At 30.2% G+C, this 72,089-nt stretch overlaps 3 protein-coding genes across 5 annotated transcripts; all 3 read left to right on the top strand.

Moving 5' to 3' along the window:
• The first annotated feature begins 13,643 nt into the window (after window positions 1-13,643).
• On the top strand, window positions 13,644-40,465 carry LOC107442158 (G protein-coupled receptor Mth2). Of its 2 annotated transcripts, none has more exons than XM_071185990.2 (2): window positions 13,644-13,832; window positions 38,674-40,465. In XM_071185990.2, the coding sequence occupies exon 2, from the start codon at window positions 38,729-38,731 to the stop codon at window positions 40,208-40,210; it is 1,482 nt and encodes a 493-aa protein (XP_071042091.2). In that variant the 5' UTR covers window positions 13,644-13,832; window positions 38,674-38,728; the 3' UTR covers window positions 40,211-40,465. The 2 variants fall into 2 exon arrangements, with proteins under 2 accessions (XP_071042091.2, XP_015911132.3); XM_016055646.4 differs by lacking the exon at window positions 13,644-13,832 and adding an exon at window positions 32,332-32,450.
• A 4,211-nt stretch (window positions 40,466-44,676) lies between these two features.
• On the top strand, window positions 44,677-55,674 carry LOC107442156 (uncharacterized). Of its 2 annotated transcripts, none has more exons than XM_087164260.1 (2): window positions 44,677-44,920; window positions 54,128-55,674. In XM_087164260.1, the coding sequence occupies exon 2, from the start codon at window positions 54,140-54,142 to the stop codon at window positions 55,232-55,234; it is 1,095 nt and encodes a 364-aa protein (XP_087020386.1). In that variant the 5' UTR covers window positions 44,677-44,920; window positions 54,128-54,139; the 3' UTR covers window positions 55,235-55,674. The 2 variants fall into 2 exon arrangements, with proteins under 2 accessions (XP_087020386.1, XP_087020387.1); XM_087164261.1 differs by having other exon boundaries at window positions 44,790-45,208.
• Window positions 55,675-59,826: 4,152 nt separating this feature from the next.
• On the top strand, window positions 59,827-71,830 carry LOC107446899 (uncharacterized). The gene is made up of 2 exons (XM_087164257.1): window positions 59,827-59,945; window positions 70,366-71,830. Exon 2 carries the CDS (start codon window positions 70,378-70,380, stop codon window positions 71,470-71,472), a length of 1,095 nt encoding a protein of 364 aa, XP_087020383.1. The 5' UTR covers window positions 59,827-59,945; window positions 70,366-70,377; the 3' UTR covers window positions 71,473-71,830.
• Window positions 71,831-72,089: the final 259 nt, after the last annotated feature.

Below are 72,089 nucleotides of genomic sequence, written 5' to 3'. Positions count from 1 at the left end.
TGTGCTTTCTATATATCCTTTGCATTTATAAATCTAATTTTTAATATTTTTAATCCACCACTATTTTTAAAAAAATTAAGCATTATTAATATGTAATACATTTGCAGTAATCTGTATTGCTCAAAATATAGTGAATGTTACTGCCTGAAATTGCTTTTTAAATTTAAATTTACTACCACTGGGGAAAATCATCCTTGAAAGGTGGCAGGTATGGTATAATACGAATCTTTCAATTATTTCTCTGTTAGAAATATTCTGTAAGACATTTCACCAAAAAATTATAAATAGATGAAGACTGACGAAAAAAAAAACGCACGAAAAAGGGAATCACTAAATCAAAGCAAAATTGCAATGTTAAGTGCCGTCCTCTTAAAAATCATATGGACTTAGCAATTGAATCGAGTCACTGAGTCCGAATTTAATGCAACTAAATATTTATTTGAATTTCAATAAATATCTTTATTAAAAATTTATTATTAAAAAAGGAACTTCAAAAATTGCAATTTTTTAACTATGCACCTCTAATGATGTAATCTTGTGATACATTAAAAATACTAAAAAATAAAGAAGCGTTTCACTTTAATACCTTATTTCAGAACAAAACAATAAATCAGTACATTAAAAATACTAAAAAATAAAGAAGCGTTTCACTTTAATACCTCATTTCAGAACAAAACAATAAAGCAGTACATTAAAAATACTAAAAAATAAAGAAGCGTTTCACTTTAATACCTTATTTCAGAACAAAACAATAAAGCAGTACATTAAAAATACTAAAAAATAAAGAAGCGTTTCACTTTAATACCTTATTTCAGAACAAAACAATGAATCAGTACATTAAAAATACTAAAAAATAAAGAAGCGTTTCACTTTAATACCTCATTTCAGAACAAAACAATAAAGCAGTACATTAAAAATACTAAAAAATAAAGAAACGTTTCACTTTAATACCTTATTTCAGAACAAAACAATAAAGCAGTACATTAAAAATACTAAAAAATAAAGAAGCGTTTCACTTTAATACCTCATTTCAGAACAAAACAATAAAGCAGTACATTAAAAATACTAAAAAATAAAGAAACGTTTCACCTTAATACCTTATTTCAGAACAAAACAATAAAGCAGTACATTAAAAATACTAAAAAATAAAGAAGCGTTTCACTTTAATACCTCATTTCAGAACAAAACAATAAAGCAGTACATAAAAAATACTAAAAAATAAAGGAGCGTTTCACTTTAATACCTCATTTCAGAATTAAAAAATAAAGCAGTAATTGAAAGAGCATTTTATAAATAAGTAAAGTTTATAATATAGCCTTGAACCTGCATTACAAACTAGTTATATAGTAAAATTATAAATATGTAAGTAAAGTTGATATATAAAAATGTAAAGTTTTCATAATGTTAAAAAATTTGTATAAAAGAAGCCAACATTTCCATAACTCCATGAAAAAAATTTTGTTCACCACCTTCAATGCTACACACACGCGTCAAAAGAAAAAAAAAACGTTTTTGGTTGCGTGCTTGGAATCTTTAGTTGATTATATTCTGAAGTCTTTGTAAGTCACCTGTACTAAAAAATCAAGCATATAAATAAATATTGTGGTAAGATAAGCATCTCGTTTTCAGTCTTTATGATAAAAGTGACAAGTGGGCAAAACCAGTTTTGCTTTTTAACACTAGGTTTACGGACGTTTCTTAAACTGCTGTTTGTAGAAAATGCAACACCATGAAGGAATCATCAGAATCAAATGAAATTCGCAGCAAATGTCAATTATAGGATATTATGCAAATTAATAAAGTTTCAGAGCCATCGCGCGTGCGTGACGCGCGCAGCGCCCTCTGAATTGATGCTGAAAGCGTATAAATAAAGTGCTGTAGCGGGACGTTGAAAATAGTCTATGATTATTTGTTAGTGGCAAACGTTTAGTGAGACCTGAGTATGCCTCCACGACGGAAGAATAAGAAATTCAAGCAACTTACGGAGTTTGAACGAGGGAGGATAATCGGCCTTCGAGAAGGAGGATTTTCCTATCGCGCAATAGCAGCTCGTATGCAGCGGAACAGTTCCACAGTGATGCGAGTTTGGAAGCAGTGGACCGACGAGCACCGAACAACTCGAAAAACAGGCACTGGACGACAGAAGGTGACGTCAGAGCGCGATGATCGACACCTGCTCCGCATGGCGGTGAATGATCGCACAGCTTCCTCCAGGCAGCTGGCAGCACATTGGTCTACTGCTACAGGTGTACAATTGTCGGCTTCGTCAATTCGTCGTCGTCTGCTGCGCCGTGGATTGCGTGCAAGGGTGCCATTATACAGGATTCCCCTCACGGCGGATCATCGACGGCTGCGTCGGCAGTGGGCTCTTGAGCACAGAGACTGGCGAGCTGATTGGCACCAAGTTGTCTTTTCAGATGAATCACGCTTCAATTTGTGGACCCATGATGGCCGTGTTCGTGTTAGACGTTATGCCGGTCAACGCTGCCTTCCTGAGTGTATTATTGAACGACATAGTGGTCGAACACCCGGAGTTATGGTCTGGGGTGCGATTTCGTATCATGGACGATTCAATTTGATACGAATTGAGGGTAATCTCAATAGCAACAGATACGTCCGTGAAGTGCTACAGCCCGAAGTCGTTCCTTTCCTTCAAGGCATCCCTGGAGCTATCTTTCAGCAGGATAATGCACGCCCACATGTTGCGCGGACTGTTAGAGACTTCTGTTCAGCACAACGCATGCAACTTCTTCCTTGGCCTGCTTATTCGCCGGATATGTCGCCTATTGAGCACGTGTGGGATATGGTTGGTCGGCGTCTCACTCGTGATCCGCGTCCTGCAGTTTCCAAAGACGAACTTTGGTTGCGCATACAAGCGATATGGAATTCTCTTCCTCAAGCAGATATTCAACATCTGTTTGACTCCATGCCACGTCGTATAGCAGCACTTATTGCAGCGCGTGGTGGCTGCACCAAATACTGATTTCGGACGCTTAATTTGTTTCTTTTGTTTTGAAAATTTCATCATTTATTTGTATCAGTACAAGTCGTTTCTGCATTAAATTTCATTTGATTCTGATGATTCTTTCATGGTGTTGCATTTTCTACAAACAGCAGTTTATATACCTATCTCTACGGACACACGTCAATTTGACGTATGAAAGAATTGTGATTCTTAATTTAATAAATTCAATTTAGTAGATTTTTATCCACCACTATTTCTAAAAAATTCGTAGGCTTATATAATTCACCACTTTACATTAGCAAAATTTTCTTTGTTGTTAATTACCATTTCTTTTAATTATTTTCGCGTGTCCGGAGCAGTTGGCATCTCTGCACTTAGAAACCAATGTATATGTATACTATGAGAAAAAAAATGAAGATATATATTTATGAAATATTCTAGTATTTTATGTTTCAATACTCGAACTAAGCAACTGGAACCTTCGAAATCTGACACTCTGACATCAATTGACATTCTGCGTTTGTTCTTTCTATTATTGCTTATCGGAAACAGTTGTTTATCACTTGTTTTATTTGAGGTAACGAATCGAAGTATTGTCGGTACATTCCTATTTATTATTGATGTGATAATTGCTTGTTTACTTGAATTTTTGTCTAAATTATGATCGCGTCAAATTGAAGCATATCCGTAGAAATAGGTATACCACATAGAGAATTTCAATATTTCAACGCTTTTGAGATAAATAGCATTTAATATATATTTACTTCGATCAATGGTTAAAAGTCATTACAAGCGATAAAATAAAAATTCAAACGGGTTTTATAATTTTCCTTACAAAAGTCGAAATCCGTCAAAATGACGTGTCCCGTAAATCTAGTGTTAAATAACTGACAGATTTTCAGGTCTTAGACGGTAAATGCTTGAGTTATATAAATTATAATTTAAATACTTTTGGCGAGAAAAAGAGGCTGTTTAATTTTTTTAAATTATTGTCCTTACCTCTTTGGATTTTTGCAATCTACCCCTTATATCTTGAAATACAATGAATACAGGCTACGTTTTATTTACATTGAACGTCACTAAACTTTGTTATGAGGCACAATCATAAGAATAAAGTTTTTATAATTTAGTAATCAGTGAAATTTTTAATGCTTTAGAAGGTGGGATGTATTTCAGTTTTGTTTTCTAATAATACCCAAGCATAATTATTATTAAGAATTTTCTTCCAATAATAATACGAGCATTGCTGCCATCGTTTGCTCTGTAGAAGGAAATGTATCCTTGTAGCCTGTCTACTTATTATCTTGCCATTTAATTTTTTCCCCAAGTGACAGTAAGATGATAATTGATTTACAATTGTGCAGGTAGAGATTTGTTTATTTTGTTTGAAATTAATTATGTTTTTATATTTATTGTTCATTTATTTATGTATATTGGTGCTCCAAATTATTTTAAATTGAATTTATTATTTGAAATAATGAAAAAAAAATAAATATTTTTACCACTTTAAATATAAAAATAAAATCTGGCGAAAATTTGGTAAAAGATAGCTATTAAGTATTTGTTAATAAAATTTTTTAACATTTACCAAAACCTAAACTTTCAATCAATTTTTAATTATTCATTGACAGTTACACATTATTTGCATGTAACAAATATTTAACAGCCTTTGTTCAATTATGGAGCAGAAAATACAAGTTAGAGAATAATAGAAAGTACAAGCTGGAGAGCGATCGCACCATGTTTATCCGTCCAAGTTTACGGTGAGATTCGAACCTGCAACTTCCAAGCTAGTTTGGTGGAACATATTGTTCTTGTTTATTAAGCAACTGCTTAATAATTTTTGTATTATTATTTTATTCATTAAAATGTGTTCAATTGAATCTAATTACTAAATTTTGTGCATGTGAAAATGATATTAAGAATATTACGAAGTTATATAATAAGTAATATATAATAATTCTTCGCAATTTATCATGCTGGAAGTAGAAACCTTCGTATACTTTATATATGGGAGTGAGACAACACGACTATTTAAAAAGTGAACCGGTTGCAAGGTTGAACTTAAATTGAAGTTTAATAGTTAGTGCATGGGTGAAAGCCCTTATATAGCAAGACGGAGAAGAGAAAAACCTGGTACGTAAAACATTTCATTCCAGCATTTTTTTCGAAAAAAATGAAATATCTGTAACTATCAAGATTTCTTTTATAATTCTGGCATATATATAAAACTGCTTCTTTTCCAAGATAAAGTAGATATTGTTGAAACATTTAAAAAAAGGATAAGTAAACTCCTCCCCAAAACTAGCTATAACTGAAATGGTTTTACTACCAGCCTTTCCTCTTTTCCGTCTCGCTTTCACCCCTGAGTTAGTGAGCGAAATTTTTCATATAGATTTGAAAATGGAATCTGTAGTGGTAGACAAGTAAATAAGACAAATTAATCATATTCATAAATTAAGCAAATTTTCAGATATATATTTGCTACCAATTTCAGGACTCTTTCGTATACTGGTTTACCATCAGAGTGGTCTGATCGGACTACTTGTAAAAAACCGTGAGGAGGCTTTCAGTTGTAGGAGGCGTTGGGTGAGACCCCTAAGTTAAAGATAATAAATTTTTGCAAATGATTTTAATCTAAAAATTTAAACCCAAAAGATAAAATTTTAAGTAACTCCTTAATGTTATAAATTTATGTCTTTAGAAGCAAACAGTTCTATTTCTATAACTTAAAAAGTTAAGTGTGTGTTAAATCAAAAATATAACTATGGGCATTTTTAAACATAAAAGCTCTTTAAAAATTATTCATTTATTAAGTGGCATTTGCAATACATCCAAAACAAATTTCAAACTTCAAAACTAAACGCTAGTCTCGTTCTATTTTAAAAATAAAATTCACCAGTCAAGTTCTTGACATTGGCGATGATCAGGTGACATGTGGAAAACATGATATGTAGAAACAAGATAGAATCATCTTTTTTTTACATAATAGTCTTGCTTTTCAAATCCTTTCTAAATCTCATTCTTTTCATTTCAAGTCATGACAATGTGTTTCACTAGTAGGTAAACAACAAATTTACATTCAATATCATCAGAAAATTTTAATTAAAAAAATAATTAAATCAAAAATATTAAGCTCAAATTAGTCATCAATATAAAAAATTTGCATTAAAAAAGCAATCATTTCCAAAAATTAAACAGAATAAACTTTTTCTTCTTCTTTAGATACATCCTTATTAATTGAATGTCAATAGGAAGCGACAGAACACACCTTATAGTGCTTCCATTTTAAGCTCAACAACACATTCTTAAATCAAATTCAACATTGACAAACATGTTTCTTAGGTCACATCACAAATTTTATTCTTGAGTCACCCTCTTCTACAGCGGAAGGATTCTAAATATTGTAGACATATCTGATTATTTAAAATTTAGCCTGTTTCCGCAAGTCAACAACTTAAAAATAAAAATATTGTTTTAAATTTATTCAATAGATGGCGTCACGGTAATGGGAAAGAAACTTATGCAGTTACTGAATTTGACAATTAGATGTGAGTTCCTTACCCTGGGGAGTACCTGCTCCTTCATCTGTGATAATAATATTAAGGAGAGGTACTTATGCAATTAATAATCATCCTTTAATATCAGTATTTTTTTTTTACTGGAAAAAAGAAAATCTAAGATAAGTGTCTATCTTTTTTGATTATTTTTCTATTTTAAATACAGCATACTAAAATCATATAAATAAAATTTGTTTTTAAGTAAATTGTTTTATATTATGGCACCGCAGAACTAAATTTTAAGGTTTATAAAAAAATTATTAACATGATATCAAATTATAAAAATTACATATTAACAAGATTTTAATCATCTAAGTTAGATAAAGTAAATCACACCAAACGCAAAAAATTCCAAAAAATGTATTAATTGACTTATACCCCTACATTGAATTAGCTTATAAAAAAAGCTAAATTAATATAAAAAAGTGGTTATATATATGTATAGTTACGTATCCTTATATAATGTTAAAATTAATGTAAAATATGATGTTAAAATCAATGTAAAATATAACGTTAAAATTAATGTAAATGCAAAGTACACCTCGGCATTATTTCTAACAACACATTACAACATACACCGAAAAGCCATTACATTATGACCACCCTCCATCTATAACAATGGGCTCGCCCAGGAACAATGTCCTCAGGGAGCACATTAGGACCGATAATTCTCATAGAACAATTCCTGACGTCTGTAAGCTACTTGAACAAAGTTGCAGAACAGGTTAACCCATTCATGGCAACAGTTTTTCCTGTGGGGGATGGTGTTTACCAACAGGATAATGCACCATGTCATAAGGGTCGAATAGTCGAGGAATATTCCAGTGACTTTCAAGTCATGTCTTGGCCCCCAAATTCACCTCACCTTAATCCAATAGAGAATCTGTGGTCCTACTTGGAAAACCAAATTCGTGCTGCCACGCTACCCCCTCGCAATGTGAGGGAATTGCAGGACCAGTTGGTGAGCGCTTGGTATCAGCACCTTGTGGAATCAATGCCACGGCTGGTGCTAGCAGTTTTGAGTGCTAAAGGTGGTCATAATGTAATGGCTCTCCGGTGTATGTTACGAAACCTTTTTCTTCTTGACAGATCGTAACGAGTCAAAACGCTGAAATTGGTTAGAAAAGTTAAAATAATATTTTATTATATTTCACAAGTAAACTGGTGCCGAATATCAACTGCTTACAGCAGTATTCTTTTAAACACTTAAGATGCAAGGTCGTAATCAGTAAGAATGGAAAATATAGTTCGTTCCATTTTAAAATTTAAATTAGTTTGTCTGACAAAATTGTGCATCACAATTCTACAAACAGTGAAACGTGTTAAGTCTGTTACACAAAAGTGTTAAGTCTGTTAGACATATGCAGTGGAACCTCGTTTTTCGTTGCCTGCTTCGTCGTTATTCCACTTTGTATGTCACTTTCTGCTGACTTGTAAAAATTGCCGATATCGATAATGTAAAATTTTCCCGGATTTTACGCTACCCTTTTAAAGAAAGTTTCGCTTCATATACGTTTTTCTAACAGATCAAAAAAAAAATTTTTTTTTTAATTCGCCAAATGTTTGGCGATGGACATTAGCTAAATTTCAGGGGTTTGTACTTCATAAATATATTCATAACAATACACTTCCTCCTTTGACGCATCTATGGATTATAATTGCCGGCTAGGTGGCCGAGTGGTTAGCGTGTCTGACTGCGGAGCTAATGGCCGCGGGTTCGAATCCCGCTCTGGGCATGGATGTTTCTCTCTCTGTATTGTCTTCTGGTGTGTGAATGAATGAATGTGGCCCACCCTATGAATGGGTTTGTGGCAGTATGGCGTGGGTAACGTTGCTCGCCTCCGTGACTTTGGTTCACAGGTGCCCACTGGGTAACGATAAATGAGCAACATTTCCGGCATCTTCCATGGCGAAGAACGAAAAGTTCAGTGCCTGCCGTTATTTAAAAAAAAAAAAAAAAAAATGGATTATAATTATTACTATGACCCCTATTAGCTGGCAGCCAGGAGATGCTCTGTGTGTGCGAGCGCCGTAATTAACCGGTATTACAGTTTGGTAAACCTCCAACCTCCTTCAAATTACCACTGTCTAATACTAAATTTATCTATACTGAGCTGTGATGGCTCAGAGGATAGAGCGTTCGCCTTCCAATGAGGTGAACCGGGTTCGAATCCCGGCAATGGCTGGTCGATACGAATTCGCGTACGGCTTGTACCGACCCTAGTGCTGATGTGAAATATCCTCAGTGGTAGACGGATCATGGGTTAGAGTTCCCTTGCCGTCAGGCTAACAGCGGGACGTTTTCGTGATCTTTCTCTCCATGTAACGCAAATGCGGGTTAGCTCCATCAAAAAGTCCTCCAAGAAGGCAAATTTCTCCCAATACTTGATCCAGGAGTTCCTTTGTCTTCTGGATTGGGTCCAAAAATGACAAGGCTACGGAGTTGAGCATTAGTAGTCGTAAACCCATAAAATTGGGTCGGCTATTCAAAGACGGTTATAAAACAAAATATAGACTAATATTCCATTCATATATATAATGAATATTGGTCTATAAGTAAATGGAGTATTAATCCCAATAAAAGTAAATTTTGAATGCTCTTAATATATATTAAGGCATATGTTTTGCAAGTCGAAACAAGTTTCTTCTGTGTTGTTATATTTAGAAGTGAAGTATTTTATAGTGACAAACGAAAAATATAAAAAGAAATGTGCACACTTCGTGACGTTGTCCACCGTTTAGTAGCGTCACTTCAGCGGAGCAGATTGCAGTATCGAAAGGCTTAAATAATGTCTGATTAAGTAAGTTTCACTGATTTCAGTGGATGAAGGAGTTAAATAAAATGTTTGAGTGTTTTTATTTCTTTGTTTCATATGAGAGAAGATTTTTAAGTGTGATTTTTAACAAACAGTCGAGCATTCCTTTGAAAACTAACCTTTTTAAATAACAAATTAACATTCCAAGAGTGCGAACGCCATGACGCTAACTGTTCATATGGGTGTATCGGATTCACTTCATCGGAGCGGACGGCAGAATCGAAAGACTTGTTGAATCGAAAGACTAAATAACAATGTTGTTTGATTAAATAAGAAATTTCAGTGGATGAAGGCGTTAAATAAAATGTTAGATTGTTTTTTTTCTCCTCTTTTTTTACATGAAAGAAGATTTTTAAGTGTTGTTTACAAACAATCGACGATTTCCGAATCGACGCTGTGACGCTAGGTAAGTTCATACGAGTGTTTCGGGTTCATGGTCACCGCCAACTGGAATTAAGGGATTTATAGACTTAGCAAATTGAAACCTTGAGGATAAGAAATAAAAGCAAAAGAATATAATCTTTATTTATTTTTTGTAAACGTATGAGCTTTAAAGTTAATTTACTGAAATGTAACTTTCATTCATACATGGGTAATACACGTTACTTTCAAAAAGTAACGAGTAAAACGTTTTGATTTTAAAAATTAATGAGTAAAAAGTACAAAACAAAAAAAGCAACTATTCTTACGTACATTGCGAGGAAATCCATAATTCAAAATAACCTTGAATTTCGTTAGAAAAGTATAAGAAAAAAAATTGTTTGGTTTAAATGCGTTAAATTTTAATTCAAATGAATAACAACTTTAAAATGCATGAAACTGTTGCAAGATTAACTGAAATAGTGAACGTTAAAAATATACAGAAACCATACCAGAAATGAATATTCGATGTTTGCAAATAAAAAGAGTTTTGATTAATGTTAATTTTAAAACTACGGTATCTTTAGAATTTGTAGTATTAAATTAATTCGTAGTAATCAATAAATTTGTTTAACAAATTCGAAAAAAAAACATTATAATTTCCGTTCAGAGAAATAAGTAAAAAAAAAATAAAAAATTGAATTCATATAAAGGTGACCCCTTGAAATCCGAAAAATTAAAAATTGTATTTAATTTTTACAAAAAAATTTCAAATTTCAAATATTCCATTTTGAATACACTCGTAATCATATTACATGCATATTACACATCATATTACATAATTCTTTTAAAAATGGATTTAAGTCTGCAAGTTACTTTATTCCTCTTCTTCGTCTCAAAGCAAACTGAACTAAATAATATGAACAAGGAATCTCAGACCATCTTTTCGTGCACAAAAAAAGAAAGAAAAAAACTGCCATTTTTAATTTTCTTAATGAGCGTAGTCAAAATACATCTAATTACTTAAACAGAACTATTTTCTAAGGAGAAAAACGTGCTCTCTTACTGAAAGAAAAGTGATACATGGTGTGTAGAGCTTTTAAAAAGTGCTTAAAGGTGCTTATTTTCGATTTTCGTTTTTTAAAAGGCCTTAAAGGTGCTTTTTACGAAATTTCTCTTTACAAAACAGAATGCCGATTTTCGCCACGTATAATGAGCTGTGTTCGGTGAGATTATTGCACTCTCATGTGCAACTCTGCTGCATTTTGCAAGATGTTCTCATTCATTTATATTAGTGTTATTTAGTGTTCATTTTACACCCTATGATATCGGACCAAAAATTCTCTTGGTCATTTTATAACGGCTAATATAATCAAGAAAGTAGTTCTTTGTCAGAAACTAGTTATTTTATCATGATCAAGTGAAGTCTTTTAAAATTATTTTGCATTTTGTTAATGTATATAGTGCTTAAAAATATTTTTTGAGTGCTTAAAAAGAGTACTTAAGTGCTACTTATTTTTTGTTGAGAAATTTGGCTGCGTACCCTGTGATACCGGCTCCGATCCAAATTCATAAGACCATCAATAGTTTGCTGCTCCCCCCCCCCTCCATGACTTACACGCTACCACTACTATGAAATATTTCCAGAAAGAGCGTAAGAACGTTTGTGCAAACTGAAACTCTCATACACTCACAGATAATTCATGCAGGATAAGATGTGAAAGTAGAGAATATACCAATGTTAGAATAATTGTAGATACTTGAAAGTAGGAAGAACTATCTTTCTGAAAATAGTGTACATTGCGCATACATTACATTGAAATGCACATTTTTTTCCATTCTCAAACATTTTCTTTAGAACCGAGCGATTCCACCACATGCAACGTCTCATATCATAATTGATTATTATACAATCTTTCTTTTTATATAATGTGGAGAATAAACAACTAAGAATAAACAACATTGTCTATATTTTTTAAAATAAATATATACTATTGTATAAAGTGTGCATTGTGTTTTTTCCTCTACAAATAGTGATTGATTAACATGCTAGCACTGATAATTTCAATAGTTTATCACCAGAAAAACTTAAAAAGGCAAAAGGCATCTACTTTCCAATGAAGTTTTTAGGTACTTAACTCTCACTTACTGTTCAATTTGAGCTTGCAAGATTCATACGCACCTGTAGAACAAATTAATGTGAACAAGCGTTATGTTAAGTCATAATGTCACTAAAAAATTTGACCACTACCAACTTTGTTTAGTGTTTAAAATTTGTTAAATACAGTAATAATTGAAAGAATTTCGAATTACACAGCACTATGATACTAAATCAACTTTTAAACTGGTTACGGATGCAGTATATTGAAAAAATGTTTTAATAACTGCTAAGTTTGACAAAATATTTCATACCATTTGATTTTTTTCTTGATTTGTTATACCTTTATGTTTTTTTAAAAATTTAATTATTTTAATTAGCCTCCATGGTTTTGAAAACTATTTTATTATTCGTGGACTTCAACTAATTAGAATCTAAATTTTTTTTAAAAATTATGCATATAAGTTTAAAAATGTTTCATTTTATGTTCATTGAGTTTTTGATGTAATCAAAATGTGTTTAAATTTATTAAAATATTTGCATACCTTAAAAATGCTTTATTTCATGTATGCCATTTTTTAAAAGTTCGATTTCAAGCAATATGACACGATATCAAAGCCCAAAACATTTCTGTGCCCGGGGACCCTTCATGCTATAAAGACGGCCCTGGTTAGCTATTAACACGTTGAATGCCACGCTAATTTTACATGGCTTGCCCGCCTGGCCACAACGATAAATAGCTGCAAACTAAATTTGCAAATATTAGACAAATTTTGCTAGCTTTCGTTTTTAAAAGGTTTAGCATGACAAAACTTTAAAAAAAAGTGGTGAATTATATAAGCCTACAGATAATGGTGGATAAAAATCTACTAAATTGAATTTATTAAACCAAGAATCACAATTAATAAATTTCCACTTGAAAATATTTATTCGCTGTCCGGAGCAAGTTGGCATCTCCGTGTATATGAATAAAACTATTATTGTGTGTTCTATATTGTATTAATTTCTTCAAAATATTTAGTAACGATAATATTAAACAATTAAAAATTTACTCGAGTTATGTGTTTCTAATAATCACCGGTGACCACGAACAAACTCAGTGCCGGTCACCGGTGACCCCCATGGCATCAACGTGTTAAAGAATTTATAATACACAAAACTCATAAATTAAAACAATTAAATTTCAAAATGTTTTCGAACATATACAATGCTTTCGATACACGTAACGAAAGTATTGCCATGTATGCTCCCAACTCTTCAATTTGCTCATCAAAATATTTTTCCTCTTTTGTTATACTCAATAAAAAGAACACTCATTCATGGTTGATCGTGCTTATAATTAAGGGAAGACGTAAACACTTATAATTTCATTCCTATCTTATAACAACACTAATTTTAAAGCAATTTAGAAGATAATGCATGCATCACAAAGAACATTTTAAAACAAATTTATTTCCGTATGACAAATAGACTGCTTTATTCGTCAGATTTACAACGCATCATTAACTTTCATCAGAGAGCCTTTTATCGAAAATAATTGCGATATTGCACCGTAAAGGCGATTTGGAGCATTATCTTCTTAGTTTCGATCGCCAAAAAACGACATTTTTGTATCACTTCGCGTGGTAAAATGAAATAAACAAGCCTTTCCTCGAAACTAATGTTATAATATGGTTCAGTAAGGCTGAAGGTCAAATGAAAGCGAGGCTTATTTTATTATACAATGCCCAAGGCATGACACGTTTGTTTTGTTTGGTTATAGATAATTCAGGAATAATTCTGAACGCGATGAGGGAAAAAATCGCCAAATGTAAACATTAGAATCCGGCATCCAATGGTGGTTAGAAAGCCGAATGAATGGCTTGATTTTGGAGTGGAATTTTACTTTACTTTCTACGTTGTTGTGTGAAATGATTTAATTAAATTAATTGAAAGATATGCTGAAAAACTCCTTCTTATATTTTATTTTGTAATACGTGAAAAGGAAAAATTTAGTGACTTGGCGAATTTTTCACTCACCGAAAAAATGAAAAGTAAGTGTTTTTTGAATTTTTAATTTTAATTCCACTATATCTCTATAATTCAGCGACGTGTAGAGGTATGAGGATACCTGGGATTAAGTGTTCGATTAAAAGTATAAATCAGAATCAGATTCTCTATTGGATTCGGTGATAATGGAATGATATGATATGTGATAATTTGTGGTATGTGGTCATAGTATAAATCATATCAATGGAGTGAATCATAAAAATCTAAAAAAATATTTTAAGTTCATTTTTGTGTAAATGCACACGGAAATGATACTATGATTAAAAATTATTTTCTAGATGGAATATAATAGATTCACTATCACATTATGTGACAATGGAGCGATAGTGGTCACAGTGATAATGGAATGATATGTTATGTGATAATTTATGGTATGTGATAATGAGGGAATGGAGTGAATCACAAAAATCTAAATCCATATTTTAAATTCCTTTTTGTGTAAATGCACGAGGAAATAGTACGATTAAAAAAATATTTTTCCAACGAAATATTCTTTGATGGAATATGATAGATTCACTATTACATTCTGTGATAATGAAGTGATAGTGGTCACAGTGATAATGGGATGATATGTTATGTGATAATTTATGGCATGTGGTCATAGTATAAATCATATCAATGGAGTGAATCATAAAAATCTAAATAAATATTTTAAGTTCATTTTTGTGTAAATGCACTCGGAAATACAATGAGTAAAAATTTATTTTTTCCCACGAAATATTTTCTAAATGGACCGTGATAGATTCATTATTACATTCCGTGACAATGGAATGGTAGTGGTCACAGTGATAATGGAATCATATGATACATGATAATTTATGGTATGTAGTGATAATGGAGTAATAGTGGTCATAGTATTAATCATATGCGACAATGGAGTGAATTATAAAAATCTAAATAAATATTTTAAATTCATTTTTGTGTAAATGCACATGGAAATTTTCTTTGATTAAAAAATTATTTTTTGCCACAATATATTTTCTAGATGGAATATGATAGATTCCTTATCACATTCTGATACAATGGAGGGAGAGTGGTCACAATGATAATGGAATGATGTGGCATTTGATAATTTATGGTATGTGATAATGGAGTAGTAGTGGTCACACTGTAAATCAGACGTTACAATGGAGTGAATCATAAATTTTAAATTTATGTTTATGTAAAAACAAGGTGAAATTATACTTAGGTCAAAATTTTTTTTTTCACGCAAAATATTTTCTAGATGGAATGTGATAGACTTATTATCACATTTCGTGAGAATAGGGATATCGTGGTCACAGCGATAATGGAGTGATATTGTATGTGTTAACTTATAGCATGTGATAATATAGTGATATGATACGTGATAATTTGTGGTGTGTGATAATAAAATGATAGTGATCATAGTATAAATCAGATTCTGTGAAAATGGTGTAACTCATAAAAATCTAATTCCATATTTTAAATTCACTTTTATGCATGCAGAAATTATTCTACAGTAAAAAAAAAAAAATTTCCACCAAAATATTTTAAATTTTTCTTAAATTTATAAAAAGTATTTGGATTTTAATGATCTGCAAGGTCCATTCTAAATTTGTTTAAAAACTATATTTTATTCTTCTTAAAAAATTTTGCTTGGTAAAAAATTAAACTTCATTATAAAATTAAATATAGAAATGCATTTAATTGTACTAGGTATCAATTTCTATCTAGTACAACACTACCTCACCTCGAAACGAGGGCCTAAAAACATATTTAATGAAAAAAATCAGAAGAATATATTATTTGTGAAAATCTAAATCTCCATTTATAACTCATGTTTTAAGTAAATATGTGTGGTAAATATTCTGCAACAGAAAATTATTTCCATTAAAATTTACCTAATTATTATTATTATTATTATTATTTTTTTTTTTGGAGTAAAGAACATTCAAATTATTTCTCTTTGAAATATTCCTAATTATTTTTTGATGTAAAGGAAATTCAAATTATTTCCATTAAAAAACCCCTAATTATTTTTTGATGTAAAAAACATCTGTAAAAAACATTGATGTAAAAAACATTCGTTGATCCCTCTTTTTAGTATCCAAATGCTTTAAATCTACGTCAGTTAATTTGTGAAAAAAATCGCATTTTTATTCTTCATAAATATTTTCGAAGAGCTAAAACATTTGTTTACAGTATTTCTAAATGCGTGAGAAAAATGTTTAAAAAAAATCTTAACTCTCGGAACGCCTTCAACTCTTTCACAGGATTCCGAAGAACACCATTTGGGAACCAATGCTTTTGTATGCTTTTATTTTTTATTTAGTATCCAGAGTTTATTAATTAAATTCTAAAAGTGCATTTTTCAAGTTATATTAATTCTAAAAGTTATATTTTGATTTTTATCTCAAAATTATTTTTTTGGCCTTCAGCTAACTTATTTCGGGCAGCATGGAAAAGTTGTGCAGACTTCGTCAACCCCTTAACGATCTGCTAATTTTCAAGAAAACGGTCATAAAAGTGCCTATTTTGCCAAATACACGTATTTGATTAGTGCTGACATCTAGTTTAAAATAACCTAACTATCTACAATTACCTTAAAAATATCCTGGTATCGCCATCTGATGTGTGAAATGAGAAATAAAATGTTTTCCGGGCAAAAAAAAAAGAAGAGAGAATTAGTTTTATTATTATTGGTGCCCTACCACTGAGCACTCCAGCCCGGAAATTTCACGGGAGCGAGAAACAGTGGGCGAAACCTCATCCCGTCATTTTCACGGGAGAGAGAATGATGGGGTTAACAATATGTCCCAGCCAGTACCGCCATCTATTGAGAGGCTTTAAACTAGCTTTTTAGACAGAGGAAAATAAAGTAACTTGTTTTTGAGCAAACTGGCGATAAGAGTTTGCGTTATAAATATTTTTTTCAATTTAACCGTGCTGGTCAAAATATGTTTAGATGCATTTAAACCAAAAATAAACATTTAAGCATTAAAATCATTACTACCACTAAAAAAATTTCAGCGAATATAAAGAAATCAGCATGAATTGTTTATAACAACAGAAATAATAGAGAAAAAGTAAGTAATGGGACGTAACAAAAAGCACTAATCAATTAAATTAGCAACATTTTCTTAACAGATTTCAATTTATTATAAAAGAATGAATACTCGAAAGAATAAACTCTGGAGATATAATATAGATATAAACGATAGTGAAAGTTGAATAATTAATTGGAATAGTTAATCTGAATATTAATGAAATGCAATTAAGCCAATCTCTCTCTCTCTCTCTTTTTTGGTGCTCGCATTTTCAAAATTGCAAAGCTCGCATCTTAACCTTCAAGGTATTTCGAACCTTCGAATATGTAACAATATGCTAAGAAGCAACTGTTATTCTGTTTCAAAAGTTTGTTTTGTCAGCTATCTTTTTAATTTAATAATGGGAAATTTACTCATCGATTAAAACTGGATTGCCTCGGATGACTAAAAATGCAAAACGTGATGACTAATAATATTCATATTTTATTAAAAGAAATCAAAATTTGCAACTTAATATAGCATATTTAGTCCTGCCAACTACTACGCTTTTTACAAAATATTTTACTGAGTGGTACACATTTGAAAACTTAAACTTTTAGAACTGTTGGTAATTTTGCCAACATTTTTAATTTGGATGGTAGTGGAGTTGTGTACTAACTTTAAAATCATATACTGTAGTGTGGAAATTAAATGAATAAAAATTAGAAAATTTAAGCGTAAACATAGCTACCACTAGAATAAACTTTTACAAAAGGCGTCGAAATTTGGCAGCTCTGTATTTTTGTTTTCAGTTTAGTTTTCAGTTATACCCTCCAACTTATGAGGATTTTGAAAATAATTCTTTCTAGTGGTAGCGAACCAAAGTAGAAATTTTTAAAGCAAATGGATCTTTCATAAAACTTTATCAGAACTTAAGAATCTAGCCATATGGCCTGCACTTTTATAAGTATTAGTGGACAAGTTACGCTAAAATTAATTTTTTTAAAATATTAAGACATTAATTTTGCTACCGTCTGAAAAGAAGATTTCTGAAACTACGGAAATTCCGTAGCAGTTGGAGGGTAAACTGTTTACTATGAAAGTAACTGAAATTTTTTATTTTATTTAAATATTATTAATTTAAATGTAAGCCAAAGTGGTAGTTAGGATTGAAATATTCAAAAGAAAATAAAAATGAATTAAATTTATACCTTTTACACATTTTTTGTTGCCTGTAACTTTTCTAATAAATTATCAAATATTAATTTCGATAAATTATATTTTATAAAAAATAGTGATAAAAAAATGTTTGAAATTATATTCTGTTAATAAGTTACAATGCGTTTTCATTAGATTTTTTTTAGAGTATAAAATCTGCTGGTGAAACACGGTATAATAATTCAAAGTTTTTCTACTGCACCGACCAGTGCACAGAATAAAAAATAAAATAAAAAAGTGAATAACTTCGGTTTGAACGATCCGATTTTCTCGCACTAAGTGTGAATCGTAATGGTCTCCTTAAATATGCTAATAAATTAGTGCTAGCAACTATTTATTAAGTTATGCAAACAGGCACATAAAGGTCAGACTGTTTCAGATGACTATATATATATATATATATATATGCAGTGGAACCACCAGGTAGTTTTACCTGTATGTAGCGACCACATTTATTTACCCCCATTTTTGGGATTAAATTTATTACAATCATATGCTTGAGTTAGTAATTGTGCAACTCTTTTAATTTTTTTAGATAAACTCTTTTAATTATTTAAAACTAACTACTATAGCTCCACTAATTTTATTTGACTTTTTTATTTCTGGAATAAACGATCGGTCTATACAAAAGACTTGGATCAGAGTTTTGGGAAATGTAATTGATAATAATTTATTAATTGTAACTGAGATAACAAGATGAGTCGATTGTAACTAAAATTACAGGTAATTTTAATTAGTTATTGTGCTTGTATTCGGGATTTTCAGCAATCATAATATGGAACTACAATAGAATCTGGCAATTAATATTTAAATGAGGTGGCGAGGAATACAAATTAAGATTAAATGTTATTATGAATACTTTTGATCTCGATTGTAATTGCAACCAATTTTTTGTAAATATGATTACAAGTAATACTAATTAATGATGGCATTTTTAAAAATATTATTAGTAATCATAAATTTACATGTACTATTGTAATTATGCTAACAATAATTACATACGACTATAAATATTAATCAACGATTTCTAGTAATAATGGGAGACGATTAAAAACATATATTCTGGATTATAATTATATTCTGGATTGTAATTATAATCAATCACATGCGGGATCACAAGTAGACATAATTATGGTTCTCAGTCATTAGCAATGATGTAATAAAAAGCAGTTATAACTTACATTTGAAAAATATTTCAAAATTTGTATGCAATATTAAATTATGATTACAAATGAGAACAATCTGATATTAAAAATAATTATAATTAAAATTGTTCTTAGCTATACTTTCAAAGAATTTATTAATTCAGTGATTTCAAGTAATCATAATTACAATTTTTATCGAGAATATTTTCAATCATAATTTACAATAGCCAACTAACATTTAACTACGACCTCAATTAATTCCTATTATAATTTTGATCATAAATTTAATTTCATTTAGTTATAATAATCAATTACTTATAATTACTTGCAATCTAGAAAATTAATCAAGGAATAATTTTTAAAACATTATTAATGATGGAAAATCGAAAACAATTATGACACGAGTTCGAGTGCAATGCATAATTTATTTTTTATTTTCGAATTAAATAATGAAAAAGTTGATTATTGGTCACGTTATGGTTCGTTAATTATTCTTTAATTTTCCTTAATCGAACCAAAAACAAATCTAAAAGACAAAATGAGGTTTTAAAAGTCCCATGATCATTGTTTATGTTTTGATAATGTAAATGGGTTATTATGTTGAAATAATTGTTCAAAATAATGATAAATTATTCAAGCAATAAAATCACGAGCAAACTTTATATTATAGATTTGTTTATAAATAATTGGCAATTATTTATAGTTTCCTTTTTTAAAACTATATACCTAGCATCTTTGATATTTAAAAATCTTTCTTTCTGTATACAAATAAAATTTTCTTTCAACTATACCAGTCTCTGATCAAGTAAGAACTTATTTTTTTAATTTATCGGTAAAAATTAAGCGTATCTAGTTTTTTTTAAATCTTCGTGGACGATTCCAATTAAAAATACCAATATCTGGTTTTGTGAAATACTTAAAAATTGTTTTTTAAAATTTGATTTATTATTTAATGATTAAAGAAAACATTGTGGCTAAAAAAAATTAAAAATAGCTATTTCGTATTGTGAAATGCGTTTGATTCCATGTGTAGCGCCTACGAAAAAATCTTTTTTTTTTTTTTGTGAACGTGAGCAATAGGTGTCAATAATCATTATCAAATTGTTCGTTTTTATCACATATTTATTGACAAACAAACGTAAAAGCATTTGTTGCTTTTTGTGATAAGTTGTAAATGTTGATATCAGCAATGCATCATTTGTAAAAGACAAATATCAATGTGATAGTTTTTGTATTTGAAATAAGTTATCTTAATTTCAATTCAGATTTTTAATGAAAAACAGCAAGATAATGTTGTTTTTAATAAAAAAAAAAGGTCGGGTATATTTTTGCATTAAAAATAAATATAAATTATTCAAATATTGTGAAAGCAATTTATTTAAAAGAATGTTTTATAACCATCTTGGAAAAGCCAACCCAATTTTGAGTTTACGATTACCAATGCCCAACTCCGTAGCCTTGCAATTTTGAACCCAATCCAGAGGACAAGGGAACTCCTGTATTGAGAAATATTTGCCTTTGTGTATGACTTTTTTGACGTAACCAACCCACATTTGCGTTACACGGAAAGGAAAGTCACGAAACCCTACCAAGGTTAGCCTCACAGCTAGGGACCCATGATCCGGTAACCACTGAGTTGATAATTGTCAGCGCTGTGATCGGTGCGAGGCGGGTGTGGAATTCGTAACGACCAGCCATTGCTGGAGCGAACCTGGTTCACCTTATTGGGTGATGAGTGCTCTACCCCCTGAGCCACCACGGCTTTATTTTAGCTATTGTGTAAACAATTTATTTTAACTATTGAACACTCCCCAACTATCACGGAATTTCCGTAGTTTCAGAAAATATTTTTCATATTCATAGCAAACGATGTGCATTAATATTTTCATAAATTATAAATAAATAAATTTTTCAACCATTAGAACTAAAACTTTAACCAGATGTATAAGAAGTAAAAAATCTGTTAAGATAGTCACCTCTATACTCAGCTAATATTAGATAATGTAATCAAAAGGTTCACTAGCACTGAGGTTCGTTGGATTAATTAGTGAGAATATGGGGTCAAATTTCTGATTATGGGGTCTCCTTTCTTTAACCCATTCAAGGGTCTGAAGTTAAAACTAACAGTGCAGGCGCGTCTAAAAATGTAAAAAGTAGTTACCAATAAATATCAGCAATTCAAGATATTATTAAAAAATAAGATTTTAGATTCAATTGTAATAATGATATGTAAATTGTTACAAAATTTTTTTTTTAATAGTATATTTAATTTCTACCACTTTTATGGTTTTTACTTTTCTTAGCTGCTGCTTTCTTCTTTTCCTAATTAAGACTTTTTGTAGTGGATGGGAAATATTAACTGAATTTACAAGCAGAAATTATTTTAACTTTCAAAATACATTATTTTGTAATAAACATTGTTGAGATCCTTTTATTGTTTGTAAAAATTAATTATACTAAGAAGCGCTATACTAATAAATCGTTTTTCATATATTTGGACGAATCAAAGTACATTTTGGTTACCATTTCAAATATAAAAAGAAAAAGTTATGATAATTTTTGGCATATCGGGAAGGGAGCATATCAAATGTCTTAAGATTCTTAAGAAAGTTTCAGTGACTTTGATAATATAGTTAAGCAGATTCGAGCAGAGCTACGCGATATCGATATTTATTATTCGCACCCAGTAGTGTTTCAATGTTTTTGATTCTTGGTTTAGTAAATATGCTTTAGTCAAATTACTTATAATAAAGCTTTTACTTTAAAATTATTTCTAAATAATTCAAAGACTTATGTAATTCGCCACATTGTTACAGTTAAACCGCGCTGAGACTTTTATAAAATTAGTAAAATTACTCAAAAATCTGCAAATTTTAGTTTGCTCTACTGTTTTAAAAAAAAATGTTGAATGCGGAACAGTTGGCATGTCTGTACTGTTTGTTTCTTTATCATTCGCTGTTTCAGTGATTTATATTAAGAGCAAAGATATCTGTTATCTGTTTAAAATATATACATATATGAATACAATTTAAAATTATTTTTAGTTTTGCAACTTATCTATTATTTTTGTTAGCCACGGTTTATCAGGGTCTGCTGTCTAATATTTACTGAGATGTCAACTTGCTACCCTTTGTAAAAACATATTTTCTAGTGGTAACAAAAATTAAGTTATTTTTAGTTAAGTATTTTTGTGTTTAAGTAATTTTTCCACCACCTCGCATCAAAATTTCAAAGTATCATATTAAATGCTACTTTATTGGAGTTAGCTCATTGTGACATTTTTGAAGAATAGGCGTATTCATCCTCATTCTACAAGTTTTAGTACTTAATTTGCTACCAATTTAGTAAAACTTTTGCTGAAAGCGGAGGCAGCTGACATCACTGTATTGAAACGAAAGACTCGCGACATAAGTGCAGTTCTTTGTAAGAGACAGGACTAAAACAATGATGCAATCATCTCCTTCGGCCAAAAGTCGTACTACTAGACTCGTTCTGTAATGGATGCGCCCTTCACAGCTCTACTTTACATTTACTTTAAATGCTCTCTTTTGAACTGGCTCAGTTGCGAGTCTGCGGAGAAATCTTCTTACCCTCGTTTATGACCCTGTAAAGTGGCGCTGATATTGTTAGTATATTTCTGACGCAATCACACTTGTTTACTTTTCGTATGGCCCATTAGATATCAAGTAACGTCAGCGTGTACCGATTTTGATTGGCTGCTGAAACGTTGCATTAATTTAAGTTAGTGACTGTTCTTTCCCTTCTATATAGAGTAAGCTTAGCAGTCAAATGTGATCGCCTTTAAGTAACCCATTCTATATTCTTTCTCAAGGAAAGATTTGGTTTATTTCTTACTTGATGCATAAACAGGAACGAAGCTATGCAAAGCATAAACAAACTAATTATGCAACGAAGTTGCCAGATACACGAGGCAAAAATCATCATGTTTATCAAAAAATCATGGTTATATCAAAATAAATAATAAATTTGGGTTATGTGAAACACGTATACAAGAATAAATTATATTTTAACAAATTCGATACGACATTGTATTTAATTAATTTCATATTATAATTAACATATAACTGATAACGTATAATTAGCATCCTAACTCACGCGGAGAAACTTATCTCGACCTTAGCCAGAAATATCCTGAATATCAAGACGGGATCTTGTTTATAAACAGACAGCTGAGGTATTCGATCAGGTGTCTGTGTATCAGTGATCTTCTTCTTCTTGAGTTGCAAATACCCAATTCTTGTATTTCTTACCAAAAGCTCAGAATCTGACAATGGGATTTAATATGTTCTGCCAGACGCTTGCAACTAACCTTCTATCAGTTCCTAGCTGTAAACGGCATCTTTTCCGAAAGTAAGAAAAATCTTTATTCTCAAAAACTATTCCCTGCAAAAGGGATTTTATTTGCAAATGCGAATTAATTTAACAAACAAGCTTAGAATCTACAATTAGCATTGAATTTATGCATGAATAAACTGTAAGAAAAATATAACCTTCCCTCTTATAAGCTTTGAAATAGCTCGTGGAATTATATTAAAGAAAAATGAATGCAATGTTTTTTTAATTCTTAGGTTTTTTTATTCGTGAAATAATTTTACAAAATAAGCATACGTATGATTACTTTCTTTATTTAAATACTGTAGAAGTTTCTAGAATTTGATGCAGCATTTCCTGAGAATCATCAAGAATTATGAAAGATACTATCTGTCTTAGTAAAAATTTCGTGACTAAACTTTCCTTGTAAGATTCGATTTCTTTTTCGTCCCGCTATGGACGTTAACAAATAAGAGAACTAATTATTTTTCATATAATTACCAGTAACTACTAGCAAATTATTTTATTTTTGTTTACCTAATGTCCTGAACTTTAAGGGAAAAATTACTTTTATAATAAAATTTATTTTTTATTATAAAGTGATAACTATTTATTTTCAAAATATTATTTTTGTCAAAAAAAAAAAACAGTTTTTTTTTAAAAATTCAAAATTTAAAAACGAATTGCGGTTAAATAAATACAACTAAATAAGAATATATTAAATGCATCATAAATTAGGAGAAATTGACATTTTATTGTTTTAAAACAATTTGATTCAACATTGAAAAAAATGAATTAATTATAAGGTGAAAACTGATTTTTGACTTTTTCAAAATCTTATTTTCTAAAAAAAAAATCAATATCAAGTTATTATCAAAATATTTTAAATCGGCGAAAATGAAGAAAAACAAATCTAGAAAATTAGTGTTTTAGATACATTTACTTAAGGACGTAATTTTTTTTAATTATTAACACTTATTGATTTTATTTAAAGGAAACCTGAAGTATATAGTTCTTAATACAAAAGTTGATATTTTTTTTGATTATCTACCGCTTTAATTCTTTTTGCTTTTTCCTCTTTTTTGAAAATCAAAGCATTGTATGCTCGAGTGGATTTAAAAAAAAATACAAGATTAAAAAACGCTTAGTTTTTAATAATCACTTCTTTCTCTTGGCTCCTTTTAAAGATTTACATCTTTACTGATAGCGTGGGTAATAATCCCTTTAAGACCCTTAATAGATCTATACTCTGTTGCAAATTAAGATAAAACCATTATCTCTATGGGGACAGCCTATTTGCATCTAGATGCACGCCAATTGGATGCCAAGCTTCCAGCCAAACGTATACCAATATCGCCAACTCTTGAAACATCGTTGCACAGACTGATTTTTGCTTGCTTTCTTATTAATAATAATAACAGTTATTAACAAGAATAACCAATTAATAAGTAATAAAAATGATATCTAAAAATCGGAGCAAACATATGTTTTTCTATTCGCATTTAAATAAACTGATGAAAGAATGAGAAATATCGTTTCTTGCAGACGATTTTCTTCTGCAGCTAAGCAAAATTAAAAATTCTTAATCTCGCATTTGATTTATTAAGAACATGTCAGCATATGACGTGCCATTTTTAGTGATCCAATCAAATCCAATTATCTTGCAACGTCATATAGTTGTTTCGTTTTCAAGAACGAATATTCTCCTTATTTATCGAAATACATCGCCTAGTCTAGGATTCCAGTAAGGCTACGAAACTATAATCTTTTTTCTTAATTCTATGATATATGTATCGTAAAAGAGAACACGAATTAAATTTCCACCTGACGAGATCAACTTGTAAAAGCTTTTATATTGATTTGAAAGCTTATTAGAATCGACGACAATCGTGTTATAAGATGCATTGGTGAATCTATAGGCGTACATATAAGTGATTAAAGGTAAACTCTTAGGAAAAAGTTACACGGATTGAGATCTGGTGAACGCGAGGGCCATGCAACTGGTCCCGTGCGTACAAAATACTCTTCCGTGCGCTTGTTACATCGAGGTAATTACATGCGTGAGAGGCATAATGTACAAGGACATCATAATGCTTGAGCTAACTTCAAGGCGGTTACCGTTTAATTGATTAATTTTGGTGGGGCAAACTTCGTCTGAGCCCCAGTTTTCGTCTTCTCTAGATTCAGCGCCTGCATGAGTTTCACCTTTTTATTGTGGTTTGTGACTCCATGTTCTATGGTGAGACTTCATACCCGTCGTGCTTCTTATAACCTCTTTGAATTTCGCGGCCAAATTTCGGGTCACACTGAAAAAAATCTATGGGTTTTAAAAAATGGGAAAAATTTATTCTTATGTAGAAAAAACAGTGTTTCCAACCGTTTTACAGATTTATAATTGTGATAGTAAATTTATGTGAATTCTAGTAGGAATTTTTTTTTTGAATAATTAATTTAACGTTTAGAGATTTGACAGTTTACAATTATAATACAGATAAATTTCCTTGAAATAATTATAAGCATTAGTGATCTCAAATTTACAAATATATTGAAGTTCGTTTAATTTACGTCACCACTTTTTAAAATATGTAAGAGTCGTGGACACTCTGAATACTGATAAGTTTTTAAAAGACAGATTCTGGCTTTTAGTTGACTTCATATATACCAACATTTTCTAATAATCAAGAATGATTAGAAAATGTTGCGTTGAAGTTCATATTAAAAGTACCCATTCTAGAAAAAAAAGATTCAAGGCATAATAAAGTAATAATCCTAATCTAATTACGCTCACTCAGACATATTTTTTCGGTAAACAAATATAGCGCGTTTTGTTGATCCCATGGACTAGTTCGGGTGTTATGGTTGCGGCTATATTTCTTTCTCACCTTAAATGCATTTAACAATCCCTCCTATTTTAATACACACTCGCGCATTTTGTTATTTCTTTATAGTAACGGTGAGACATTTTTGTCTCGTAAAATATCTTAATCGATACCTGAATGAAAATGAATTGGTCTGGGAAAAAAAGAAATAACTGGAAATAAGTATATAAATAGCGTTCCCAAAGAAATTCTAACCAGAAACAATTCAATACCAGAGCTGAACGAACTATTATATTCTCGCAGTGAGTAAATCAGTTTGACCCTTTATAGATAATAGTACTTTTATGTAAATGTTTTTAAATGTTGAGATTGATTTATATTTGATATTCATTTAGCTTGTTAACTGAAATTACTTTGATTTTTAAGACGATTTTTTGAGGGGAAGGTGAATGGGTTTTTCAAAATAATCGAAGAATTTCAAAGAACTTGAACGAGAGCATGACGCACATGAGAAAAAAGCTCTTCAGTTTCTGTATCTTTTCTTGATTTTACAAGCACTTTTATTACCCATATTTATGTAAGCAAAGTCCTTTATTAGTATTTTTTTCCCCGATGTTATTAGCAAATGGCCATACAAATCCTAGGTCCATGGATATTTAAAAATTAATGAAGTTGACGGTCTAATGACGGGTTAAATGTCATTTGTAATAATTTGGCTTCTAATTATTCAGATCCGTTTGAATTCTTGAGGTGTTGAAGGCCTCAAAAAATCAACGATTAAGTTCATTTTGTAGAATGACTTTACGAACGTTCCGGTACAGATAGCATCCTGCTATTTTTAATGATGCTTCTATTTACATTTTTGGACTATTTTTATTCATATTTTGGTCCATTCTTTTTAATTAATTTAAATTAATAATATATCAGGGATTTTTTGAAATTACATATATCTGTTTTGTATAAATCTCTGGGAGAAATATAAAATTGTTAAAATACAAATCGTTGTTCTTTAATTGTGATTTTTCACATGGTTATATGTGGGTCTGGAATTTTATCGAAACTCTTTTTTTAAAAAATAGAGAATGATATAAATTTATGGTGATTTAAAAGTAATATAAGGTCATTCACGCATTATGTTTTTGAATTGCTTATTTTTCTGAAACATTATTTCTTCTGGGAATCGTAGGCTCTAGTATTTAGTTAAGGCTTCTTTAGCGTTAGTTGTAGTAAGTAAGAGTGATATGTTTTGGGTGCTAAGCTAATGTTGAAACATCTTAATAATTAGAAGAAGAAAAAGGTCTATAGAATTATGAAAGTTAAGGATATATTGAATTAAAATTCTGCAGTTTTAGGCATTGGATAAAAATTTAATATACAGGGTAATTCATAATTCCCTCCGGGGTTTCGAAGCGTTATAGTAAAAAAAAGAAGACGAATATGAATAAAAGAAACATATGAAATTATTCCGAAACTATTCAAGTTTTACTTACGTACATTACAGGTGTTCTATGTGTGAACCCTTGGTCACACGACATACATCAATGCGATAGTCCAGTTCCTGCCCGGAGGGAATTATGTATAACCCTGTATATATATTGTATATTCAGTGATAGCAAACCTAATTCCTAACTTCCTTGTTTTGCAAAATTAAAATCTTAAATGGGAATCTCCAATTGTTATTGCAGATGTCGATTCTCCAGAAAAAATTATCCCAATTTGTTCGACAGATTTTAACAATTTGGTTCACAGATGGCATTGTAATCTCAAAACTGAAAGATACATATAATATATATTTATTATAAATTAAATATGTAAATAATGTTGATATCTCGTGAAATGTTTGTCAGATCTGAAAAATAAAATCAGACGTATTTGTTATTTTTTTTAAAAAAACACATCTATTAACACCTAACTTGATCCCCAGTCCACTCCCTAAGGCAACGTGAAATTGCATGTCCATGGAAAGAACGGTATGTTTGATCAGGGAAAGTACGTGTTTGTGTTTGGTTTTGTATATGTAGAATGACAAAATCTGCGATCTGCCCGAGTTAATTAACATATTTGAAGTCACACCCGTGAAATATTAAGATTGACTAACAGGTGAAAATTCGATCAATAGATCAAAAGTTATTCAGGATGTTTATTTTTTTCTGTACAATGTACATCTGTAACTATCAGAAGTAATATAGAGTGCGCAGAAAAAAAAATCTGAACCATCCGGAAATACTTTTGATCTAATCATCGAAAAATCAAGTTCTAGGATTCAATCTTAATGTTTCCAGGGACTGAACTCAAATATGCTAATTAATTAGTGCAGACGATATTTTAAGTTACGAAATCAGACACAAAAACGTACTTTTTCTGATTAAACCTGCCTTTTTTTCCCCCAACGGATTCGGATTTCTGACCCCCCACCCATCAATACAGGGGGTAGCCGCAATCTGGGAAATATGGTCCCCATAGTTTGGTCAGGAGAGCGTTCCAAAGTTAGGACCCCTTAATGTTAATTTTACTTTTCGCATATTTCGCCATATTTCATGAAATTTTTAAGCAGATTGAATAAATTTTGCACCCAATTATAAAAGATATTTATCCAAAGACAATTCTATGCAAAACATAAATTTTTTAGTAAATATTTTTTTTTCATTACTTTATTTAATAATGGTGAACAAAATTTGAATTGCAAAGCAGGTAATTTTTTACATCATTTTAAAGTATGCCATTTTACATGACCAAACACAAAATTTGAACGAAATCGATTGAATAGTTCATGAGAAATCAAATATTAAATATACGACTTCCTTAATAATGTCCATCATGGATTTTTCAGGCTTTTACTTTATTATCCAATGGAAATTGATGCGATCGGGTTTAATTTAAGTCCGTTCGATGCAATGCCAGGAGAGTATGAAGGAAGTAACAGTAACATCCAATCAAATAAACGATTTTGTTGGGGTTTTGTTTAACTCATCCCTACAAGCTGGAAAGATCAAAATTACCGAATATAAATTCAAAAAAATAAGAGAAATTATTTGGCATTTATAAAGTTCTATTGAACTCAGATGAACATTTCAAATGAGTTGAATTATCAACAAAATACAATTGTTATTAAAGAAATATGATCCACACACCCTCTGTATTGTATATTATTACAGAAAAGATATTAACTTCAAATTATAACACAATAAATAAAATCATCTGAGCACGTGCAAAAATGTTATTTTGTGAGTATTTATTTTTAATCAGTGAAGAAAAAAATATTAATTCGTAAGAAATGCGGAAAAAAATAATTTTTACTTACCTAAAAAAAGCATAAAATCTATATCCGGTTTATTTACACACATTGCAATAACCACATTTGAGGCAAACTAGAAATATTTTTTATACAAAGCTGTCGAACTATATTTGAACGTTCTTGCAAATTTCACCTGTACAAAAATACTTATTTATTATTACACATACATAAAACATTTTATTTATTTATTTATTAGTACAACAAACAACGATTGACTTGTGTGCTCAATTAAGGCTTATAAACCTTTGTAAAGTAGAAGAGCAGATAGCACGATTCAGAGAAGGACCGCGCGAAGTTACAACCAGGGTATTAAGCGGTGTTCGAACCTGCTACCTCCTTATCGGTCGGTTCCGATCGGCCTGGGAGGTTTCTACTTAAAATAAATTTATTTATTTTATTTACAAACATGCAAGCTTCTTAGCTTAAATATATATAAGTACAGCTTATAAGCATTTGTCAATTTTATAAGCATTACAATTCAGAGATAGACAGCACGAGGATACATGGGGGCGGGATTCGAACCCGCTACCTCTACGTTACAGAGCTTTTGGCGAGCTATTCCGCTAGGTCAGGGAGGCCTCCTACAAACCAAATGTTTATTTATTTATTTATTGTTTTAAGTTTTGTGCTAATATCAAGCTTTGGTTTAAAAGTGCTTTTCAGATGAAAAATAGGTAGCTGAAGTTAGAAAAGGACATTCTTAAAATACATCTAAGCTTTGGGTGAGTTTTGCACTCATTTCCGCTACGTTACATAGCGTTTAACAAAATGTTGATTGCACTTACGATTTTATCTAATTACATTTTTTTTCGGGTTTACTACTCTCAATTAAAATCCCTCAGGCTTAATTCAAGTTGTATGTTATTTAGATTGTATAACGCATTTTATTAAGAGGTGTGAAAAGCTTTAAAAAGTTTTTTTAATAATTATTCTTGAATTGTTGTTGTTGCCGTTGTTGTTGTTAATTTACGTCGCACTAGAGCTACACAATGGACTATTGGCACGGTCTGGGAAACATCCCGGAGGATGATCCGAAGACATGCAATATTCTTGAATTAGAATGGTGTGACTATGACTAGTGTTGGAACAAATCGCTCATGGGCTGCAATAGTGGCACAACTCAAAAAACACGCGTTTTGGACTAAGAACAAGTGTAAATAGGAAAATACACATTCTTTTCAGCAGCAAAACTAGCACAACTCATAATTCAACTTGAAGGTAATCTTCGTTTAAGCAAACTAAAGCATTTCTCATGCCTTTTCCTTAGCAATGAAAACTTTAAACCCAGTTATCTCAAAACATGATTTTTTGAGCTATGCCGCTATTGCAGCTCATGAGCGAAATGTTGGTGTATGTAAAATTAAGAAGGAACCATCTAGCAACGCTCTGAAACACTAGGGTAGCGGGTTCGATTTCTACCACATCCTTTAATATACTTCTGTCCTTTCATAATTCGGACTATCTGATTATCTTTTGACAATGACTTTTAAGAGCACATTAGACTTCCGATCTATAAATGAAATGCATGTAGAATAAGAAAAAAGTAGTATATAAGACATAAGAGTCAAGATGGTCGAAAGACTAGAGTCTAGGAATGCGACAAGGAAGATCAAACATTCGAGAACCAAAGTCACTGAAAGCATATGAGAGAAAGTTTAACAACCCAGTTGGTGTAGTCGGTTAGAGACTTTGACCACTTCGGGGTTTGATTCCGCAATACTATATATATATATATATATATATATATATATATATATATATATATATATATATATATATATATATATATATATATATATATATATATATATAAAATTTAAAATTGTTTTGACAACCACGGTAGATAAATATTTCTTTAATTTTTGTGTTGTACTTGTCGTTCTTTTACTTCGCACTACAGCTGCACAATGGGCTGTTGGCGACGGTCTGGAAACATCCCTGGGGATGATCCGAATTCATGCCGTCACAATTTTGATCGTCTGCAGAGGGGATAGCACCCCCGCTTCTGTAGCCCAATGACCCGCACGCGAAGCCGAGCACTTTACGGTAGAACAGTTTAACGAGGACCCATACCGCACACCCTCTGTCCCTTCGTTCGGTGATCTGCTGGGAACCGCGTTTTAGCGATCAGTCCACTGCGGGACCTTTAATTTTGATTACTTTGACTTTGATGTGTTCAACACAGGGGATCAACTTAAAAAAAATCACGCAAATGTTGAAAAAAACAGTTAAGTATTCGTAAATTGATAATATATTTCGAAAGCAATATGTTAGATACTCTTTACTTTAGATTACTATTATATTCTTTACTTTATACTTTATTATACACTTATTATGATTTTTACTTTAGATTGGTTAAATATGAATTTAGAAAATATATTTAAAGAGTACAATAAAATATCCAATAGATAAAACAAACTCTAAGCTATTTTTAACACAGAACGCCTACAACTGCATTAGCTTTATTCTGTGAACTATCTAGCTTTTCAGAACATGTACTCACAATAAGGCATAAATTTGGCGAAAAATGCTTCAAACACGCGATGGTGTCGCTAAGTTTAGACTCCTGCTTTTATATTCATATCTGAGTTTAGTAACAATAAGTCCCCAAAGATCTTTAGTATTCAATTAACGTCCATTTTTTTAATAACCGTAACTGCGGGTTCTTTACTAAATACTTTTCTCTGACGTAGGCAGATCATATCAAGCTGGACTTGACCATGGGTGTGTTTGTCTTGGAAATAAAGAACAACGTAAAAGGGGATCTTGTTAGATGTTTGTTTAGAGTTTAGAAAAATCGTCTATTGTAAGTTTATATCATTTCAAGTTTGTTAATTAGGTTTGATCTTTAGTACTTTATAATTAATACTTTTTGTTTAATTATCTGATAATATAAAGCTTTTAGTGTTCAATAATATTGTAGTTATACTCAAATGTCTTGAATGTAGACTATAGTATGGAACGGAATTGATCAGTGCGTATCGTTTTAAATTGATACGCAGCACGCGAAACAAAAATTTCTGTTTTGGAGTTTTATTCTAACACAAACTCTCATTTTTATAGAAATATAAATAGTAGGATTTCATATTGTTAAAATAACTAATGATATAAAACTTGAAAAGTTAATCTAAGGATAATTTAAAAATTTTAAAAAAAATACATGAAACGTTTCCACCTTTTTATTTAACAAATTTTTTATACCTTTTGCTGTTTTTACCCTTTTTTCTGCCCTAGATTTCTTCATGCACAGTGAGCAAAAATAAATAAATTACCCTAAATAACTTTTGCTCTAATGATCGGATTTTCACGTACTAAGTGCTAATCTAAATGTTTATGGGGGACTTCAAACATGCTAATTAATTAGTAATAACTATTAATTATGTTTCGAAATCAGACTCAGAAACGCACTTTCTCTTAATAAAAATATTATTTTTTTGCATACTTAAATTATTATTCTAAGTAATGGTCTATGGGTTATCTTAAAATCAATATTTTAAGATAACCCATAGACTAATTCGAGAGAGGAAGTTTTACTCCTTAGTTTTACTCCGTCGCTAAACAACCAAGTTTAAAGTGCAAAAAAAGATTTAAATAATGTTATGTGATTGCCCGGAGAGGTTTATTTATTAATAGTTAATAGAAAATATCACGAAGTTTCTAGGCAATAGAAAATTTTTCAGCTGATTTCTGTCCTAAAATTAAAGATTTGTTTCTTTTTAATCTTCTCAGAAAAGAAAATTTGAATCTATTTATAAACTATTTATAATTTTCTAAGCTTTAAGAATTTGAATATATGAACTTTGTTTCTGACATTATTTGTGTTTTTGTCGCTTCATTTTACGAGTATTTCATACTAAAATCAAATTTACATACATAACTATAACTATATACAAAATATTAGGGATAATAATTTTTACAGCTCAGATCGAAGCTTCTAAGCATGAAAGTTTAAAGAAACAAAAAAGTGCCTGCAAAAAATGTAGATTGTATAGTAATTTTAATGCACAATTGCTAGGTTCCATATAATTTACGATATTTCTTTTTTCTTCTATAACCTAATGAATTGCTGAATGTTAAGTGGCATTTTAAAAACAATGAAATATGTTATGTTTAAGAATAACATATTGAAATAATGTTACATATTGCATGATTCATTGTTTAAAAAATCTCCTTATTCTGCCATATATTTAGGTTTCATGGTTTTCTTTGAATAAAGATGATTTGCAGAGAGCATTCTGATGTTTTGATACATTCCGAAACTTATTTTCGCGTATTCACCATAAAATGTCGCACACCATGTTCAATTACGATAAGCTACATTTATCACCAAATACAGCTACTTTCTTAGTTTTCTTACATATATCGGATACGATACTCTTTTAAACAAAGTTCGTAAGGTCTTTTAAAACACTAAAATGGTGGCACAAAAACATAAAAGATTAAATATTCAATTTTATTTTCTCAAAATATCTGGTCTCAAGTCTTTAATTTTAAAGTTAAAGATAACTTCATAGTTAAATAGTGATATTGCTGTTCTCTTAATATTTTAAAGACCATATGAATCCTGTTAAAATATTAAAATGCATATGTTTACTTTCACTATATCAAAAAATAATGATCAAGATCTAAATGTAAAACAGTATAATTGATTAAAACTTCGCCGACTTCGAAAAATATGAAGAGGGGAAACAAAAATTGACATGTCTCGAGCTTCCAAATAAAAGCGCTCATTCTCAAGACTTGTCAAGGGTGAATGACTAATGACGTTAATTATTAGACACTCAAAACACGTCTACCTTTATTATCAGTTATTCTTAAATCAGTATTTTTAGATTCAGTTTCTAAGAGTTATTCATATAGTAACACAGTATATTAAATTACTTCACGCTATATTAAAATAAGTTTTACGGAAGATAAGGCATAAGTTCTTAGATTGAAAAAAATAATTGATCTACTTTCTAAAAAAATCTATGCATTACAATTTTTTTTAACTGTTAGCCTTAACATTTTTTAAGGACATAAAAAATTCCGTTTACAATTAAAATTTAAAAAGTCTAATGTGAAAGAATGTCCCATAGCATCTGGAATCAAAATTAAATAGTTACAAGGATAGTTGTTTCAAACAAGATAGTTTCCTACCCCTACTAGAACTTGTTTGAAAGTGTCTTTTTTTTTGTTGATTACAAAGTTATATTTTACATATATTTTATTATATATTTTGTGGTACATATATTTTGGGGTATACTTTAGGCGTACTTCGCTGTTTATTTTTGCGCCCTTATTTGCTTTTAATTATTAAATTTGCTTAAAATAAATTATTGAAACTATATGATTTAATGCATTTATAGTATAATAAACGGGGGTTCTATCTCATATACCGCAATCATTAAATTAATGGGACTAGCTTAGACAAATATTAAAATTTTCTCCTGTTGTAGCTTTCGAGGAATAATATGTTTCATCCAAACCAGATTTCAATTCTGGAAGTAATGAAGTTATTGAGTAGGTTCCTTGGAGCAATATTCTTTTTAGCCTTTTATGACGAAATATAATAAAAATTGGGATTCAGTTTCTGTAAAGTATGTTGACAGTCTAGCTGATTTTTTTAATCAAAATAAGTTCGAAAATTTGTTTTTTATTAAATTTTTTAAATCAGATTCTAAAATTGGCATGGCTTCGGAATTTGTTTTACAAATTTCAATTTTTAGTATTTGCCGTTTAACAAAATAAGGAATTTTCCGAATAACAAATTATGTTATAATATCTTAGGAATACTGCTAAAGTTGAAAAATAATTTTAACAGAAGTAAATTGTTTCGACATCTTTTTTTAAAGGAACAGCTTTCTTAAAGTTAACGGTGTAATATATAAGTTTAAACGTCAAAATAAAATTGCTGTTCAAATTTGTTCACTTAACAAATGAAAACAGTTGTGGTTTTTTTTGAGTGTCACTAATATGCATTTACTTTTCAAACTCCTTTATACTCCTTGTAGTGACTTTTAAAATAATAAAAAACATCCAATCAATGCTATTACTATTATATATTAGAAAATATCAATACTATTTTACATAATCTATCTTGAAGTCACTAAAAACAATTAAAAAAAACAATCAATAATTTATTTTCATTTTTTAAAAAAATAGTATGCATAGTAGAAATAGTCGGCGGCTTTGCATCGAATAATTTTAAATATCAGAATGTTTTTAATTTCCAAACAAGATTTAATTCTCAGCTAGCAGGCAATATTCCAAGTTTTCTCTTAACAAAATTCCAAGTTTTCTCTTAACAAAAACTTGACAATAATTTAAAAAAAGAATCTTTTTATAAAGGAACACCTGAATTAAAGTACTAAAAAAAACCCGATTAGTATATTAAGAAATAATATATGTGGTAGCGCGAAGAAAAAGACTTTTAAAAATGTTAAAATTTATATAAATAGTAAAATAGTAAATAATAGGTAAAATAGTTCTGCAAAACACGCCCGAACAGGTAAACAAAAATTTTTATTTTATGATTAATACGATATATAAGATGCTAAGAAATTTTTAGATGCTTAAAAATGTTGACTACTTATTCGAATTAATAAATATAAAATATATATTGAACAAATTGATAAATATATTATTCCAAATGCATACGTATGTATATACATGCATAGGTATGTATATCATTGAAATTGTATGAATTATTGAAAAAAGGTATTGTATCAATTATTGTCAATTGGGAACTTGCACTTCAAGATGACAGAAACCCACGCATGTGATCTATGACGTAGGCGATAGCTCCGAAATTATGTGTTAAAGTTGAGGTAATTAACGTGAAGTTACGTACAGCCCCGTATCGCACATCGAATTTGTTGAAATATAACTCTTTTGCGTCTACTTTTTTTACTTTATATTATTTGTTTATATTGTTTTGTGTACCTGGCAACTTCGATTCATTATCTGTTCACGGCTTCATGCCTGTTTTAGTGTTAAGAAATATATAGTGAAAGAGTAAAGAATGTCTCTCTTTAGAGAATTTATATTTGATGGGCTTAGATTACTCGAAATAGAAGGTAAAGAGTTTCTAACTCAGGGGTTTCCAACTTACATGAGGCCGGGGGCCACAATTAAAAATAGAAATCAAATGGCGGGCCTCAACTTTATCAAAATTTTATGTTGGACTCTTTTTATGTTTGAAGGAACATTAAATATTACTGTCAGATTTTTACCGAGTTGTACAAAACAAAAGTATTGAATTACAAATTAAAATAAGATAATATTAAATAATATTATATAATATTATATAAATAATAAAAATATAAATAAATATAAATAATATTATATATATAATAATATTAAATAAATAATAAAAATTCGGGCTGCAATAACTTTAGCAGTGAAACAGATATCTAATTGTTAAGATACAAAACTTTAAAAAGGTTGGTATTAAAACTTACCTCAATGAGAAAATTGAGGTTTGTCTGCGGCAACCACCAGAGAATATATTTACATTTTAAATTTAAAATTTACTAATGTGTGTGTAAATATTTTCGTCCAAAATGAGTGGTTTCAAAAAGTTAAATCGGAGAATTTCTTCGAGAAAATTTCTGATACGCAGATGCTAAATTATATTCACAAAATACAAAAAAATGAAGGAAAAAAGAATAACACACACGATTATTTTTGTATTTGAATAAATATTTTCTTGGTGCAAAACCCGAGAAATATTTTTTTTTGCACCGTTGGTATGTTAAATTTCACAGAACCGAAGAAATTAGGTTTTTATTAACGAGAAAAGTATTTTAAACCCATATAGAATTTTTACGAAAATTGTCCGCAAAAAATGACAACTAATATATTTTGAGTTCGCGGGCCACAAAAAAAGGCTTCGCTGGCCGGATGCGGCCTCCGGGCCGCCAGTTGGAAACCCCTGTTCTAATATATACAAATGCCTCGTTTCAGCAACCAATCAGGATCGAGATGCCCACACTAGCTCATTTGCAGGTATCCCACTGTCCTCATTTTGTTCTTCAATACTGCAAGAATTGTTGTTGAATTACTCAAAGTTGAGGCATTGAGTAAATGTTCAGATTGCCTTTTAAAATGAATTTATTCTTAAAGAAACAGTATAAGTTGTAACTCTAGTACTCTTATCAAGATGGACGTAAAAAGAAAATATACCTTCCTTAAACATATATATTACATAAACAGCTCCATCCAGTGACTCAAATAAACATCCAATTGGAAAATTAGTGACAGAGTATGTATTTTATAATTTGTGAATTTTTTGAAACATTGTTTCCCGACACAGAAAAAATAGATTTAAACGTAATTACTGTTTTATAATTTGCTTTTTCTTAACAGCAGAATATAAAATGGGAATTATCGATATATTAAAGGTTTTATCCAGAATCATCGAGTTCCGCATTTATTTGAAAGATATGCTTTCGAAGATTTGAAGGGAGTTTCTCAGAAGCATTTAGGAAACAAGCATGAAGCTCATTTTTTTAAAGATTGCTGATTTTGCAACCAAAACTCTTAATAGATAACTTAACAAAATCTTTTGAATATTTCTTGAATTGCCAAATGTTAAATATACGATTTTTTTGAAGTTTGATAATTCAAACTATTAGACCTATTTATAAAATTTTACTTCTGCTTTGTCAATTAAAATTACGTACTTTAAAATGGTGTAAAAATTTTAAACATTTCAAAATTATGCTCCCATTATTAAATAATAAATATTAATCATTTTAATAAAATCTTTCAATAGTCTAAAAAGTTCTGAATTGAAGACTAAACAAATTTTTGCACCAGACGCTTAAATGAAAAAAAATCACGTCGTTTTGAATGAAAAAAAATCAAAAGTTTATAGAGAATCGGTTTAATAGATTTTTAGAATTAAAAATAAGATTTCGTTGCTGGTGAACTGTACAATTTGCGATCTGTGCAAATGTACTCTTACACAATGCACAATTTAAAATTATGAACAAAGCATTAACAACCTTGTTTATTATAGTAATTTTACCTCTCATTTTTTCTAGGCCCATTTAAGACTAGACGATTAGGACGGAGTTTGGAGAACTCATTTCAATAAAGATGTCTGGATTTATGTTGACAGAAACGTTCATTTTCATTCTATTTACCCTTTTCTCATCATACTCTGCTAAATCCTTACAAGACCCATTCGACGTCTTCAGTGATTTTGATGAAAATCCAGAATTAGAACATTATAATATCAGCGTGGAAGAACAAGTCTTTCCAAATTGTACTACATACTTGACCTCTCAGGATTTCATTATCCTATCTAATGGGAGCTTGTTTTTAAAGAACCATAACCAAACTGTTAGAGACAAGTTTTACTTAAAAAATGGAACGGCATATTTCTGTGACAAAGATGTTACGCAAACCACTACATTTTACAACTTGAGTGAAACTGCAAAGCAAACTATTGTCACTTCTTTTTACAACTTTAGCGATGATGCTACTGAAACTATTACTACGACTTATAATTTTAGTGAAGAGTTCCAGAGATGTGGTCATGTTTTAATAGAGCCAGAAGAGTACAAGTTACTAAAAAATGACACCATATATATTGAAATTTATTCAAAATCCTATGGATCACAGGACTATTTAATAGTTGACGCTGGCGTTTACATATGTGTGCCATCCTTTGAAGAGTTGAAACAAAATGGCACCTTACCTTATGACTGGGTAAAGTTTTCCAAAACATCAGACTATGTCACTTTCATTGGACTACTCGTATCTATAGTCAGTTTGATGTCCCATTTGGGCATATTCTTGTTGGTACCGGCTGTTCGCAACCTACCTGGGTTTTGCCTCGCATCGCTAAGTTTGTCGCTGTTAATGGCATACATCTGCTTTTTGGTCGCTTTTCTTTTGGAAAGTGATGTACTATGTGCTGGACTGGGCATGAGTGTTTATTACTTCTTCCTCACATCCTTCTTTTGGATGAATGCCATAGCATTTGACGTTTGGAGATCATTTAGAGTTGTGATTCGCGAGTTAAGAATAACCAGCAACAAAGTTCCGTGGAGAAGATTTATTTTGTACTCTTTGTACTGCTGGGCTATCCCTGCTTTACTGACAATCCTGGTTAAAGTGTTCGATTCCACCAACATCTTACCAGAGGATTTGAGGCCATCTTTCGGACATCCGTTTTGCTGGTTCGGGCAGCGCAAAGCCCTGCTTTTGTTCTTCGCAGTTCCATTAATCATTGTTATGCTCTTAAACGTAGCATTTTTCGCCGATGTCATCTTCGTTATCAACCGAGCAACGATTAAGTCTGGATCGGCGCAGGATGCTAACTTGCGAAGAAGTTTCGCCATGTTTACGAGGTTAGCTTTGATTATGGGCTTAACTTGGGTGTTTGGTATCGCAGCTGGGTTTGCTGATAAGCCCTTTTTGTGGTACATTTTCATCGTCCTGAATACTTTACAGGGGCTATTCATTTTTGGAGTATTTTTGGGCAGCTCAAAAGTGCGTAGTTTGTGTACTAAGCAGTATAGAAGTCGAAAGAGATCTAGTACAAGCGTTAGAACAGTATCTGCAGCTCTGTGATAGGCTTAAATTCATGTATGAGTGTATTTAAGTTTCACACTCAGTAAAAACAGACTCTAAATGTATAGTAAGTTTTATAATGTAAATATTTCAAAGTGTATATTTTATTAATTGGGTTTTATGCGATTTCTACGTATGTCTATGTAAAATGTTAGGACATTTTGTGTGTGTGATTATTGTAAGTATATTTTGTGTGAAATTTAGTATTGCGACTCATTTTACTGTAAATAAAGTGCTAATATATTCTTCCTGTAATTTCAAATATTTATAAGCAAATAATCTAAATTCTAATTACAAAACTTATTTCATTTCTTTTCAATTGATTAACGCAAAATGCAGTTAAAGTAAAAATTCCTCACGTTAAGAATTTTAATCAGTTGCAGGTAGCAGACATTTTTAATAAAGAATTCATTTGAAAAGTTTGAAAGAAATTAAATTTTATGCTAATGTTTGAACTTTTCAACTTATTTCAAAATCACTTAAACGTGAATACGTTTTTCACTTAGTTTCAGTGAAATTTTTCTCAAATTAGTGCGAAAATAAAAGCTAAGTCCACCGCCATTTTTAAATTTTTCGTTACTCTGGTGACTGTTCATATTGTATTTTAAGGTGGATCAATGAGGAACAGCAACTAGTATAAGGTTTTCCCTTTAATTTTCTTTGGAGGACTTTTTTTCTTTTTGCAATTTCGTCCTTGGTTAATTTAACATTATTGCTGTTACAATATGATCATTCACAAATACGAATCAGATGTATTTGCTAAGATGCATTAAATTTTAATACAGATAAAGGTAGGAACAAAAATGTAGAATCTAGTATAAAACTATGAGATTAACAATATTAAATCAACTAGTCGTTTCAAATAAATTGCACTTTAAGAGTGTCGAGCTCCACATTAATGCAATATCAGGTTTAAAACAACATTTGACAAGAATATTTACTATTTAAATAGAAATATCAAAATATAAATTTTTATGTAACTATTGTATTCTTTAAGTTTTTTATCTTTGGAAATGTCATAACTCCAAAAGAAAAATTTAATTAAAAATATCTACCAGTATTTTAATTTTAAAATTTTATTATTAAAATTTTCTTTATCTTTCCTATGATGAATATATTTTACTATTCTTTTCATGAGTGCTGGTTGAACAACTAGTTAATTTGGTTAGTAACCTTTAATAGTACACCTAGACATTTGAGACCGGACCTAAAAGGTTTTCCCCAGAGTAATTAAGATATTCATGACAGATATGCAGAACTGATTATTTTTTTTACACGAAGCGAAGTAAATAGTGAGGTATAATTTGAAATTTAGAATTGCAGGAATTTATTTTTCTTTTTACGAATAGCAGCTATAAAGATTTTTAATGCTAGCTTTCCTCTTTGTTTCTATTTTTTGGAAATGTGGACATTTTTATGAAAAAAAAACTCAAATATTTTTGTCTTCAGTTTTTTGCTATTACGTTATGAATAGTCAATAAAATTAAACAAAAGTTTTGAATACATTACATAAAAGTTTAAAATAAATTACAAAACGTGTGCAAGATATGAGTAATTAAAGTAGTTATATACTGAGCATGCGCAGGAAACATTTAAATTTTTTTCTCTTAATTTTGTAGTGTTCATTAGTATTTGGCAACTAATGAAAAAAGTTCGGTTTAAATATCTCAAAGTTTCATGTAATTTTCTAAGAAGTTTTCGAACTTTTTTTTTTAATAAAAAAAGCTCAAAATGATCAAGGGTTTTCCACAAATTCATTTTTCTACTGTAACAGTGCTGGTAATCATTCCCCATAAAAGTATCTTTGGCATATTTTCTTTCCTTTTGCAATCATCTTCCTGTGTATGATCGTTTATTGAATGACATTTAATGTTATATTTTGTCTTATGATTCAGGACAATATTTGCAAAAAACCCTACAGAGTATCATTGAAAAAATATAAAAACTACTTAAAAAATAGCTTGAAAATTTTTAAGATATTCAAATTGGATTTTTTTTTATTAGTTGCCAAATATGACTCACTACAAAATTATAAAAAATATTTTTAAATTTTTTTCACATGTGTGCAGTGTAAAATAATTTGATTATTTAAATATTGCACAGTTTTCAGAGATTTTTTTCAAATTTAATGCAAAAATTTCGTAATTTATTTTAATTTGCTCTAAAAATGTTATTGAATATTTTTAAAGTTGTAGCAAAAATACGCAAGACATAAAATATATGTTCATACATTATAAAAAAAAATATGTTCATAAAAATGTTAATATCGCTATAAATATTTAAGTTAAGCTTACGAAATTTCTTGCAAGTTTTGCATAAAATAACCAAACTAATTTTTAAAAGTAAGAAATTTATTGCGATACTTGGTATAGGGTGTTCAAAAACACTATATTTGCATGCAGACTTGTGGACTCAATACAAAGAACGAATTAGACAGTTTAAAGAACAAATAGAACTAATTACATAAAGACAACTAAAAGTAACATCTAGGATTACAGCGGGATACAAACCTGCTACCTAAACTTCTCAGATGGTATGGTCAATACAATGGCAGAAATACTCGTCTACTCCAGACGTTTAAAAGCAATATATATATGAGTCGCTCAGAAGCCAATGCGGTTAACTTCAAAACACAACAATTGAGAAAATTAATGTTTTTTGATACATTAGTTTTTAAAATTCTTGGTTTGTTAATTTATTTAGAAAAGTGTATAAAGTCTTTTTTCAAAGTGTAAACTCTGCAAAAAAACAAGATATGTACAGGATGTGTAAATAAAAACGTAAGTATTTATTGAAATAATGACAGCATCTTAAAAATTTTAGGACTTATACCTTTTGGCAGCTGAAAAAGATAAGAAATTTATGTCTACTAGTATAAACGAACTTTTATTTTTCTCAATCATCACTAGATACAGTGACTAATAGAAAATAAACTGTTGGATTATTTCAAAAATTGTTTTTTACTTCAAAACTAGAGTGGCACGCTTCTTTGTTTTAGGAAATGAAAATAAAATTTAAAAAAAACCAAATTTTAAAAAAATACTACGAAAAATACCATACCCCTTTTTTTTGGTGAAAAAATACTACCGTAGTATTAAAAGTACTACGTCTGGCAACCCTGAATACTATGAATTTCTTGTTTTTCAGTGTTACCAACAAATATCGAAAGAAGAATAATAATTGAATTTTTATTTCAAAGTTTATGTAAAAAAATATTGATAAAAGGTGGACTTATTCACAATGGCTTCTGAAATTATAATACAATATATTCAGAAGCTATTAAAAAAAGGGCTGTCTAACCTAGAAAAAAGTAACCAACGAGTAAATCCTTTAATAACTAAGAAAATTACTAGTTATTTCATCAAAATTTCCAAAAATCAGAAAATATCAAAAAATGGACTTAACCGCTTTGGCTTCTGAGCGGCTCATATAAATACCGAAGAGCCATTACATTATGACCACCCTGCTAATAACATGAAGGAAAATCTAGGGATGGCCTTTATTTAGGGCCGAGAGACGGAAAAAGCAAACAAGAAAAAAATACTTATGGCTACATTTCACTCAATAGATGGTTTTAAAAATGGGTATGTGTCTTTTATGTAGAAATTTCAAAATTATCAAAAAATGAAGGAAGAAAAATCAGTGGTAGTCAGAAAAAAGTTCATAATATTAAATTTCTTCTCTTCCTTTGGTTCATCATAACCACAAAAAATATTACATGTGTATAGCAAGGAACGGGAGCGAACATTTCGTTCGCTATATCCGGGAGTTCACTATAAACCATGATCACTATAGCAGGGTTTGAACGTAGTATAAATTATAAAAAAATAGTGCGTGGAGTCCTTCCGCGTGGAAGAAGTTAAACTTCGCAACCTGCGATGTTAATTGTAGAGGAATCAGCAGCCGTAGAGGGATCACTAGTTATATTCAACGACTCTTTTTCCTGCTCCGCTCGCTTCCGTGCTCTGTAATAACGGTAATATTGAGCATTTTTCCCTCGTGGACCTCTTGAACCAGTGGAAGTGCTTGTCGTTGCCTCATCGTCTCGCACTGGAAAATTTATTTGTCTTAATAATGTATGTGAATGCGTCATAATATAATTTCAATGAGAAAACCTAACAACCTAAGAGAAAACCTAACAATAAATTGATATTCACAAGAGACGTACCTTGACATAACCTTAAATCCGTCGCATTGTCCGTGGGATTGTTTTCACTCATATTTTGCAATTGTTATCCATTAAGTTTGAAAATAAAAAATAATACCCTATTAAATTATATGTGTATCAAAACAGATTAAAAAAAATAATAATATAAAAACAATATTTTTATGACTTTTATTATTTTTATGCTAGTGAGAAGCAAAACAATATGAAAATGAATGAGGGAAAACTGGATCCTACCACGTGATTACCGGCCAATAAAAATGTAGCGTTAATCGTTTAACGCAAACTTGTTGGAAGTCGCATAAGAAGTATAACTTCAATAAAGGAAGATTTGCTGTTATGCTTATAACCTTGAAAATACTACGAGCTCTTCTACAATCAAAGAAAAAGGAGTTTAATTTTTTTACGATTATCATTTATGACGAGTTAAGCGGCTCAGTTAAGACAGTTTTCCATGAAATCAAGTGTCAAGAAAAGAAACCGCGAGGGTTAAAGTTCTAGGACTCACTAAAACGTAATCAATTTACGCTATTGCTTTAATCACTGTAAGTATGGACGAATCATTTAATTTTTTTCCTTTCAAAAACTTTTTTGAAAGGAAAGGAAATATATTTAATTTTGAATGCAAATTAAGGAAATTCCCAATACGGTTCGCTTCTTTTCTTAATATGCGTTTTCTATTCGATAATACGAATTTTTAAATCGGAACGTGAATAACTCTGTTGTATAAAATGTGTTATGCATTCTGTATATTTTAATTTGTAAGCGAACGTTTAGTAAATTTGGATTTGAACAAAGATTGAATCAATTTGTTCTCATTGAGTGAATTAAAGGTAAGATAAACAGATTATTTTTATTTTATCATTTTAGAATAATGAAATTAAAGAGATTGCAGCTAAAACTTACTATTTTTGACCAAATCTTTAATACATAATTTATGGACATCAGAAGCTGAATATATATAAAATAAAATTTAAAAAACAAAACAAAACAATATATTTATTTAGTTTATGTTCTAGGATCTAAATTTTTAGATTAAATTCAATTTTGTTAAACATTTAAAAAATGTTTAAGTTAAAAAAAAGATCTCAATCCAGTTAATTATTTTCTTTTATATTGTGTTTTTTCTTTGGCAATAGAAAATTTTTTAAGTAAGATGAAAGTTTTTTCATTCAATAAATTTTTAAAAATGCTTTGATATCGAATATATTTTTGATTCTGTTAATTGAACCGATTCTATTTCTTCATGTATTAAGTGTTTCTTTTTTGTATAAACATTTTATAATTATTGTGATTCTATATTTCAGTTAAATTTCAAGAAATATAGAAATTCTACTCTTGTTTTAATGTATTCAGAAGACATCTTAAAATGCTTCACTATTTTTAATTCTAAATATTTCTTCGTCTAGTTTAATTTTATAATTGTTTTCTTTTTTAAATATTAAATCATTAAGTCTATTCTTGCGAAGCATGTTTCTCTTTAATTTTATTTTAAAGTGTTGAAAATATGATTCTTTTTCAAGAGGAAATATTTTAAATATTTAATTTTAATTCATATATTTTATTTAGAGAAAATGATAACAGCGTAAAGATAACATGAATAAAATAACTACTGTCACTCCTTCCAGGGAATAAATTTCGTCAAAATTAAAGAATTATTTCTTTATTCTATTAAAAAAAAAGTTCAAATGCCTAATTTATTAAGGATAATATTATAAAAATTGTGATCGCCTTTCGGCGATCACAGGTTTCCCATCAGCAAAATGGTATTTTTTAAAAACTTTTTTACCCTCTTTATTTTTGATATTCACCTGAATTACTCGTAGTATTGAAAACGATCCAGTTTGAGCTGTAGGTTAGAATTTCTGATTCTGAATTAAAACAATAAAAACAAAAACATCGTTCAAATGATGAAATTCCGTTTGATTCACAACTCAAGAAGTATTTATGGGATCTCTCTGGTCCCATATCTCGAAAAAAAAACTCACCAACTTAATGCATAACAAAATTAAAAGTGAAAAAAAGAATTCTAAAAAAAATTTATCAAACAGCAGCAGTCGCGATAGCAACGCATGCAATGACGAAACATACGCACTGTTTACTATTACTCTTGAACACAGTTAAAAAGTGTGATGACGTTCACGCCATCAAACCCAAAACAACACCCATTTTGCCAATGGGTAATAACATAAATTAAATAAATACTTAAATATAGTTCTCCAATTGAAAAATTTTGTACATTTCAATCCAATTTATGATAACTAAGCGTCATACATTTTCCTCCACAATTCTCTAATTATTTGTTTAAGTAAAATCGAAATTATTGTTTCTTTATTCTAGATTGAATATCATTTTAATATTCAGCTGGATGTAGGCAATTTAGCAATGCTTGCTGCATTCTTATTGCTTTGTTACCATGAACACAATTTTTTTGTCCTGCTTCTTTTCCAGTCGCTTTGAAAAATAATACTGAGCATTATATAGTATAAATACTACAAACTCAGCACTGCTCATAAATAACTTTGTACTATACCTGATAAAAAGATATATACTCAGAAATTTAAAAAACAATTTCCTTACATTTTTCAAAAAATTATTATTCGCTGTTTCTTTCCATTCTCTTTAATGCTCAACCCCTATTGGATATGTCATTTTTATCAAATACCACTTTCATTTTTTTAAATAAAATATTCATATATTAATTTGGGTTCCTCCAATAGCATACAGTTGCATTATAAAATGCTAAAAACTAAATTACTTATTTTAATTTTGGGGTTATGCCTGTTTTAATAAAGCTATCAGAAGCTAATTTACATATTAGCGGTACATATATTTTTTTATTAATTTAAAAACTGGTAAATTAATTACTACATTTTTATTCTGGATAAGCAAAGCAAGATATCCTTATGAACGAAACTGTTTAACCCTTTTGAAGGCCGAGGTAAGTATACTTACCACCACGTTTTACCACTTTTAATTTAGATTTCCATTTTTCAATAACTTCAGCTTTCTTGAAGTGAGTTTGAATATTCACTTTTAAAAAACGTATAAAAGTTATAAAATACATAATTCCTTTTGAAGTTTGTAGCATTTAAGGAATTTATTTTATAAATAAAGAAAAATAAAAGTCAGTAAGTTCCTAATAGGTCATGTTAAATATATTTACCATAAAAAAAATGGCATTTTTATAAACTAAATGAGTTTTTTTTTTCATATCAATTACTGTTCTTAAAACAATTTCAATTCCAAAAATACTTTAATTTACCTTTACTAGAAATAAAGGGCCCGTCAAAGGGTTAAGTGATTTTAAAATATACAACTGTTTCCTAAATGATACATTTATTTTACGATTAAAAATCGGTTGATATGTCCACCAAATTTAATTAGAAAACCCAAATCTTACAATTTTTTCAGTCTAAATAAAAATTCAAAACCACTCAATAGTTTTGATGTAAACTAAAACCTCAAATTAACAATTCATTTTGGTACAAACTAAAACACAAATCTAACTACTATTTCAGCTTATATACCTATCCCAATTCAAACCATCATTTCAGAACAAACAAAAAAAAAAATTAAAAAAAATAAGCAATCGAAGTAGTATAGAAAAATCATATTTCTGCGTCAATGAATCTAGTGCGGCATGGTATTAGAAAAATTGTCAGAATCAATTTTTCCAAGCTTCGTTAGTTGCATCATAGGCAATTTGCATTCAAACTTTTGATATCCTAATATATCAAATCAGATAATAAGATCCATTGTGTAGATCCTGTAATAATAGAATAACAAAACAAATTTATTTAATGTTACAAGTTACAAAATATATTTATTTAATTTTTTTTCATAACTGTGATAAATTTTTTTTTAAGTACAATTGAAATGTAGTAACTTAACCCGAACCCGCCAACTTTTACTTCTTCTGAAAAAATATTTTCCAAGAAGTAACGAAAGACTAATTTAACCCGTTTTGTCCCGACTTTATATATTGAAATGATACAAGAAGTGGTTTTATGGAAAAGGTGGTATAATATATTATCGAAATTAATTGGTTTTTCTGCTGTTAGGGCATTCAAAAAGTCTTTGATAGATCAAAAAGTACTTTCGTTCGTTCGTTGTAGTGGAACTGGGCGTCTGAGGCCTTACGGCCCTTTTCCCATTCATCTTGAAGTTAAACTTAGAAACATACATGACAAAATTAAAGTTTGGGGAGCAAATGGAGTTCTTGAGAAAAGAAAAATGGCACTTTGCCATTATTAGGCAATGAGAAAATTGTAAGTAATAAAAATGTACATGAAAAGGTAAAATTAAAGTACAATGGGAAAATAAATACTAATGAATATTTACAGTTTGGAAATACATACAAAAGGGGGGCGAGTTAAAGGATTATGAGGATGTGTGTATATGTGTAAGTAAATGTGGCTCTGTTAAGTAGAGACCCGGCCGTCAGTGAGTGTTGGTGTTGTTAAATGTTAGTATGATATCAGAAGTGTAGAAGTGTGCAATGGGTCGAATTTTTGCATCCTCTTTGCGATTTATGCAGTCGAAAATTTCATTAAAATTTGCGGTATTGTAGGTGGCGACTTTAATAAAGAAGCTTCTATTTAATTTGTTGAAATGATGGTCAAGGCGGTCAATATTAAGATCTCTATGAATGGCGTTGTTGCGGATAAACCATCTGGCTCCCGTGAGTTTTCTCAAGATGTTGTTTTGGAGTACGATAAGTGTTTTGAGGTCTTTTTCGGAGGCGTTACACCAGGCAGGTGAGGCGTACGTCATGATAGGATGTATCATCGAGGTATACAGGAGTTTTTTTAGTTTTAAACTAAGGTGTCGGTTATGTAAAAGTGTTTGAAGTTTGTTGGCTGCTGCATATACTTTATTTTTAATGTTATTTACATGATCAGACCAGGTCAGTTTTTTATTAATGGTTAAGCCTAAATATATAGCTTTATCAACAATGGGTATAGTGTTGTTGAAGAGAACTAGTTGGTATTTATTAGAGTAGGACTTTCTATTCTTTTGTATTATTAAAAGTTGCGATTTAATAGCATTTCGCTTGAACTTCCAATTTAGGCACCAGTCTTCAACATCATATAACTTGTTCTGTAGTTTTTGAAGTGCATTATCTGGTTTGAGAGATTTCTGCAAGATTCCAGTATCGTCAGCGTAAAACGCCGTGATACTGTTGTGGTCGTCGTGAAATATGGGGAAATCGTGCGTATAAATAATGAAAAGTATCGGTCCCAGAATGCTCCCTTGGGGAACACCCGCATTTATTTTTCTCCTGGATGAAACAACACTATTTAGTTTGATATTAAAAGTACGGTTTGATAAGTAGTTATATACTATTTTTACACTGCCATAGGGAAAGTTTAAATTAATTAGTTTGTGCACGATACCAGCATGCCAAACTCGGTCGAATGCTTTCCTGGTGTCAAGTATGAGAAATGCAGTTGTCTGTTTGTTGTGCAGGCCCTTACCAATGAAGTCAATGATTCGAAGGAGTTGTTTGGTGGTATCTAAGTTTTTTCTGAAACCGTACTGCTCATTAGGCAGACAGCCTAGAAAAGGCTTTATTCTGTTATACAGTATACGTTCTAGAATTTTACCAAAAATGCACAGTAGGCTGATTGGTCTAAAGCTCTCGGGTAAGGTTAGGTTTTTCTTTGCTTTGGGAATCAGAATAATGGTTGCATTCATCCAGTTTGTGGGAAAATAATTTAAGTGCAGACAGGCATTGTAAATATCTGTTAAGGTGGAGATGTAAGTATTTGGTAAAAGTTTAACCATTTTATTCTTAATATTGTCATCACCTGGTGCCTTCTTTGATTTTAGTTTCTTGATAATATTTTGCACTTCATAATTATTGGTGGGTTTAATAAGGGTGACTTGGGACTTAGAGACTAGGAAGTCCGAGACAGTGGTATTGACAATATTATGTGTGCCGATATCATAGTCATCATTAAGGGAGAATTGTTTAGCTATATGTGTGGCAAAAGCTTCTGCCTTGTCAGTGTTAGTACATGCAAAGCCATTATCTGTCTTAATTGGTTTGCTAATTACTTGGTCAGTTCTGAGGGCCTTTGCCATTTTCCAGACTGAATTGTTTTCAGTTGTTAGATTTTTGATCTTGTCATTCCACTGTAATTTTTTATACTTTCTAGTTTCTTTGTGAATGATTTTATTTAGTTCAAGCATTTCAGTTTTACAATTCGGATCGCAGGTTCGTTTGAATTTTTTCCTACACCAATTTCTGGTTTTTACTAGGTTTCTAATTTCCTGAGGCAGTTTAAGAAAATTAATTTTATATTCTTTATCTATGGAAGCTTCCTCGTATGCGCCAGAGATGAAGTTTTCAATACTATTGATTTGATTGTTGATGTCATTTGGGTTTTTTAAGTCTAGATTAGGGGGCGGTTTGGTGGTTAGAATATTTTGAAAAAGGTCCCAGCTTGTGATTTTAATCATCTTGGGCGTGTGAATTGCAGATATGCTAACATTTAAGAGAACAGGTCTATCAAAAAGTACTTGCTCCTTTTAATTCTAGATCTAATTAGAAATAACTAAATCATTGTGGTATCTGAGAATCTTTTAATTCACCCAGATAAATGAAAATTCTGAAAAAAGTTTCCCGTCACAATGAATGTCTTTGAAAAAAGGAACTGTCCTAAATATATGACGCTAGGCATTAACCGGTTAACCCCTTAACTTTTGCGCTCGAGTTAATTCGAGCGCGCTAAACAGGCCAAACTGTGCACACTCGAGATAATTTAAGCGGCATTGTATTTTATGCTGCTATAATTTTTCACACTCGAATATAATCGAGAATTGAAAATAACAATGTGAAAGCTAAGAAAAAAAATCGTTTTATTGATATTTATCATTTACATAGGATTGTAAGCTATAACACGTATTTATTCAAGAATAAAATATACAGAGATGCCAACTTGCTCCGGACAGCAAATATATATTTTAAAGTGGTAGTTTATCAATTGTGATTCTTGGTTTAATAAATTCAATTTAGTAGATTTTTATCCACCACTATTTCTAAATAATTCATGAACTTATATAATTTACCACTAAATAATATATGTGAAGCATTACCAGAAGGAGCCACCTTAAAGACAACATTTCAAGACGGTTGGGAAAAGGGCCGCAAACGGCCTCAGGCTCCCAGATAAAATTTGATGATGATGATAATATATGTCAAGCTGTACCTTTTAATAAGCAAGCAAAAATAGTTAAACATTTGTAGAATTTACTTTGTAGTTATTTACCGTTTTTTTTAAAAATTTATCTAGCGTGCCCGGAGCAGTTGGCATCACTGAATACAGCTTTTATCCATGGAACAAAAGTGCAATCTATATATATATTTCTCTTACACGGCGATAAAAAAAAGCCTCATTACAACTCTCAGAATGGCAACGCTAGAAAATCAACCAATAATTGCCGCTAAAAATGTCACATGCCAAATCTAGTTTGGGTGGCTCAACATATAGCGCTTCTAAAAACGGAAACGGAAATAACCAGAGTGTAAAATATTATGTGCTTATGCGCATCGTATTTTTTGTTAAATAATTTATTTATTATATATCAGTTTATTGATGGTAAGGAGAAGAGTTTTGTGGTTGCTATGGTGACTAATTAGAAGGTAAATTGTTTTTTTGAGTGAGTGTGAGATTTGTTTTTTGGAACTGCGATGCTGTAATTTTATTGTTTAGTTAATAAATCTTCCTTTTATATTAAACGTGATAGTAGTTTCCTTAATTATTTGATTCGAAGTCCTTGGAGTTTTATTTGAGGTCAGTTTATTTTGTATTTTTTGACAAGAGAGAGCATTCTCACCAAACGAGATTTCTTCCGAAATTCAATGTTTTGTTTATGCAGGGTTTTTCCATTGCAATTTCTCTTATTTAAATTTTTAATAGACTTAATTATAGCCAAAATTTTAACCTTTTTAAAGAGATATCAGTTTTAGAAATTTTATCTTAAGATTTTATACTATAGCACATTTCTAATAGGTTTAACGAATTACGTGTCATTTATTTGAATTCAAATTTATTTTAATGATTTAGTATTTACTGAAAAGATGTAATTTTTTTTAAAAAAAAAAAAGTTGTTATATGGATTTGAATGAGTGTTTTGAATTCTTAGAATTTTGTGCATTTGCAATGTATCTAAGTTAGTAGCGAGCGAAGCGAGCTTGGTTTGCGAAGCAAACCATATAAGATTGCGTAGCAATTTTCGGGGGTTGGCGAGCGTTAGCGAGCAGGGGGCACAGCCCACTAGTATATCAAAATTGTCTACCAAAAGAAAAGACAATGCTCTAAAAAGTGTTTTTTACATAAGAAAATTGATTTTTTTGGGCCGGTTTTTTTCAAAAAATCTGTGCGTTAAGGGGTTAAATGTAATTGACATTTCGAGATAGCTATGACATGCATTCGTTTCTTGGATTGAATGAAGAAGAGGATCTTAGCTCTTCGCTTTTATTTTAAGTGCTGTAAGGGGGAGCATGCATTCGTTTCTATAACTTGATGTCATATATAAGTTTAAGTTGCATTTAATGGTAGTCTAAGTCATATTAAATTAAATTTATAAATTCACGAATTAAAAAGAAATATTTTTTAAATATAAAAATGAAATACTACAGACAATCTGTGGTTGTTGGCAGCTATGTATTAACCGAAATTATATTGGTAGTAAGACATATTTGTCTTAGTGGAATTCTGGCGTTACGTTGTCCATTTCATACCTTATCCCGCTTTCTACATAATACGTTTTCGATTGAATCTTGAGAATTACCTATACGGTAAAATTCCCCTTTGTAAATTTTGTAAAATTCCCCTTTATAAATTTTAAAAAATTCCCTTTTATAAATTTTTCAAACAAATCTAAAAAAAAATTTCTTGATGAAGCTCGCACAAACAGAGACTTGTTCATAAGCTGTTTTGAAGCAGTTCTGACATTCTTTTTATTCTATCTTATTGTCCTTTTGTCCCCCTGAGTCAAAAACAGATGGGTGTGGGATAGGCAGAGTAAAAGAAGAATGGTTAAAGGAAATATCGGAACTTGAATTGTATAATTTGCAAGAAGTTTTTTCCAGCATACTTCAATATTTGAATTCTGGAATAATCCAATCATTTCAAGAACGTTACACTTACGAACTCATTAATCATTCCTTTTTCTTGATTATGGTGACCAGAAAGATGTTTCAAAAGCAAAAATAAGAGTTCAGGAAGCTCTGAATTCGATTTCCACAGCGGTGGACAATGTCGAATAAAGTGCATTACAAGTGCATTTAATAAAGTTTCTTGCAGCAGGAACAGTGGCCCTTCGGAATAAAATTGCATGACCGAAGATCTTTTGAAGTCGATGACGCTTATATCAACTAAAACACAACCCAATTACTTTTCCTTCAATATCTGATTTATTGCTCGCTTCCGATGAAAACGATGAAGATGACTAAAAAATATAGGATAATATACCCACAACTGTTCAAGGGTTTCAAAGCATAAAAACTCTGAATCTATAGTTATTTGCGAATGTAAATTAAATTGCAATTTGCAAACAATAGAAAATTTTGAGAGTTATATAGTAAAAATTGAATCTAAAAAAAAATTACATATTTTTTCTAACAATTCAGCTCAAAAGTGCCATTAAAAAAAAAAACTTTATACATATTAATCCTCGATTTTTCGCTTCCTTGATTCATGCTTTTTTAACACTAATCCGATATTCTTGTATTCTTTTAGATTGAAACAACCATGAAGTGTGAATGGAAAACATTACCAATTTTTGCTTTGTTGCTCTTATCCGGTCCATTTACTAGGACAATTGTTGGATACTATTATAACTGGATCTACCACAATTGGTGGATCCTATTATCTGATGTCATATACGAAGATATGAAAAGTTTGAATGCAACATGCAATGGTTTGGATTCTTGTGAAGTTCCCAGAACGAACGAAGCTTGGAAATATAACTGCAACTGTGACGATTCTTGCAGTTTTCTTGGAACTTGCTGTGTCGATTCGAAGTACAGACGAAAATACAAACAAAAATATCTGAAAAACGTTGAATGCAGAATGTTGAACAATAACCGCCAATTTTACTACCCGTTGATAAATAACTGCAATCCCAGTTTGCAATACGACAATACCACCGAAGAGCTTTGCACAGGCAGAGGTGAATATTTAAACGATCCTTTTCTAGATATACTTGTTACTGATCCTGTAACGGGTATTACATACAAGAACTATTACTGCTTTGCTTGCAACGAAAACTCTGGTGAAGAACGACTAATACCATGGGATATAGCTTTAGGAGGTGATTTAGAAAAAGTTAATCGATCCGAAGAACTACCGAATTTGCAAAATTTTGAGCAAGACTACTGGAATTGGGTTCTGGATGACGATAACGACACCAAAATCAGTTTGTTTCATGCCTTGCCAGAAGTATTAGAAGACGCTTTGCCGTATTGTTATGGTTTCAATATCGTGTCAGAATGCGCGTTGAATTGGACTGATGAAAATGTAGGAAAGATGTGCCAGGGGTATATGGCTCTTACAAGATTTCGAAGTGAGGATTTGCACAAGCACAGGTATTACCAAAACCCACATTGCGCCATCTGCAATTATGAGAGTATAGAGGACATGGTTTGTGTGATAGAGGGTGAGGATAAAACGAGTGCTCCCGGAGGGTTAATTCCTACTGGTGACTATTTTGTCAGGTTATTCTCTCTTCACGACAAAGCGAGCAACCAATGCAGGGACAGAATGGTCTATGATCATTTTGAAAAGAAATGCAGAAGATTATACAGAGGTAAAAGGAGTCGACTGGATGGGGTTCTTTCTGGATGAGCGAGATGGTTTTCCCGTATTGCATTTAAGGGCACCCTTCTGTCATTCTATACATTCGATACTCGAGAGAAAGATTTTTTTTTGTTTACGTTGTATTAAGTATACAAACGACAACAGGGTTCTGGAAGTAAATAGAGATATCCAGAACTTGTACCGTGATAAATATTTAGTATCTGTTGCAGAATCATATCTGTTATGAAAATATAACATGTTTCTAAGTGCCTGTTACGAAATATTAAGCGAAAGTTGCAAATCCATTATAATTTCAAAAACTTTTTTTTCCCTTTAAGTTTTGTGCAAACTGTATTTTAAAAATGTTTGAGCAGTTTTAAATTAAAAAAAAAAGAGCAAATTTTTTTTACATATTTTGTTATTTTTTTATGTGATTGTTAAATTATATCTTGCGTTCAAATCATAATAAAAAAAATAACAAAAGTTCATACTATTTGTTTTATTTACTTATGGCTCTCCTGTGGACAGACAGGTCTCTAACAGTATCCCTGCATTTTATTCAAGTGACGCTGGAATTGCCAAGTCCAAAAACCCTTTAAGAAATTCTAGAAAAGCTGAATGAAATAGAAATCTTGTGTCTAAACTGGAAGTTTAAAGGTGACGGACAAAAATCGCAACCACTAATTATCCAACATAGACTCATCTCCCGAAAAAAATAAATTCTTCCCTTTATCGAAACTATCCCAATTGTCAATAGCGCATTATATCTTGTTCTGGTTATGAACAGTAAATTCGATGGGAAAGATCGTGTCAAATCAATAAATCAAAAGCAGCTTGTCGCAAACTACTAATTTTTCTTTAAAGCTCTAAAATGGAACTCAGATTTAAAATGCTTACTCTACATCTCAATGATCTGTCTCATACTAACTTACGCATCTCCCGACCTGTGTAATTTTTCTTCATCATTACCAAAGAAACTCAAAAGGTGTCAGAATAAAATACACCCAAAAATAACACAAACAAGATTGTTTACCTCCGAAATAAGAAGATATATCACTGTGACCGGCAAAGTATGAAATGCCGGCATTATATATAATGCCTGACGTTTATAGGTAAAGTATGAAATATGAGAAGTATTACATACTTTGCCTAGGCATTATACATAATGCCGGATGCTATTTAGTCAAAGTATGAAATAAGCGTCCTGATGAGGTTATTGTGTAAATGATGTGCATGTTACTGTGAATGACCGAAATCGATGGTTGTTGACTTTCACCGGTGAATGTTGACAATCTAATTAGTCGCTTTGGTGAATGTCCGAAATATTTATTACATCCGATTTGATATTAATTTCGGGCAAATATGTATCGGGCAGTGGCCCTTGACCTTAAAAAAACATCAGTGTAGGGTATACCAGGCAAAGGTTTTTTAAGGTCAAGTGCCATTGCCCGGTATGTATTTGCTAGATACTCCAAATACTGATGAATCTTCTAATCTATCATCAGTAAGTATTAAAATATCGAATAAATGTAATTATATCCTCGAATAAATTAATATCAAATCAGATGTAATACATATTTCGGACATTCACACAAAGCGACTATGTGAATGTCAACATTCACCCGTGAAAGTAAACAACCACCGACTTCGGTCATTCACAGTAACATGCACATCATTTACACAATAACCTCATCAGGACGCTTATTTCATACTTTCCCTAAATAGCATCCGGCATTATATATAATGCCGGATTTCACACTTTGCCGGTAACATCACCATCTCACTATTGATATATTAGGCAATCATATTGCAAATTTTTTTTTAGAAAAGCCATAAATCTTGATGCCGCAGGATTTAATGAAATTTTTACTTTTGAAAACCGGAAAGAAAACATAAAGCTTAGGTAAATGGCGACGCATCTTAATCTAGTATACAAAATATTTAATTTTCTTTTCACCCCAATTTGCATTCCAGGTACCAAAAAGTACCACCGTAAAGTTAAAAACAAGACAAGACTTGAGTTTGTTTTAGCAACAGGACTCGCCCTTCCAATATTTGATTCATTGGTAAAATTATGTATAAGAAAAAATGTGCCGAAAACTAATCGTCAGATAAATTATGTATTTGAGAAAATCTACAGTAAACTATCAACATTAGAATTATGTGCTTGAGGAAATCTGCAGTAAACAATCATAATTAGAATTATGTATTTGGGAAAATCTACTGTAAACTATCATTATTAAAATTATGTGTTTGAAAAAATCTATAGTAAACTATCATTATTAGAATTATGTGCTCGAGAAAAGCTGCAGAAAACTTATATTGGAAATATTTTTCAAATGGTAAACTCTAGTAGAAAATATTTACAACTTCACATTTTTCAATGCCATAGAGGAAACAAAATCTAAATAATTCTTGTTAATTAAGTTTAAATAATTAAATCTGAGGAAAAATTATGTGTTCAAGAAAGGCTGCAGAAAACTTATATTGGAAATATTTTTCAAATGGTAAACTCTAGTAGAAAATATTTACAACTTCACATTTTTCAATGCCATAGTGGAAAGAAAATCTAATTAGTTCTTGTTAATTAAGTTTAAATAATTAAATCTGAGGAAAAATTATGCATTCTAGAAAGGCTGCAGAAAACTTATATTGGAAATACTATTTTTCAAATGTCGAACTGTAGGTGAACTCTAGTAGAAAATATTTACAACTTCACATTTTTCAATGCCATAGAGGAAAAAAAATCTAATTAATTCTTGACACACTTCATAGAGCCTCAAGCCATGCCAATTATCTTTTAAATACAAAATACGTCTCTGCAAATCTGGTTTTGTCTAGCTATTGTGATTGTTCAGCTATTACCACATACTAGAAACAGACTTTGAAATATTTTTCGAGAAAAGAACATATTCATTATTCGACGTCGTATAAAAGGAGACGATTTGGATATATTTTAATCACTATTATCAAAATTCCAATCATTAGGCTACTATTCTAACAAAATTTCTATTCAATTGAAGGTATTTCAGATTTTTATTCTAGAATACAGAGAATACAGGGGAAAATTTCTATTTCAAACAATTTCTATTTTTCTATTAAGAAATAATATATACATATATATGTATATACATATACATATCACAGTTATAAGGAATTTGTTTCACGGTTTCGCATGAAGGCTTAACTTATTTCCCATAAATTGTAAACTTGATTTCGGCTACTGTTTTCGTATTTAAAATATTTTTATTACGAAATTTTTTTGTTCAGAATCTCTCGTATTTCAAATAGCCTCCATTTTTAAAACGATTCTCTTACTTAAAATCAGCACATAAAATTTTTAGTTTTTAAATAAGACAACAATTTTTCCCTTAAAGCTATATTTTAAAGGAATCACTGTATATCTTTTTAAAATTCATCTAATTTTTATGTAGATTCAACGAAGCTATAATAAAACTTCAAATTTGCAATGATAAAAAATTTCAATACTTGAAATTAGCAAACCAAATGTACTCAGAATCAGTTTAAAAATATCAAGTAGTTAAATTTTTTTTTCACTGCATTTAGTTGTAAATAGTGGATGCGTTTTTTTTTACCCCATTTTTAGTTTATATCAGTTTATAATATCAGGTAACAAGTGCTTTTTTCACTGCATTTAAAAATAGGTAGTATATTTGATTTTCACCTGGCAATCCAATTTTTACTCAAAATCTGCTTCAAATGTGAGGTAGTAGTTGAAAATTGTAACTACATTTTAAAAAAATCATAGTAAATGATATTCTAGCCTGGTAATTTTCATTCAAAATCAAATTTAAATGTCAGGTAGTGAACGCAATTTAACTCAAAGTCAGTTTAAAATAATAGGTAGTAGATGTATTTTCCACTGAATTTATCAATAGTTTGTTGATTCCTTTTTTTCACAAAGTTATTTTTAAATATCGGTTAAAAATAAAGCAGTCATGCAACAGCCCGTTGTGGGTCAGTGGAGTACATGAAGGTTAAGCCTCCACAATTTCGTACCCAACGCATTATTGTGGCAATGTGATCAGCTCAGTACTCGGATCGCCTTTACTTCCCAGATTAGTTGAACGGGCTTCAAGCCACTTCTGGGGTTCGAATTCCAGTTCTTCACAATGGCAGTTCAGTTTCTTAACCAATTGAACCAGCGCAGCAATGCCATGTTGTTGATGCTTTTTTTTCGTATTTAGTAGTAGGAAGTAGATGCATTTAAATTCAGATATTAGGTGCATTTTTTTACAGTCAGATAACAGTGTGCAATTTTTTCCCCCTATCTATTAATCAAAAAGAAATATTTCGTTTAGTTAAAAGTCTCTGTTCTTGAGGCCCTTTTTAATCGTTCATTGACTGAATGAATAGTTGCAGATATAGAGCATTCGACTCTTAAGTCCTTGTAAAATTTTATTTCTTAAAAATAACTATAGGAGTTTAACAAGGAAGCATAACACAAACGTCAAATTGAGAGCAAATTCTATATTCATATTTTAATAATCCAAAGCCACGCATAGAAAATACACTTGTTAATTCCAATCACAAATAACCTTGTTATGTATCTTTTAGTTAAGAAAGAGGTTCTACCCAATCAGGTTTTAGTTTCTAATTCATACTAATTATTCTAGCATTATTCACTCATATCTTGGAATATTGTGTAAAGAGGAAGCTTATTAAATTTTTCACGTCGCACGTATATCTCAATTATTACAACGGAAGTTCCTACGTTTTAGCTTTATTGGAAGGTGAGGTATGTATAAGTTTTATTATTTTATTTTAGGATAATAAATAAGAGTTTTATTTAAATCTCTGTTCATCATTGTGAGATATAGTTTCTTAAACAGGGTGTCTATACAGTCTGGAAAAATTTAAGAACTTATAACATTAGCTTCATAAGGTTATTGTAAATTTTTTTCGGCTTCAGTTTCAGACTGTTTTAGGAATTAAGTTGTCCAATTCTAACTCAGATATTTAAATTATAGTTAGTTTTAGTCAATGGTAATTAGTTTAACCATTTTGCTTCCTCTATATTTTTCTAGCAGTTTTAAAATTTTTTTGGAATGTGGTTACCCTATTAAACTGTAAAGAGAGTATTTATTCTTTGCTTGGCCTGCCAACTTTTCCAAAGTTTCTTTTTTCGGAGATTTTCTTTTTCATATTTAAAAATTTTAATAAATTTAATTTAGAATCCTTTTAACTACCATAACACGCGAATAATATATATATATATAATGCTAAGGATTAAAGTATTAGTATTATCACAACAAGTGAAGTAACTTTACTTACATTTGCCAAGTCAATTGTTATTTAATGACCACTAAAGGAAACTTTTGCCGGGAAATGTAAATTTTGCCAGCTATATTTTCCTCTCTTATTGGATATGGAATGTCTTTTTTTTTTGGCTGCAGAAAAAAAGGCGACGGTGATCAGATTATTGATAACTTTAATAAAAGTGTGTAGATTTAAAATGGAAATAATTAAAAAACAGAAATGAGGTGTTTGAATATGAAAGGGTGGAAATACTGCAAAGGCAACCAACTGTTTTTGAAAAACACGGGGAAAAACCTGTAATTTCGGAGAAATAAACGTTAAATTTTGTAGAAAGTTGAGAATTTTGAAGATAAATAAATGTGATCTTTCCAATATGATAGGAGAGATACGGGGTTCGACAAAATTATGGGAACACTTCTGAACCTTTACGGAACTGGCGAGTCATAAATGTATTAGTACGGAATCAGGATAGTAAAAAATACTCTTCGAACTAAAAATATACAATAATTTTCCAAATTTTATTCTTGAAAAAACTTTGTTAATTCCCAGAAAATATACTGTTTATTTTACGTAGTGCAACGCTACAGGTAAGCTAGCTACCTTTTTTAGTAAGTGGAATTAATTCACAATTTAAATAATACCTCCATTTTTATTAAATTGAAATAGAACTGTTATTTTCACAAATAATGGCTTGTTTAAATATATTTTAAAAATTTTTTTTAATTTTTTTTAATATCTAATTTTGAATATATCCTCCTAAGATCAGAGCTTTAAGTAATAGAGCAATAGACAATTTTTATGTAAAAATATGCGGAATTAAAGAAAATAAACGCATTAATGACATACAAAATTTTAAAGAATCAATAAGTCTAATTTAATAAGAAAATTTGATTTATCAATTATCAATTGATCAATAATTTTTAATTTTTACAGTATTTTGGCATATTGTAGAATATTTTTATAGTCTATTACTTCACATTTTGGTAAGAGACAAAATTTACTAGTCAAATAATAAGATATTCATGAGTCAGAAAAGTCTTAAAAAGTTCGCTTGAATCAGATTTCTTAAATTGCAGATAATTCCTTCAATTTAATTAAAAACTCTAACCAAAGAGTGTAAATATAATTCTATTCTTACATTCTCAGTTGCTTGTAAAGGCATGCAAACATTAGAAAAAAATTATCCTAAAAAATATATTTTCTAAGTAATAAAATAGTACGAAATGTTGTTCAATATTTTGCACGCTGGTTCTTACGAGGATATATATTACTGTCAAAATACAAAATGAATTACACAGAATTCATGGTGTTTTTAGGCAATGTATAAGATATAAGAACTATTATATACTTTAATCATTCTTTATAATGACAAATTGTACTTTAGACAAGTATCATAGCATGATTTGGTGACTGTAATTCACTTGGGAAGAAACAGAGCGCATTACTAATTCTGCTGTATTTTTTTCTGTCTCTTTTTTGCACTACTGATAAGATGACCTAAAAAAATATGTTTTCTTCATTTAATGAATTATTAACTTTTTTTAATGAAAATCAAATACTGTTTAAACCGGCTAATTTGATTGCCATTAATAACAGACGATTAAAATAACATCAGTGTATAGATAATACCGGGTATTAGCCTTTAAAATTAAAAAAGAAACACATCACAGTAAACCAAAAGTTAAAAAAAAGTGGTACAATTTTAAAAAAATGGTAGAGAACTTCAGTTTGAATTGTTGCTTAAACTATTCTAATCACATATATTAAATATCAATATCTCGACCCATTGTGATTTTAAACATACTTTATATCTTTACTTACGGAAATGAAAATGTAAAATCGGAATAAAAATTACTTGTAATATTGTGATCACATCACTTAACTCATAACTCATAAATGTTTAACTCATAATGATATGATGTCATAATGTAATAAATGGTAAACTCATAATTGTTTTGACCCGTGCTTTTATTTGAGTCTTTACTTATATTATCACCTACTAGCATAAACATGGCTAGAAAAAAGTGGTTGAAATTTCGATTGCAAGATTCTATGTTAAGAGACCAAAAGCAAGTAAATGAAAACAAAGTAAAATAAGATCTAACCCCCCCCATCACATTTTTTTAAAATTAAAAATACTACTTGCAACTTTAACTAATTTATTCTAAGTTCATCAATTATGAATGCGATATTACTTTTATAAATAATGTGAAAACAAAATATTTGCAGCATTATTATTTTAATACTAAAGTAGAAAACAATGAACGAAGCGATTTTGAAAGATTAACGAAACAAAGCGAATTTGTTAAAATATAAACAACCGTCTTATTTGTTTTAAAATAAATATCTACTAGATTTTACGGTCTGATTGTCTACTAGATTTTAATGTTTGAGAAACGGAGCTGTGTTCCTTCTAATTACCTTACTTTAGCGAAATCTATTAGTTTCATTTGATGCCTGATGTTTCACCAGCTACAAATCAAGCAATAAATATAGTTTTCAAGATTCATACATCAAAATATCTTTCCAATATCTTTTTTAAATTTGTTCTAAAAAAGTTTTTTTCGTTTAAAATAATTATACCGATTATAAATTTTATTAAACATTTTTTTCCCTCAAACAAAAAAGTAGCAGACTGCAAAATACCTTGAAATAATATGATGCAAACGATTTGTATTAAATGAAACGTATGATTACGTATTTTTAAATCTCATCTAATGTGACTTTTCCGTCAAATAATTAATGTTCTTTTCGCTTGAAAGTCGGAAGCGATTACTGAGATGACTAACATAGATTCGATTTACTCAAATTATTAGCATAATAATCGTAATAGTTCTTTAAAAACGTATCTTCTTGCAGCCTTGAAAGTAAACTATCTGTCAGTTTAATGAATTTGTAATTAAGATTAAAAAAAAGTACCCTGTCCGGTTTCGACTATTGTATCATTGATGTTTCTCTTCAGGTACTTTACATTTACGATTTGAGTCGCATTGTGAACAATATAATATAGAGCGAACTGTTTTTTTAAAAAAAAAAGTGGGAAAGATAAGGGACAACTATATGGATACATCTCAGTGCCAATTTCGCTAATCAAAGTAAGTTAAAAATTATTTTACTTAATTCTTTTTTTAGAATAAATATCAATTTCAAGAGATAAAAAAAGTCAGGAATGTTTATTTAAACGGCTTTTATCACCTGTAACACAGGGGAATGAATTTTTTGTTGCATTTATACAAATGCATCAAAAATAAACTGAAAAAGTTGCATAAGCAGAAAAAATTATTTATTTTTAACTCGACTTAGCTTAGAAAATAAAAGTTTTAACCAGGGTAGTGTGTTTGAAACACAAATTAAAACGAACCGGAAACAAAAAAGCAAAAAAAAATTATGTCGTAGCTATTTAAGGTTTTTTTTCTGTTGTCTTTTTTACTATCGATTTGTAAAAAAATACAAATTCCTCCTTAATGCATGGAAGCTATTGTTTCATTTTCATAAATTTTTTTCTTCTCTCGCCTTAGTGTCCGAAGACATGCAAGTGATTTTCTACGGTTGCTTATTGACTATTTGTCTCCATGTCAATTTGTGCTGTTGCCATGTCCATGTTGTTTTTGCATCCAAAGAATACTCAAATAATGACACTTAGCTCGATCTTCCGCTGAAGATTCTCCGCAATTAATAGCAATATAAATGAATGTTGTTTATTTAAATAAGACTAAAATGAGAACTTTCTCCGAGAAATCTCAAATTTTTTTAAGCATCGTCCATTAAGCTTTTCATATATTATCAATTTTCTAACTATTTTAAACTAACATTCAATACTTTACAGTGGGTAACAAAATTTTCTTTGTTTTTTGTTGCATTAGAATTTTGAACTCATCTTAGATATTTTCGCATCGATTATTTCAAATCGGAAATCGGTTTCTTTCTACAAGCTGCAATTTTTATGCAATTCAATAATATGTTCCTAACTAGGATTATTTGAAATTCACTCGATTGAATACTTAGTATCTTTACCTCTTTGCTACGTAGGGAGTAGTAAGAAGAAGGCAATAACACATTTCAGTTTATAATGCGATACGTTAAGTTCATATATTTTTTTGTCTTAAGTGTTATTTTCAAAGCAGCAAACAAGTGTACATGTTTTTATATAAACCTATACGTTTTCTTTAAACTTATGCAGTCAGACCAAAAAGTAAAAATACAAATCGAAAAATATCATTTTGAAAACACTCTGTTGTTTTTTAAACAAAACTAATTTCAGATTTGAAACCACACTCGAATTAGGTAAGATCAAGTACTTGTATAAATGCAACAAAAAATATACACAATGGTAATTATCTTAAGTGTTATTATTTCAAACGTAAGACAATAAACATTTTTGTCAATATCTTTATTTCTTTACGCTTTTGAACGCCAGAAATATTTAAATCGAAGTTTTATTTACGAAGAACTACAAAAGAATCGAAGTTAACTTATGCACCTCCGAAATCATATACAAAATAACAAGCGATGGACAAAATAATGGAAATATTTCTATAACATATTTTTTTTATATTTTTCAAAAATTGCTTGGAGAATTATTATATCAATTTAGAAGAGCTCAGATTATACGATTTCTCATACTTATCAATGTAGTTTAAAGTTTTCAGAGGTTTGAGGAACTGGAAATATATTAAAAAACAAAAAAATAGTGTTTTTGAAAAACGTATGCCAAAAAATGTAGCAATAAATTTGTAACTTGTAACAATTATTTTGGTTACAATATTTGCACAAAATTTCGTAAACCTATTTTAAACATTTATAGAGATATGGACATTTTAATAAAAAACAAATATTTTTTGTCTTACATATTTCTGATAGTAATTTAAAAATTGATAAAAAATTTTCGGAACAACTTAAAATTAATTAAGAGTTTATTTAAAATTTGAGAAAAATTTGTTTAAAACTGCGCAGGATTTGAGTAATTAAGGTAGTTATTTTATACTGCGTATGCGCGGGGGAAAAATTTAAATATTTTTTTCCTAATTTTGCAGTGTTTGGCAGTTAATAAAAAAACAGTCCGATTTACACGTCTTAAAAATTTAAAAAGTTTTAAGCAATTTCCTAAGTAGTTTTCGCATTTTTCAAAAGAAAGCTCAAAATCATAAGAAGTTTCCCACAAATTTCATTTTGCATTATTAAATACGATTTATTAAAAATGCACCGGTATTGTTAGAGATCATTACCCACAAAAGTATATTTTCTTTGGTATGTTTTCTTTCCTTATGCAATCACATTTTGGTGTATGAACGTTTATTGAATGAAATTATCATTTGTTATTTAATTTTTTCTTATGATACAAATATTTGTAGAAAACCCTTTATCATTTTAAGCTTTCTTTCAAAAAGTACAAAAACTAATTAGAAAATTACTTGAAACTTTTAAAATGTTTCAAATGTTCAAAGTGGACTTCTTTCCTTAGTTGCCAAATACGATTCATTACAAAAATGACGAGACAAAGTGTAAATATAAATATTTGTAGAAAATACAAATATTCGTAGAAAACCCTTTATCATTTTAAGATTTCTTATAAAGAGTGCAAAAACTAAGTAGAAAATTACTTGAAACGTTTAAAATGTTTAAGATGTTCAAAGTGGACTTCTTTCCTTAGTTGACAAATACGATTCATTACAAAAATTATGAGAAAAAATGTTATATTTTTTCCGCGCAAGCACTGTATAAAAGAGCTTTTTTAATTACTTAAATATTGCACAGTTTAAAAAAAAAAAATTTAAAATTTTAATGCAAACATTCATAATTAATTTTAAATTGCTTTAAAAATTTTGTTTAATGGTATTGAATATTTTTAAAATAATAGCAAAAAAACATAAGACAAAAAAAAACAAATTTTTTTTATTAAAATGTTTATATTTCCATAAATATTTAAGCTCGGCTTACGAAATTGAGTGCAATTATTAAATATAATAATGAAAATAATTGTTACAAGTTACAAATTTACTGCAATATTTTTTTGGATATGTTCTTCAAAAACATTATTTTCCGTTTTTAATTTATTGTTGGTCCCTCAAACCTCTAAAAGCTAGAAACTTCATTGATATGTGTGAGAAATCGCATGATCTAAACAATCATGAAGTTATAAAATAAATTTTTAAGTATTTCTTGAGAAATATGAAAAAATGTATTGGTATAGAAGTGTTTCCTCCCCCCGTACATATCCATTATTTAAAATATATAATTAGTGGGCAAGGACAAGTTGTATCCAAGAGAAGTAAGTGAAAATTTCAAATCCATAGTTAATTATTATTTATCTACCTATTATTATCGGCTGGTCCTCGAAAATTATCCATACCGATAATGTTAACCCTTTGCATTCCGATGCTCCCACGGAGGCACCATCAACAGTCACCACTTTAAAATTAAGAAATTTCATACCTTATTAATTAGTAATCATATTATATTAAGAATTTTAAAATTGTATACTAAAACTACAGAAATGCCAACTGCTCCGGTCACGCCAAAATAATTAAAAAAAACGGTAAATAACTACAAAGTAATTTTTGCAAATATTTGACTATTTTTGCTTGCTTTTTAAGACATATAGCACGACGTAACTTCAATAAAGTGGTGAATTATATAAGTCTACGAATTATTTAGAAATAGTGGTGGATAAAAATCTACTAAATTGAATTTATTATACCAAGAATCACAATTGATAAACTACCACTTTAAAGTATTTATTTACTGTCCGGAGCAAGTTGGCATCTCTGTATTATGTATTTTAAATGCTATAGTACTGATATCAGATCAAACAGCATTTAAAAGTACTCTTAATGCAAAGGGTTAGATTATTCTGGATTTTACGTTGCCCTCTTAAATAAAATCCCCTTTTATAAATTTTTCTAACAAGTCTAAATTATTTTTCTCTATAAAGCTCGCACAAACAGAGACTAGTTTATATAAGCTGTTATGAAACAGTTCTGACATTCCTTCTATTTTATTGTCCTTAGTCTGTAAAGGGGAGTTTACCCCTTCAGTGAAACTCAGAATGGGGGTGGGATAGGCAAAGCAAAGGTATGATGATTAAAGAAAATAAGGCAACTTGAATTGTAAAATTTGCTAGTGGAATTTTTTCCATCAATTTTCAATCTATGAACTTTTTAATAATCCAATCATCACTTAACCCCTTGGGGACGGGTGATTCAGAAAAGCATTCGTGCAAAATCAGAATCAAGTTGTGATTAAATAAAAAACGGTAACTTAAATGTAGTCGTTGCTGATTTGACAGACTTACTTTGCTTTTACTTTAATTATTGTTAGTTTAAACATATATATAATCAATGTTAATTCAAAGTATAACTAAATAGTTTTATTTTGAACAAAGTAATGGTGAATTAAATAAATCAAACAATTATAACTCCGCCCACAAATAAACTGCTAAAGAAATACTTTGATTACCAGTTTTATATTTTTACCCTGATTGATACGGTCTTATGCTGTCACGTATTTGTGACAGTCGGCGCGAAAGGGTTAAGAACTGGTTAATCATTCCTTTTACTTGATTATGGCGATCTGCAAGATGTTTCTAAAGCGAAAATAAGAGTTCTGAAAGCTCCGAATTCGATTTCTACAGCGTTGGACGATGTCGAATAAGATGCATAACAAGTGGATTTAATAAAAGAAGTTTCTTGGAATAGGAACGGTGACCCTTCGAAATAAAATCGCGCGATCGAAGATCTTTTGAAGTCGATGACGCTAATATCGACTGACACAAACATATCATAACTTTTCAATTCCTTCAATGCCTGATTTAATGTTTGCTTCCAATGGAAACGATGAAGATGAGTAAAAAATATCGGAGGATATACCCACAACTGTTCAAGAGTTTCAGAGCATAAAAACTCTCAAACAATAGTTATTTGCGAATGTAAATCAAATTGCAGTTTGCAAACAATAGAAAATCTTGAGAGGAATAATATAGAAATTGAATATAAGAACAAAACAAAAAAATATTATTGTAAGAGTTGAATAAAAAATATAGATTGGTGGTGCGTAATAAGATAAAGTAAATTTGTTTATGTATTATAATTAATAGATTAAAATATTTGATAAATGTACTAGTAATTGGATATAGTCATGATTAAAAATTAGTTAAATGATTGAAACGTCGTGATAAATATAAATTAAGGCCGAAATATATAAAAGGGGTAATTAAATTAAATTAAGGGGGATGTGATCGTTAAGGAAAGTGGTAGTACAATGCTAATGTGGGATAACAATAACCCAATAGGTTCAAAGGGTCACAAAGTGTGAGGTTTGAACAAATTGGATGATTTGGTATCACCGAATTTAGAATAAGGGTGAAAACTAAGAAAAATCAAAGATTAATGATAAATAAGGTAAAGTCATGCTATATCCAAACAATATATATGATTTAATACAGTAAGCTGATGTCTCCAATAAGAAAAACTAATAAATCACACTTATGCATGCCCATAACAATAAAAAAGGTACTCACCACATACAGAAGGAAAAAAGGCGATAAACAATAGCTATAAAGGTAAAACTAAAAATCACACAAAACTTTCTGTTCAACTAAACATTTATTTTTGTATAACTACTTATTTTGATTATTGCGTAACAAACAAGCAATATGATTCCAACACATTTTGTGGCACAGAAAAAAATATATCTTTTAAAAGGAAATGGGTGACAAGAGAATTTAGCGAGACCAAAGGCGTCATGCATAAAGTTAAATATAAAAGAACGAGTAATTTAATCGTTAAAATAAATATGAAAAGAAAACTTAAATTTGAGAGGACTTTTAATGTTAAAGAAAAATTAAAGGTATAAACTGTTGATTTTAAAATTTTCAGAAATTGATTACAGCTAAGGATTTAATTTAAGATAAAGGTTAAAAAAATGTAAAAAAAAGAGATCCCTCGATACGGACCGAAGTCCACATCTCGGAAAAAAAAAGGAACCAGCCAGAAGGCTCGAGAGAAAGAGAATCTCTTCAAAGTCACTTAAAAATTCCTTAACTGGGGTAGACCAGAAAAACTACGACCAATTAAATTTAAAGAGGTGGAGAGTTTGAAATTTAAAGTAAAGGGATTGGCTAGTTAGCCCCCCTAAAATTAAAAGAGGAAAAAGAAAGGCGTGAATAGAGGGGTTGGTTGACTTTCCCCACAGGAAGTGCGACGACCGCAACGACCATGAGAAAGGTCACCAAGAAAGTTAAAAAGATTGCTAAAATAAAAAAAAAGAGGAATACCGTTTAAAGAAAAAATTGAAGGCTTAAAAAAATTAGAAATAAAATTGTCACATTACATTAAGTGTATATGTGACAATTATATATTTTTTTATAGTTCATCTCAAAAGTGCCATTTTTTAAAAAAAAAAGCTTTAGGGGAGAGTCGGGTAGCCCCTCCCACTTAAGGAGTATTGCTTATATTTCTGTATAATATTGAGTAATAATCAATATTTTTGTATGTTTCTATAGTTTTATCGTCAAATTAAATAATGCAAAAAGAATAAACCAAAAAAAGCATTACGAAACATTCTACCAATTTTTCTTAATTTCATGACTACTGTATTCAACATATTTTCAAAACTATTGTTTACCATGTTACCAGCTGCATAAATATTTTGAAAATAATCTTTTTTTTAAAAAAAACAATGAATATTCGATGGCCCATTGACTTGAAAAAATATTCTATACATATGAAATTGACAGCGGGCGGGGGTACCCGACACTCCCCCATATAATATTATATTAAACCTCGATTTTTCTCCTCCTCGCTTCATGCTTTTTTTTTAACGCTAATCCGATGGAAAACGTAAAATCGGTGTTCCACAACAATGATAAAACTTATAAATAATTATTTTTGTATTTTTTTTAGATTGAAGCAACCATGAAGTGTGAATGGAAAACATTTCCAACTTTTGCTCTGTTACTCTTATCCGGTCCATTCATTGGGACAATTGTTGGAAACTATTATATTTGGAACTACCAATATTGGTGGATTCCATTTTCTGATGTGATATACGAGGATATGAAAAGTTTGAATGTAACATGCAATGGTATGGATTCTTGTGAAGTTCCTAGAACTTACGAAGCTTGGAATTATAACTGCAACTGTGACGAAACCTGCAGTTTTCTTGGAACTTGCTGTGTCGATTCGAAGTACAGACAAAAATATAAACAAAAATATCTGAAAAACGTTGAATGCAGACAGTTGAACAATAACCGCCAATTTTACTACCCGTTGATAAATAACTGCAATCCCAATTTGCAATACGACAATACCACTCAAGAGCTTTGCGAAGGCAGAGGTGAATATTTAAACGATCCTTTTCTGGATATACTTGTTAGTGATCCTGCAACGGGAATTACATACAAGAACTATTACTGCTTTGTTTGCAATGAAAACTCTGGCGAAGAACGACTTATACCATGGGATGTAGTCCTAGGAGGTAATTTAGAAAAAGTTAATAGATCCGAAGAACTACCGAATTTGCAAAATTTTGAGCAAGACTCCTGGAGATGGGTTCTGGATGACGATAACGTCACCGAAGTCAGTCTGTTTCATGCTTTACCTGAAGTGTTAGAAGACTGTCTGCCGTATTGCTATGCCTTCAATATCGTATCAGAATGCGCGTTGAATTGGACTGATGAAAATGTAAGAACGATGTGCCAGGGGTATATGGCTCTTACAAGATTTCGAAGTGAGGATTTGCACAAGCACAGGTATTACCGAAACCCACATTGTGCCATATGCAATTATGAGAATATGGATGACATGGTTTGTATGATAGAGGGTGAGTATAAAACGAGTGCTCCCGGAGGGTTAATTCCTACTGGTGACTATTTTGTCAGGTTATTCTCTCTTCACGACAAAGCGAGTTATCAATGCAGTGGCAGAATGGTCTATGATCATTTTGCAAAGAAATGCAGAAGATTATACACAGATAAAAGGAGGCGACAGGATGGGGATCTTTCTGGATGAGCGAGAAACACAAGGTTTTCCCCTATTGCATTTAAGAGCACCCCTCAGTCATTCTATACATTCGATACTTGAGAAAAGGAATTTTTTTATTTACATTGTATTAAGTATTCAAACAACAACAGGATTCCAGTAGTAAATAAAGATATCCCGAACCTTTACCATGATAAATATTTAGTATTTGTTGCAGAATCATATCTGTTATAAAAATATAACATGTTTCTAAGTGCCTGTTACGAAATTATTAAGCGAAAGTTGAGAATTCGTTGTAGTTTCAAAAACTTATTTTTTTCTTGAAGTTTTATACACACTGTATTTTAAGAATGTTTGAGCAGTTCTAAATAAAAGAAGAGCAAACTTCTTTTCGTATCTTGTTAATTTATTATATGATTGCGAAATTATTCCTTGCTACAGCTGTAGCAGCCCAAATTATTACAATAACAACTTAATCGTGATTGTTGCCACTACACGTCAGTGTTTGTAGCGGATCCATCTGAGGGTTATTCTTTTCTTGGGAAACGAAATATTTCAAAATGCCTATTATTGTGTAATAGATATCTTTTGAATCTAGCAGTTTGTAACATGTTATTTGAAAAAATTCTGCAGTCAAAGAAATTCAA

The sequence above is a fragment of the Parasteatoda tepidariorum genome, chromosome 5 (genome assembly GCF_982258835.1).
Source record: "Parasteatoda tepidariorum strain Cologne lab strain chromosome 5, Ptep-v5.0, whole genome shotgun sequence".
NCBI classification, from domain to species: Eukaryota; Metazoa; Arthropoda; class Arachnida; order Araneae; family Theridiidae; genus Parasteatoda; species Parasteatoda tepidariorum.
This window is presented reverse-complemented; position numbering and strand designations above follow the sequence as displayed.

Bases quoted from the DNA above. Each gene is read 5' to 3' on its own strand.
- LOC107442156 (XM_087164260.1), top strand. From the start codon at position 54,140: ATGAAGTGTGAATGGAAAACATTACCAATTTTTGCTTTGTTGCTCTTA.
- LOC107442158 (XM_071185990.2), top strand. From the start codon at position 38,729: ATGTCTGGATTTATGTTGACAGAAACGTTCATTTTCATTCTATTTACC.
- LOC107446899 (XM_087164257.1), top strand. From the start codon at position 70,378: ATGAAGTGTGAATGGAAAACATTTCCAACTTTTGCTCTGTTACTCTTA.